Here is a 72089-nt window from a genome sequence, read left to right as displayed (position 1 = left end):
CCCATACCTATTTTTAACTTATTTATTACTTTAACTTCTTCTTTTTTTTTTTTTTACCTTATTAAATGAGTAAATGTATAGCTCGTCTGTTATTCCAAAAAATCTGAGGTGACTTAAAAACACATGAGCAGGGACTCCCCTTTCAGTCCAGTGGTTAAGTCTGAAAACTTCCACTGCAGGAGGCACAGGTTACACGCCCTCTTGGGGAACTAAGATCCCACATGTCCCATTGCCCAAAACAAATACATTAGCAAACATGGTTGTAAACTGAAGAACAAAGGAGACAGCCTTCCACAGTCTCTCCCTTCCTGTCCTCAGCTTCTGGTCTTCTTTCTCACCCACATTCTTCACACAGAAATGGGGTGCTTCATATGGACAATAGCCTTCCTCCCACTCTGTGAAGTAAATGCAAACTTTGATTGTTGGCTGCAGAACTTCTCAAGACCCATTTTCTCCACTTTCCCAAGCCTCAATATGGTTCAGATCAGTCACTCAGTCATGTCAGAATCTTTGCGACCCCATGGACTGCAGTACACCAGGCTTCCCTGTCAATCACCAACACCTGGAGCCTCCTCAAACTCATGTGCATCAAGTCAGTAATGCCATCCAACCATCTCATCCTCTGTCGTCCCCTTCTCCTCCTGCCTTCAATTTTTCCCAGCTTCAGGACCTTTTCCAATGAGTCAGTTCCTCCTATCAGGTGGCCAAAGTATTGAAGCTTCAGCTTCAGTATCAGTCCTTCCAGTGAATATTCAGGAGTGATTTCCCTTAGGATTGACTAGTTTGATCTCCTTGCAGTCCCAGGGGCTCTCAACAGTTTTCTCCAACATCACATTTCAAGAGCATCCATTCTTTGGTGTTCAACTTTCTTTATGGTCTGACTCTCACATCCATACATGACTACTGGAAAATCCATAGCTTTGACTATGAGGACCTTTGTCAGCAAAGCAATGTCTCTTCTTTTTAATCTACTGTCTAGGTTTGTCATAGCTTTTCTTCCAAGAGCAAGAGTCTTTTAATTTCATGGCTGCAGTCACCATCTGCAGTGATTTTGGAGCCCAAGAAAATAAAGTCTGTCACTGTTTCCATTGTATCCCCATCTATTTGCCATGAAGTGTTGTGACCAGATACCATGATATTCAGTTTTTGAATGTTGAGTTTTAAGCCAGCTTTTTCACTCTTCTCTTTCACTTTCATCAAGAGGCTCTTTAGTTCCTCTTTGCTTTCTGCCATAAGGGTGGTGTCATCTGTCATCTGCTTATCTGAGGTTAATGCTATTTCTCCCAGCAATCTTGATTCCAGCTTGTGCTTCATCCAGCCTGGCATTTTGCATGATGTAATTTACATATAACTTAAATAGGCACAGTGAGAATATATAGCCTTGATGTACTCCTTTCCCAATTTGGAACCAGTCCTTGTTCCATATCTAGTTCTAACTGTTGCTTCTTGACCTGCACACAAATTTCTCAGGAGGCAGGTAAGGTGGTCTGCTATTGCCATCCCTAAGAATTCCATATTTTGTTGTGATCCACACAGTCAAAAGCGTTAGTGTAGTCAATAAAGCAGAAGGACATGTTTTTGCGGAATTCTCTTCTTTTTCTATGATCCAACGGATGTTGGCAATTTAATCTCTGGTTCTTCTGCCTTTTCTAATTCCAGCTTGAACATCTGGAGGTTCTCAGTTCACATACTGTTGAAGCCTAGCTTGGGGAATTTTGAGCATTACTTTGCTAGTGTGTGAGATGAGTGTAGTAGTTTGAACATTCTTTGTCACTGCCTTTCTTTGGGATTGGAATGAAAACACATTTTTCAGTCCTGTGGCCACTGCTGAGTTTTACAAATTTGCTGGCATATTGAGTGCAGCACTTTCACAGCATCATCTTTTATGATTTGAAATAGCTCAGCTGGAATTCCATCACCTCCACTAGCTTTATTTATAGTGATGCTTCCTAAGGCCCACTTGACTTCACACTCAAGGATGTCTGAATCTAGGTGAGTGATCACACCATCATGGTTATCTGGGTCATTAAGATCTTTTCTGTATAGTTCTTTTGTGTATTCTTGCCACCTCTTCTTGATATCTTCTGCTTCTATTAGGTCCATACCATTTCTGTTCTTTATTGTGCCCATCTTTGCAAGAAATGTTCCCTTGGTATCTATAATTTTCTTGAAGAGATCTCCAGTCTTTCCCATTCTTTTGTTTTCCTCTATTTCTTTGCATTGATCACTGAGGAAGGCTTTCTTCACTTTCCTTGCTATTCTTTGGAACTCTGGATTCAATGGGAATAGCTTTCCTTTTCTCCTTTGCCTTTAGCTTCTCTTCTTGTCTCAGCTATTTGTGACGCCTCCTCAGAAAACCATTTTGCCTTTTTGCATTTCTTCTTCTTCGGCATTGTTTTGATCCTCACCTCCTGCACAATGTTACCAAACTCCATCTATAGTTTTTCAGGCACTCTGTCTATTAGATCTAATCCCTTAACTTTATTTGTCACTTCCACTGAATAATCACAAGGGATTTGACTTGGGTCATACCTGAATGTCTAGTGATTTTTCCCTACTTTCTTCAATTTAAGTCTGAATTTGGCAGTAGGAAGTTCATGATCTGAGCCACAGTCAGCTCCTGGTCTTGATCTTGCTAATTGTATAGAGCTTCTCCATCTTTGGCTGCCAGAGAAAATAATCAATCTGATTTCGGTATTGACCCTCTTGTGATGCTCATGTGTAGAGTCTTCTCTTGTGTTGTCTGAAGAGGGTGTTTGCTATGACCAGTGTGTTCTTTTGGCAAAACTCTGTTAGCCTTTGCCCTACTTCATTTTGTACTGCAGGGCCAAACTTGCCTGTTACTCCAGGTATCTCTTGACTTCCTACTTTTTCATTCCAGTCCCATCTGATGAAAAGGACATCTTTTTTAGGCTTTAATTCTAGAAGGTTTTGTAGGTCTTCATAGAACCTACAAATTCAGCATCTTCGGCATTAGTGGTTAGGACATAGACTTGGATTACTGTGATATTGAGTGGTTTGCCTTGGAAATAAACAGAGATCAGTCCGTCCTTTTTGAGATTGCACCCAAGTACTGCATTTTGGACTCTTATGTTGACTATGAGGGCTATACCATTTCTTCTAAGGGATTCTTGCCCAAAGTAGTAGATATAAAGGTTATCTCAATTAAATTTGCCCATTCTGGTCCACTTTAGTTCACTGATTCCTAAAATGTAGATGTTCACTCTTGCCATCTCCTGTTTGACCACTTCCAATTTACCTTGATTCATGGACCTAACATTCCAGGTTTCAAGGCAATATTGTTCTTTACAGCATCAGACTTTACTTCCATCACCAGTCACATTCACAATTGGACATTGTTTTTACTTTGGCTCAGCCTCTTCATTCTTTCTGGAGCTATTTTTCTACTCTTCGGCAGTAGAATCCTCCATTTCAGACAAACAAGCTCTTGGAGACTCCATGTGCCTCTTTCTCTCTCTCCTGCTTTCATATTCTTCCCAAGAAGTTTATTTTGTTTATTTAACAAACATTTACATCAAGTGCTTAGTCTGTGCCAGTCCTTGTTTAAAGTGCATTACATAAATTAGCTCATTTAATCCTTAGAATAATATCCATCTTCCAAACAAGAAAACTAAAAGATAGAAGTTAAATGGTTGATCAGTTCAGTTCAGTCGCTCAGTTAAAAGTCTTAAAATGAGAGTCAGAGCCAGGATGGGACTAGCCACTGGGTCTAGAGTCAGTACTTGAACTCCACTCTACCACTGAGATGCTTTCTGATTTGTCTGGGGCCTAAGCTCTTACAAGGTCATAGAACACACAACTCTTCTACCCTAAGCATCTCTGAAACAGTTGTTTCTCCATCACGGGTTTCAGTAGCTGGTGACACCACTAAAACATGAAACAAGTAATAACTTCAATTGATTGAAAATAAGTTTCATGGGCCCTATTTATTTCTATATTCTGTGAAGGATATAATTATGCATTGATCATAATGAATATCTGAACTTAGTGATATGAATGCATTGTCTAGATTTAGAGGAAAACAGAAGTAAGATAGAAATAAAACTACATGCTCAGACTTGTAGCAAAGATGTTTTTCTGAGTTTGTTTTCTTTGGGAAAAAAAGTATAACCCTTGCAGAAAAATATAGAGGAAAACAATTTCAAAAGAAATGGAAAATGCCCAGGTCTCTTACTAACCATATCCTTCTCTTCCACTAACCTATAATAGTAAAACTCTAGAAAGTAACTAACAGTTATATAGACTTGCTGTTTCACCAGTCTAAGTATTTTTATCTTCAGACTTCTTTATTGTTTTCATTATTTCATACTGCCTAATAAATTACCAACAATGCACTGACTTAAAATATTTATTATCTGGAATACCACATAATCAGTGAAGAATGAAAATTTTCTGTCAAAATAACTCACCTCCATTGATTTTGCATAAAGCCTGGTTTTGCCTATTATTATACAGTTCTAAAGAAAAAAAAGAAAATATTCAATCTTTCATACTTCTCTATTCCTCCTCAATAACAGCACAGTCAAAGAATGTAAACTGTTTCTCAAGGAATTCTCTGTACCTCTACCATTATTGCAAGGGGAAAAAAAAAAAAATATATATATATATATATATATAGTACCACCACTTGAGAAGCAACATTCTTCTCTACATGGGTAGCAACTGAGTTTTAAAGTGGATTAATTCACACTAGAAGAATGTGGCTTACGTTTTCACTCCTCAAAATTCAAAATGAAAAACTGATTTAAAAAATCATATTTTACCATCTAAATATTTTCTTAGATTTTGGAAAATATTTTTGTTGAACTTTCAGAGCATATGTGGGACTTATAATGAGTCTCAGGTCAGTTTAATTTTTCTTGTCAATGCATGGAATAAAATATTTCTAATATACCTATGCCAGTCCTTAAGAGACAAGCATCAGTAAGATGTAGACTATACACAAGATTGTCATTCAATAACACATTTGAAAGGGGAGAAAAGAATATATTTTCAACACTGAATTTTATAGACACCTTAAACTTTTACATTTAGCACATGGTCAAGAAATCACCACAAATAATTGAGTAAGGACTATAGCTTACTTACTTTTGGGAAAATTGGCTTAAATTTCTTTTAAAAAAAAAAAGATATTTATTTATTTGGCTGCATTGGGTCTTAGTTGTGGCATGCAGGATCTTTAGTTGTGGAAGGCAGGCTTAATTGCCCCATGCATCTGGGATCTTAGTTCCCCGACCAGGGACTGAACCCATATCTCCTGCATTGGAAAGCATATTCTTAACCACTGGACTACCAGGGAAGTCCCTATGCTGTAAATATAATAATTGCAGCATATAATAAATTTTAAACTCTCAGTAAAAAGGGTCTTCAGGCTACTCCATTCATGCCCCACCTAGAGGTAACATACACTGACCCAACAGAGCACCTCCAACAGTATAATAGCACAGTACTAAGCTTGGTAACACTAACTGACAAGTGTGGGAATTTCAGGCAACATATTTAGAGACTAGATAGATTGTTTTTGTAGTCTTTGACAAGATATTTTGGCACTGGTCACAATTTGAATTTTTTCAAATGATGACAATGTATTTTTGATTAAAAGATTTTTCCTAGTGGAGATACTTACAAGGAAAAAGTAGTAGGGCTTTCTTGAAAGCAAATCCAGTTCCATTTCTGCTTTCCAGGATTGAATCTCTCAACCTGTGGAGCCATTAGGGCCAAGCCCATGACAGTTCCAGCTCCACATTAACCAAGTTTGACACTAGATGTGATTCCAGTACAAAAGTACGTGCAGTTGGCCTTCTACCTACAGACAGTTTTCAGTTAAGTTGTGTCAAAAAAAAAAGGGGGGGGCCTATAAATGACTGAGGTTTTTTCTTAAAGATTTTCTAAGAAATAAGATTCAAATGGGGACAGTGTTAAAAAATAATAATAATATAGCTGATTCAAATGCATGTAACATAGAAAAGAATCACATAATTGGCAAGTGGTGGCAAATGGATAAAAAAGATTGAAAATTTCAATTCTGGGAAATTCCATAATACATGCTAGTAAGGTAATGCTCAAAATCCCTCAAGCTGGGCTTCAACAGTATGTGAACCAAGAACTTCCAGAGGACAAACTGAATTTAGAAAAGTCAGAGGAACCAGAGACCAAATTGCCAACATCCTCTGGATCATAGAAAAAGGAAGAGAATTCCAGAAAAACATCTACTTCTGCTTCATTGACTATGCTAAGCCTTTGACTTAGTTGCTCCTGTCTGTAGCTTTGTGACCCCATGGACTGTAGCCTGCTAGGTTCCTCTCTCCATGGGATTCTCCAGGCAAGAATACTGGAGTGGCACTGTTTGCAGATGACATGACCCTACATGATTTTATCCTACAGATGATATGATCCTTCTATGATTTCTACATAGAAAACCATAAATACACCACCAGAAATTTATTACAGCTGATCAATGAATATAGTACAGTTGCAGGATATAAAATTAACACACAGAAATCCCTTGCATTCCTATACACTAACAATGAAAAAACAGAAAGAGAAATTAAGGAAATAATCCCATTCACCATTGCAACAAAATGAATAAAATACTTAGGAATAAATTTACCTAAAGAAACAAAAGACCTATATATAGAAAACTGTAAAACACTGATGAAAGAAATCAAAGATGACACAAATAGATGGAGAAATATACCATGGTCATGGATCAGAAGAATCAATATAGTGAAAATGAGTATACTACCCAAAGCAATCTATAGATTCAATGCAATCCTTATCAAGCTATCTATAGTATTTTTCACAGAACTAGAACAAATAATTTCACAATTTGTATGGAAACACACACACACATACACACACACACAAACAAAACTCAAATAGCCAAAGCAATCTTGAGAAAGAAGAATGGAACTGGAGGAATCAACCTGCTTGACTTCAGACTATACTACAAAGTTACAGTCATCAAGACAGTATGGTACTGTAACATGACAGAAATATAGATCAGTGGAACAAAATAGAGAGCCCAGAGATAAATCTACACACCTATGGACACCTTGACAAAGGAGGCAAAAATATACAATGGAGAAAAGACAATCTCTTTAACAAGTGGTGCTGGGAAAACTGGTCAACCATCTGTAAAAAAATAAAAGTAGAACACTTTATAACACCATATACAAAAATAAACTTAAAATGGATTAAAGATTTAAATGTAAGACCAGAAACTATAAAACTGCTAGAGGAAAACACTGGCAGAACACTCTCTTAACATAAATCACAGCAAGATCCTCTATGATCCACCTCCCAGAGTAATGGAAATAAAAGTAAAAATAAACAAATGTGACCTAAGTAAACTTTTGCACAATGAAGGAAACTATAAGCAAAGTGAAAAGACAGTCTTCAGAATGGGAGAAATGATAGCAAATGAAGCAACTGACAAAGAATTAATCTCAAAAATATATAAGCAGCTCATGAAGCTCAATTCCAGAAAAATAAATGACCCAATCAAAAAATGGGCCAAAGAACTAAACAGACATTTCTCCAAAGAAGACAATACAGATGGCTAACTAACACATGAAAAGATGCTCAACATCACTCGTTATCAGAGAAATGCAAATCAATAATGAGGTACCATCTCACACTGGTCAGAATGGCTGCTATCAAAAAGTCTACAAATAATAAATGCTGGAGAAGGTGTGTAGAAAAGGGAACCCTCTCATACTGTTGGTGGGAATGCAAACTAGTTCAGCCACTATGGAGAACAGTGTGGAGATTTCTTAAAAACCTGGAAATAGAACTGCCATATGACCCAGCAATCCCACTGCTGGACATACACACCAAGGAAACCAGAATTGAAAGAGACACGCATACCCCAATGTTCATCGCAGCACTGTTTACAATAGCTAGGACATGGAAGCAACCTAGATATCCATTGGCAGATGAATGGATAAGAAAGCTGTGATACATATACACAATGGAATATTACTTAGCTATTAAAAAGAACACATTTGAGTCAGTTCTAATGAGGTGGATTAAACTGGAGCTTATTGTACAAAGTGAAGTAAGTCAGAAAAACACCAATCCAGTATATTAACAGATATATATGGAATTTAGAAAGATGGTAATGATGACCTATATGAGAGACAGCAAAAGAGACACAGGTATAAAGACTTTTGGACTCTGTGGGAGAAGGTGAGGGTGGGATGATTTGAGAGAATAACACTGAAACATGTATATTACCATATGTGAAATAGGTGGCCAGTCCAAGTTTGATGCATGAAACAGGGCACTCAAAGCTGGTGCACTGTTACAACCCAGAGGGGTGGGATGGGGAGGGAGGTGGGAGGGAGGTTTGAGACGGGGACACATGTACAACTGTGGCTGATTCATATCAATGTATGGCAAAAACCACTACAATATTGCAATATTGTAAAGTTATTAGCCTCCAATTAAAATGAATAAATATTTTTTAATTAAAAAAAAGAATACTGGAGTGGGTGGCCATTTCCTTCTCCAGGGATCTTTCTGGCCCAGGGATCTTTCTGGCCTAGGAATCGAACCCAGGTCTCCCACATTGTAGGCAGATCCTTTACAGTCTGAGCTATCTGGGAAGGGAATTACAACAAACTGGGACATTCTTAAACAGATGGGAATACCAGACCATCTTAACTGTCTCCTGAGAAACCTGCATGCAGTTCAAGAGGCAATAGTTAGAAGAGGACATGGAACAAAAGACTGGTTCAAAATTGGGAAAGGAGTACATCAAGGCTGTATATTGTCATCCTGCTTTTTTAACACAAGAGTTCAGTTCAGTTCAGTCGCTCAGTCGTGTCTGACTCTTTGTGACACCATGAGTCGCAGCACACCAGGCCTCCCTGTCCATCACCAACTCCCAGATTTCACTCAGACTCACGCCCATTGAGTCAGGGATGCCATCCAGCCATCTCATCCTCTGTCGTCCCCTTCTCCTTCTTCCCCCAATCCCTCCCAGCATCAAAGTCTTTTCCAATGAGTCAACTCTTCGCATGAGGTAGCCAAACTACTGGAGTTTCAGCTTTAGCATCATTCCCTCCAAAGAAATCCCAGGGCTGATCTCCTTCAGAATGGACTGGTCAGATCTCCTTGCAGACCAAGGGACTCTCAAGAGTCTTCTCCAACACCACAGTTCAAATGCATCAATTCTTCAGCGCTCAGCTTTCTTCACAGTCCAACTCTCACATCCATACATGACTATTGGAAAAACAATAGCCTTGACTAGACAGACATTTGTTGGCAAAGTAATGTCTCTGCTTTTGAATATCCTATCTAGGTTGGTCATAACTTTTCTTCCAAGGAGTAAGTGTCTTTTAATTTCATGGCTGCAGTCACCATCTGCAGTGATCTTGGAGCCCCAAAAAATAAAGTCTGACACTGTTTCCCCATCTATTTCCCATGAAGTGATGGGACTGGATGCCATGATCTTCATTTTCTGAATGTGGAGCTTTAAGCCAACCTTTTCACTCTCCTCTTTCACTTTCATTAAGAGGCTTTTTAGTTCCTGTTCACTTTCTGCCATAAGGGTGGTGTTATCTGCATATCTGAGGTTATTGATATTTCTCCCGCAGTCTTGATTCCAGCTTGTGTTTCTTCCAGTCCAGCATTTCAACACAGAGTACATCATGTGAAATGCCAAGCTGAATGAATCACAAGCTGGAATCAAGACTGCTGGGAGAAATATCAGCAACCTCAGACATGCAAGTGATACCACTGTAATGGTAGAAAGCAAAGAGGAACTAAAGAGCCTCTTGATGAGGGTGAAAGGGGAGAGTGAAAAAGCTAGCTTAAAACTCCGCATTCAAAAAACTAAAATCATGACATTTGATTCCATCACTTCATGGCAAATAGAAGGGGAAAATGGTAGAAACAGTAGCAGATTTTATTTTCTTGGGCTCCAAAATCACTGTGCATGGTGACTAAAGGAAATTAAAAGATGCTTGCTCCTTGAAAGAGAATCTATGACAAACTTAGGCAGCATATTAAAAAGCAGGGACATAACTTTGCTGACAAAGGTCTGTATAGTCAAAGCTATGGCTTTTCCAGTAGTCATGTACGGATTTGAAAGTTGGACCATAAAGAAGGCTGAGCACCGAAGAACTGATGCTTTTAAATTGTTGTGCTGGAGAAGACCCTTGAGAGTCCCTTGGACTGCAAGGAGATCCAACCAGTCAGTCCTAAAGGAAATCAACCCTGAATAATCATTGTAAGGGCTCTCACTGAAGCAGAATCTCCAATACTTTCGCCACCTGATGTGACAAGTAGACTCAGTGAAAAAGACCCTGATGCTGGGAAAGATTGAGGGCAGGAGGAACGGGGACGGCAGAGGATGAGATGGTTGGATGGCATCACCGACTCAATGGACATAAGTCTGAGCTAACTCCAGGAGATGGTGAAGGACAAAGAGACCTAGCATGCCACAGTCCATGGGGTCACAAAGAGTCAGACTCAACTTAGCAACTGAACAACATAATCCCCAAATTAGGGAAATATGGGTCTAGGACTTCTAAGATAAGTCTGCACTTCAGAAAAACTAATAAATAAAATCAAATGTAATCTTCATGAAAAAGATCATGAAAGTCATCAATTCATGGGATCAGAGTCCATTATGACATGTGGAAAACATCTCTGTGCTTAGTATTGTTTTAACTGTGATGCTGAATTTGTATAATCTAAGATAAAGTCAGTTATGTTGGATATCCCTAGACCACACTGAAGGTAACTAACTCTATTTTCTCTCTTCCCTGCTTAAAGTGGGGGGTGGGGCAAGAGGAGAAAGAAAATAGGAAAAACTCCCAGATTTTTACACGGTGTGTGAATCCACTTAACACAATTATAATGCCCAATTAATCTTAGCAACATGAGTGATGAATCATTTCTCCAGGTGTCTCTTCAAAAGAGAGTAAATTTAGTTCCAGCATTTGACTATTGTTTTAAACCAACTGTAATCTTGCCAGATTAATCAGGAACCTAATAATTGAACTCAAATCCATATTCAAAAATACTATCTCCCCAGGTACCAAGCTAACAGCATACTGACTACCTCAGATAGCAATTTTTCCAGGGAATGCAAGGAACAAAGACTGAATTCTATCATTTTGTTTCCTTTTTAAATTCTGATTTAATGGTTATCTCCTGCCATCTACTGATAGATAAAAAAGATAAAAACAACTTTTCTAAATCATTTGATCATTTACCAGAGATGATCAGTTGCCATCTTTTGCTTAAGTGTGAAAAATCACCTAATCTTAACATCAGAATTTTGACATCCGGAAACTAGTATTAGGTTTGCTCCTAATGGAAAACCTGTGGTTACACTCACAACATTTTACCTTTAAAAGCATTATGGTATTTTTTTTTTTTTAATCACTGGCTTTGAAGTCATAGACTCTGGGCTGTTGGTCAGCTCACCCTAGGGCATAGCCTTGTTCTCATCTCCTTAGATTCCTTAGTCTAAAATAAAAGTATTGACAGTGTGTGTGGGCAGGGTACTTTTTCCAAGCTCCTAAATGCTCTAAGACTCACTGGAAGCTTGAATTCTCAATAAATACAGCCCTAAAGAACAGGTCACTCAGAGTTTTATAGATGGCTCAATTAAGAACCCAGAGTGCTAACTCTTGGTCACAGTCACAAAGTCCATCAGCCGAACTCTGCAGAAGACTCCTCCCCATTTTATCTGTTACATCCAAACACTGCCCTTCCAGCCTGTCCCCAGTATATAGCATCTTTAGGAGCTGTCTGTCGCTTTTCTTCATGCTGACACAGCATCTTGACTGTGGAAGATGCCTAGGCAGTCACTCAGAGCAAGTTAGCATAGGGACTGCCATCAACCTGTTGAATTTAAATGACTTTGCCACCTACTCTGCACCTGACCCCAACTCCCAAGTGTGTGATAGATATCTTTGATTCTTTTTCCAACCTTTGAAGAAAAGTTCTTACTTATCCAAGGGTCACTTACCTGACAACTGCAAATGTCTAAGACACCACTGAGAACCAAAGATGGACAAAAAAGATCCTCTGGGAAACATCTGTAAAGGTCTCCAAGATGAGACAATGCATGTCACCAAACTCATTCCGTTAAAGTTCATATTCCTAACTCGAGAGTTTCTTCTCTCCCATTCAAGACCTATATCATCAACATTTCTAAGCTTATTCATGTGGAATTTTTAGCCATTGCCATTTAAAAGTGGCAAATTAGTCATGCGGAGAAAGTCCATTAGAGGCAGGAATGGCAGTCATGAGGAGTGACGGCCAAGCATTTGACAGTAAACAGAAAAATGGAAACGTTATATTAACTAAATCTTTTAAGAAAGCAAAGAAGTGCATAATTCATTTTTAAAAGATTAAAAGTTAAAAGTAGTCAGAAGCCTTAAGGGTTTAATTTTTAGATAAGAAAAATTCACTGTGTAGGCTTCTGCATTTCTAACTGATTTTAGAAAGATGAAGTATTCCTGTAGAATAAAAAATAGGAGCTGACATAGCTGGTGGTCCTCTATGAACAAGTTCTACTCAAACTTAAATTTTCAGTGTATTTTCCCCAGCCTACTCCCTTGCACCACACCCCAGCCCCCAGATTGTTAAGAGTATAGTATAGGTAACATAAACTCTTCTTGAAAGTTAACATTCTTCTCTACTGACATCATTGATCAAACTGTGAGGTCCTGGGAAAAGTAGACCTGAGTAACTCTCTACCCAATGACCCTTGACCGGAATATTGCTGCAGTACTTTCGCCTGTTTGTTCTAGTTTATCATCAAGTTCTAGTTTACTGAAAGGCTTGGACTCACAGTATGGAATGTGGCTTTTCCTAAGGGGCCTCCCCTATAATGATTTTCAGAGAGATTCTCCTCCCCTTCACCAACACTCTAAGTCTCACAGGGCTCCAAGTTTATCCCAACTGAGAGTTAGAACAGTCATGAAAGGCATGCCAGACAAATCTCCCATCACTCCTGACCTTAGTTCCTACCATTAGTACCATCATGTGAAGCAAAGTGTGTCAAAAGACAATAATGTGTAACAGATTGCAAGAAGAAAATATGAATGTGCTTCTGCCTCCCTAGGATTTGCCCTTTTACTGTCATGCACTGGGGTGTGAAGAAGCACAGCTTGGGAGGAATTTGACCTACTCCGTAAAGGTCATAAAAGTTTCCGGCAGAAAGTGATGACTCATGTTCCATACATCCTGATATATCAGTGTTCAGGAAAAATGCAATCTAGCCCAGCAGACCCTTTCTTTCCGTCATTTTCTTGCCAGGTCACTGTACTCATGAATTTCACTACAAAGGGAAGTTCAACAGCCAAGGTGAGGGAAATTGCTTAATGTGAACAAAAGTTCAAAAGCAGGGCAAGAGGAGTCAGGCCTCCCCATGCCGTGTATTTACGAAAGGGACAGGTTTCATCCAAACATACAGATCTTTTCCATACAAATATGTGGCTCAGTGTTTTGGCATCTTTCAAAGCAAAGTTTTAGAGGCTGCTTTTCCTCTCCAGTTCTGTACACACACATATGCACGCACACACAAACACCAGCTTTGAAATCGGCTGTTATTGTCTCAGAACTTGAAACACATCCAGCGTTTGACCTTAACTTTCCAGCACTACAGGAAGCAGGAATTCTCACACCCTAAGGCCTCTAGTTAAATGAGCTCATGGAAATCTCTCCCGAAAAGATGCTTAATTGTACACACTGCATATACATCATTTTCCCTTCTCACTGGAAACAAGCACACACTCCAGAGCTTGATATAAATTCCTCATTTAACAGTCAAGCAATATGGCCACATAACACACAACTTGTAAGATCCACATTCCACCTGCATGTGGATCCAGGAAACCAGCACTGAAAGATTTGACTGGTACCGTGGACTGTAGTGAGACTGTCAGCTCCAACCTCTCTTGGTTCCTGAGTCACGGGGTCTCATCACTCAAATTTCCAAGAGAGGGTCTGATTGGCCAAGAGGGAGCCAGTCCCTCTTGGCCCCCTGGAAAAGGCAAGGAGCTCTGATTGAGGGAAATACCAAGACTGCATGCCGTGGAGGAGGCGGAAGGAGAGGGAATGGGAACAAATGCTGAGGAGGCAACACCCACAGGTCAGCTCTACGAGCAGGGAAGCTGCAAGATACTTAGTTCAGTTAAAATCTTAAGTGCTTGTTCAGGCTATCAAGAGGATCTGTGGATTCTTAGTTGATGTTATAAGTTTTCCTTCATATAGGATTACATGCTTCTGAAGGGAAAATAACTCAAAAAAACAAGCAAACAAAAAACCGATATAAGACCAACTTTGTTAAAGCCATGGAATAGCTTGGTTGGCTCAATTATCTTATCCTATTAGGGGACATAGGAAGGAAAAAAAAAAGTCTTTCAAGCCTTTATCAATCCTCTGTCAAAATGAAAGTTGAACAAGAAACTCCTAACTCAGAAAAGTACCGAATATTTGAATTGGAAGACATCTTCGCAGGTCTGACCTAACTACTTATTCAGTATAGGGATTCTCTTTACAAGGTCTTATGTCTTTTGCTTGCACATATATATTCCATCCCTGCACAACTCTAGTAAACAGAACGATCTGCCTCACACAGAATAAAAATCTGTTTACCCATGAAACTCACATACTGAGTCTAGTTCTGCTGACTGGAACTCCATGGAAAAAGAAAAATAATTTGCATTTTCACATGACAGACTTTCAAACATTTGGATAATAGCCACCACTCCCTACAGAAAAATAAATAATCAATCCCTCTAGGCTGAACACCTCCCATTATCTTAAAAATGGTTTCTCACTGCACTTTGCTGACCTGGCATCCTCTATTACTCAGGTACTAGTTATACATATATGAATGTAATTATTTTTTTCTCCTACCTTGTTCCAAAAAAAAGGCTTCTGGTGGCTAAGTGCCAGTTTGTCAAGATCCCTGTAAAAGATATGATGCCCCACATGAAACACAATACTCCAGAGTCAGAAAGCAAATGCACTGCGTTCAGCACACTTCACAGATAGGCTACCATATGTTACTAAGTGTTTCAGGAGCTGCCATCATTGAGGAGGAGGAAGCACAAGACTGCAGTGGAGTTAAGACAGAGTCCTGGGTTGTGTTCCAGTATCATTCCATGTGAAATACACCCTATATTAGGAAAACAACAGATGTAATGTGCTACTTGTCTTACAAAACTCTCCCAACATGGCTATATCTTATCACAGTCAAAATCTAATGTTGCCTCACACACCCCCAGGGGGAAATTCCCCTGGGATGTGTTAGAAGAGGAAACTGCCTTGAAAGAAATTTTTCAGGCACATCAGAGCCGACAGAAGGGGTATGTGGAGGATCTAACTGGGAACACAGCCCAGGTGTGCTCAATGAGCTATCACACATCCTGTGTTGAAAACTGCATTCCCCCATGCTCCCAGCACTGAGGATTTTACCTGTCTCTAATATGAGAGTGAAAAGGGAAAAGGCTGGAGGTTGTAATCCAGGCAGATTTTGTTAATGGGTTATCGAAAGCACATTTCACAAGCTCAATACATTCCCCATGCCTGCTAGAACAAACAACAATGGGAGCTTCCTTTGATTGCAGTCAACTGTCAACCATCTTCATGTGATTTTACAGCTGTTTCAGTGAATTTAGAGGTTTTCAAATCCATCCCAGGTAGCACCTTGTGTATTTACAATGCATATGAGAGATTATTGGTTCTGAAACCAGGGGATGCTGCACATTTTCCCAGCTCTTAAATCACATATCCTCTATTCCCTAAGATACACACACACACACAAACACACAATCCATGTTGATCCACATCCTCTATGTGTTAATAATCTTCTTTTAATCCAAGCATAATTATTTACTCTCCAAATCTCCTAAACAGTGAGAACTCTCCATTCTTTATCTAAAGCCTATTCTTAAAACTTCTTATTCGTTCCATTAAAAACAATCAAATGATAGTTACTAATTTTGGAAATGTTACAGTGAACTTTGTTCTATTTAACTGTTCCTATACTCTGTCTTGTCAAAAGAAAACTAAATGAAAACTCTGCACAGTGGTTCTGGCTAACATTGACCACACTCTACTTGCGTAAACCTGAGCTGGGATTGCAGCATTTCATGACTGGTGGCATAGCCTGGCTGCAGCTGAAAAGTATGTCACACTGGTACTCTGGAAAAGCAGGCAAAGATCTCTCAAGGCATCAAGAGAAGACTGCCAAGCCCATCCTGTCTGAAAAGTCCACCTGTGACATAACTTTCTCAGTGTTGGGAGGCAGACTATTTCCTAGAAAACACACACTGTGGCATCCAAGGACAAAACACAGGGATATCTGGAGGAGGCAAGCAGGTACAGAAACCAACCTATACTTTTACATAAACATGTTAAGTGAAAAACAAGCCCCATGAGAGCACGGATTTTTTTTTTCTGGGGTGGGGGGTCTGTCTCACTGACTGATTTCTTGCAAGTGTCTAGAACAGCACCTGGCACATACTTGGTGACTAAATGATGATTGAGATTAACTGTTTTAAATTCAAGTCTGAGAAGATATTTTCCCTCTTTCTAATACTCTGCTCATGATATTAAGAAGTTAACAGTCCCATGCCAGCAACTATCAGCATAAACCCTAACATGCTGATTAGGCATCAACAGAGGAGACTTGATAAAAGATAGTATCCAGATGCATATAGATAATTTTTATTGCATTGCTGTGTTACTGACTTAAGAAATCATTCATTGCATCTTTCTGTATTACATAAAGGGTCTACATACACGGCAGTCCTCATGATCAAGCATTTTCATCTCTTATGTCTATAGGAATGTAACACCTCCAGCTCAGTTCAGTCGCTGTCGTATCTGACTCTTTGCAACCCCATGAATCACAGTATGCCAGGCCTCCCTGTCCATCACCATCTCCTGGAGTTCACTCAAATTCATGTCCATCGAGTCTGTGATGCCATCCAGCCATCTCATCCTCTGTCATCCCCTTCTCCTCCTGCCCCCAATCCCTCCCAGCATCAGAGTCTTTTCCAATGAGTCAACTCTTCGTATGAGGTGGCCAAAGTATTAGAGTTTCAGCTTTAGCATCAGTCCTTCCAAGGAACTTCCAGGACTGATCTCCTCTAGGATGGACTGGTTGGATCTCCTTGCAGTCCAAGGGACTCTCAAGAGTCTTCTCCAACACCACAGTTCAAACGCATCAATTCTTCGGCATTCAGCTTTCTTTACAGACCAACTCTCACATCCATACATGACCACTGGAAAAACCATAGCCTTGATTAGATGGACCTTTGTTGGCAAAGTAATGTCTCTGCTTTTGAATATGCTATCTAGGTTGGTCATAACTTTCCTTCCAAGGAGTAAGCGTCTTTTAATTTCATGGCTGCAATCACCACCTGCAGTGATTTTGGAGCCCAAAAAGTATACTCTGACACTGTTTCCACTGTTTCCCCATCTATTTCCCATGAAGTGATGGGACCGGATGCCATGATCTTAGTTTTCTGAATGTTGAGCTTTAAGCCAACTTTTTCACTCTCTTTCAATTTCATCAAGAGTCTTTTTAGTTCCTCTTCACTTTCTGCCATAGGGTGGTGTCATCTGCATATATGAGGTTATTGATATTTCTCCCTGCAATCTTGATTCCAGCTTGTGCTTCTTCCAGCCCAGCATTTCTCATGATGTACTCTGCATATAAGTTAAATAAGCAGTTTGACAATATAGAGCCTTGACGTACTCCTTTTCCCATTTGGAACCAGTCTGTTGTTCCATGTCTAGTGCTTCCTGACCTGCATACAGATTTCTCAAGAGGCAGGTCAGGTGGTCTAGTATTCCCATCTCTTTCAGAATTTTCCAGAGTTTATTGTCATCCACACAGTCAAAGGCTTTGGCATAGTCAATAAAGCAGAAATAGATGTTTTTCTGGAACTCTCTTGCTTTTTCCATGATCCAGCAGTTGTTGGCAATTTGATCTCTGGTTCCTCTGCCTTTTCTAAAACCAGCTTGAACATCTGGAAGTTCACAGTTCATGCATTGCTGAAGCCTGGCTTGGAGAATTTTGAGCATTACTTTTCTAGCATGTGAGATGAGTGCAATTGTGCAGTAGTTTGAGCATTATTTGGCATTGCCTTTGGGATTGGAATGAAAACTGACCTTTTCCAGTCCTGTGGCCATGGCTGAGTTTTCCAAATTTGCTGGCATATTGAGTGCAGCACTTTCACAGCATCATCTTTCAGGATTTGAAACAGCTCCACTGGAATGCCATCCCCTCCACTAGCTTTGTTCATAGTGATGCTTCCTAAGGCCCACTTGACTTCCCATTCCAGGATGTCTGGCTCTAGGTGAGTGATCATACCATCATGATTATCTGGGTCGTGCAGATCTTTTTGGTATAGTTCTTCCATGTATTCTTGCCACCTCTTCTTAATATCTTCTGCTTCTGTTAGGTCCATACCATTTCTGTCCTTTATCCAGCCCATCTTTGCATGAAATGTTCCCTTGGTAACTCTAATTTTCTTGAAGAGATCTCTAGTCTTTCCCATTCTGTTCTTTTCCTCTATTTCTCTGCATTGATCCTTGAGGAAGGCTTTTTTTTAAATCTCTCCTTGCTATTCTTTGGAACTCTGCATTCAGATGCTTATATCTTTCCTTTTCTCCTTTGCTTTTCACTTAACTTCTTTTAACAACTATTTGTGAGACCTCTCCAGACAGCCATTTTGCTTTTTTGCATTTCTTTTCCATGGGGATGGTCTTGATCCCTGTCTCCTGTACACTGTCACAAACCTCCGTCCATAGTTCATCAGGCACTCTGTCTATCAGATCTAGTCCCTTAAATCTATTTCTCACTTCCACTGTATAATCATAAAGGATTTGATTTAGGTCATACCTGAATGGTCTAGCGGTTTTCCCTACTTTCTTCAATTTGAGTCTGAATTTGGCAATAAGGAGTTCATGCTCTGAGCCACAGTCAGCTCCTGGTTTTGTTTTTGCTGACTGTATAGAGCTTCTCCATCTTTGGCTGCAAAGAATAGAATCAATCTGATTTCGGTGTTGACCATCTGGTGATGTCCATGTGTAGAGTCTTCTCTTGTGTTGTTGGAAGAGGGTGTTTGCTATGACCAATGCATTCTCTTGGCAAAACTCTATTAGCCTTTGCCCTGCTTCATTCCATATTCCAAGGCCAAATTTGCCTGTTACCCCAGGTGTTTCTTGACTTCCTACTTTTGCATTCCAGTCCCCTATAATGAAAAGGACAATTTTATTGGGTGTTAGTTCTAAAAGGTCTTGTAAGTCTTCATAGAACTGTTCAATTTCAGCTTCTTCAGCATTAGTGGTTGGGTCATAGGCTTGGATTGCTGTGATATTGAATGGTTTGCCTTGGAAATGAACAGAGATCATTTTGTCATTTTGAGATTGCATCCAATCTCTAAATGAATACCTTAATAACTACTTAAGATACTACAAGGTGTTAAATGACAGAGTGAAGTGATGTTGCTCAGTCGTGTCTGACTCTTTGCAACCCCATGGAATGCAGCCTACCAGGCTCCTCAGTCCATGGAATTTTCCAGGCAAGAATACTGGAGTGGGCTTCCATTTCCTTCTCCAGGGGATCTTCCCAACCCAGGGATGGAACCCTGGTCTTCCGCATTATAGGCAGACATCATCTGCCTACATCATCATCTGAGCCACCAGGGAAGCCAGAGCAGGCAGATAAATTATACCCTGATACCTTTAAGAATCTCTACTAAATAAGATGAGGCCAAAAAAAGAGACTTAGATTAGAAAGAAGAGGCTGGGCTGCTGAGAAGTGAGTGTAAACAGGATGTGAGCCTAAAGCTGAAGGATGATGAGGTCATTGCCTGAAACCAGTAGAGAAGAGAATCTGCTGGCAGGTGGTTAGGAAAGGCGCTGAGCCCAGGAGAAGCCTTCACCAGCCCCTCCAATGTGTATCTAATAGGATGGAGACGACAAAGGGAGACGTCCCCTGGCAGATGTGCTTAACTGCCACTGTACTTCTCCAAACTGTCTGGTTTTACTATAAGCTCATGACGGTTTAACAACAGCAGATCCGGTAGACAAACCAGGAGCCCCCTCATGAAGATCCTAAAGCAAAATCAACACTGGTTTTCTAGTCATTTAACATTAGCAACATTATCTCTGATAGATATGTTAAGAATAATAAAATAATATTCATAGCCTCTTCATGGATAAGTGACTTTTTTTAATCCTTTAGGAACTTTATGAAACTCTCATTTTATTATTTGAACATAAGTAAGAACTACAGGTAAATTAACTTACCTATGTTTATTACAGCCAATAACAGAGCCAGAAAAACCCAGGCTGATCCATGTCCACTCTATGTGTAGATTCCAATAAACTGCTGCATGGATTGTTCTGACAGTTCCACAATTCTATAATTGTGCCATGTTTGGAAGTAAGAACAATGAGAAAGGTATTCACTATTGGCTTGCATTTTTTTTTTTTTCATTCACACCCAGAGGCCAAAGATTTAGAGCCCTGAGTCAAATGCCTTTTATCCTCCATGCTGTACTAAATTAAAGGACGAGCATCTTCAGATCCAATATCAATCAGACTGAAACTGCCCAACCCTGACGAGCAAACCAGAATATATGTGGTGGATAGCTGGGAAAAAAAAGTTCAGGTACCTTGGAATCAACATTATCTGTACTGGAAAAGTATTAAACCAGCTCTGAGGCACAGAGTTCTGCCAGAGTCAAGATAACATGGAAAGATTCTCACATATGTGAGGCTGTAAGGGAAATGGAGAAGAGCCAAGTTCTGTCATCCAGTATGTATTTTGAAGGGGCAGACTGGAGCCCTTGGGACTGACTCCTCAGACCTTTCCCAGGAAAATCTTCTGAGGTCCCTGACAAAATCTGTGCATGTGGGAACTTGGGAATCACTCCCAGATAATACTACACTGAAACTTCTTTGTTTTCAAGTCATTGTTTCACCCCAAATGCACATGGAAACCTAGTCTTCTAATTAGAAATGATAAAAAATATATTTTTAATGAACATAGCTTTTATTTCATAGACTTCAGCCCCATTAGATGTAGATAAAAATGAAAATAAAGCTGAAATTCAACTGAACTACTATCTTCTGTTGAGATCTCTTTCACTCTACTATAGCCTAGAGAAGATATTAGAGGGTGGAGACTGATTATGCCAACATTCTCTCGAGGGTTATGAATACTGAGGAAAGAAAGTCCAAAGGCCATCTCTCTAGAGCTACAGAAAGAGACAGATAAGGAGTCAGGAGGCATTACCCTGGCCAAGTCTCCCGGCTAACTGGTGGTGTAGCATAGCGCCATCATATAATAATTTTTTGTCTTTCTTCATCTGTAAAATGATGTAGCCGAATAATGGTGAGGAGAGTGACAATAACAATAAAGGTAACAGTAATAATAGTTAATGAGGAGAGTTTATAAGCTGCCATTTAATCCTCTCAACAATTCCATGATTTAAATATAGTATTAGCTCCATGTTACATTTGAGGAAATCGAAGGTCAGAGAAGTTTCGTTTAATTTGCTTAGCTGTACACAAGCAGAGGTGAACATGAAAGCGAAAGTGTTAGTCACTCAGTCGTGGCTGACTCTGCAATTCCATGGACTGCACCAGACTACTCTGTCCATGGGATTTTCCAGGCAAGGAGACTGGAATGGTTTGCCATTTCCTTCTCCACAGGATCTTCCCAACCCAGGGATCAAACCTGGTCTCCTGCACTGCAGGCAGACATGCTGCCAAATTAATAAAGTTTAAGCTTCAGAGCCCCTCATTTGCATAAGCCCCTTCTAAGACTGCATGCCTAATTTTGTATTTCCTATCTTGGCTATCTTTCATGGTCTGAATTGTGCCTTCCAAATTCATATGTTGAATCCCTTATGTCCTATGTGGCTTGTATATTGAGACAAGGCCTTTCAGGAGGTGATTAGGTTAAATAAGGTCTTAAGGTCAGGGCCCTAATTTGATAGGATCCGTGTCCTTATAAGAAGAGGAAGAGAGAACAGAGCTTGCTCTCAGTCCCCAAGGCAGGCACAGAGGAAGGACCATATGAAGAGAAGAAGCAAGAAGATGGCAGTCTACCAGTCAGGAATAAAGCTCACACCAGAAAGGGTGTTTGCTGGCACTTTGAGCACAGGTTTCCAGCCTCAAGAACTGTGAGAAAATAAATGCCTGTTGCTTAAGCCACCCAGTCTGTGCTGTTTTGTTGTGGCTTCCCAAGCAGATTAATATACTATCCTTTGTGTGCCTCACCCTTGTGCTTTATGTCTCATATAATGAGACTGCCAACTTTTCCTTAAGAGGGTCATTTCACAACATGGTATCTAAGATACAGCCCTGACAACATCTTTCTGAACTTGATATTGAATCATTTCTCCTAGAGATGAAAATGCCTCCTTCTCTGATTTTGGGGAAGCAGTGTAGAATTAAATGCTGAACAACAGCAGAAGTCCAAGTTCTAATCTCAATTATTCCTGATTTGCTAAAGATGGGCTGGACTTCCATGTTCAAGCCATTCTAGCATCCTTAGGTTGAGTGATTTCATCTGCATTTCATTCTGCTAGGCAGAATAATTCATCACAATTATATTACAAAAACTTTGCTCATATAATACAACAAATACTGACTGATTTTCCTTTATACCATGTGATAGTCACAAACCCCCTCAGTGAAGAAAGTAAATTAAATGCATGATCAAATCATATTTTTGAAATCAACATAGGATACTAAATTACATCCGAACACAGAGTAAATAGTTAATTTGCACTTCTCACTAATTTCTTGGTTCTTACTTCATTGGCATTCATTTATTCATAAGTATGTACTAAACACCTATTCAGTGTCAGATGTCCTTCTAGGTCGTGGGGCTACAAAAGTATGATAGGCAGAATTATAAGCTGCATTGTGGCAGATGCCCTTGAGGGTAGGCAGCTCCTGTGAATGTGATGAACTATCACTTCCCTGACTAAGTGACATTATGTGGCAAAAGTAAAGAACTTCTGCAGGCTTAAATATGGTCACTAGATCTGTTGACTCTGAGTTAATCAAAAGGAATCATCCTAGGTGGGCCTGGTCTAATCAGTTGATCTCTTAAAAGAAGATCTAGAGGTCAGAAACTCTCCTGCTGACCCTGAAGAAATAGACTACTATGTTCAGGAAAAGTCTCACAGCTAGAATTCTGGGTAACTTCTAAAAGCTGAAAACATCCTTTCAACTGTCAACCTACAAGGGAAAGAAGATATACAACCACAAAAAACTGAATTCTGCTAGCAGCCTGAATGAGCTCAGAAGAGTCCCAAATGAGACTGCAGCCTAGCCAACACCTTGATTTCTGCCTGGTGAAACCCTGAGCAGAGGACCCAGTTAATCCAGGCATAGACTCTGGACCCACAGAAACTATAAGATACTGTGTGTTGTTTTAAGCTGCTAAATTTAAACTGAAAAATACTACAGATAATGAAGAGTATAGACAAGATCTCTGCTCTCATGGAGCTTTAGATCTAGCAGGAGAGAGACAACAAGCAGCTCACAAACCCTATTATTTCAACGAGTGATAAGGTACCACGGAAAATATGCAATGGGGTGGCGGAGGAGAGAAGGCAAAAAAAGACCCACAGTAGGTAGAATGGCCAGAGAAGACTGCTTTTGTCATCTGAATGACAGAGCAGTCTTCTGAAGGATGACAAAAAAGCCAGCCACGTGAGACGAAATGGCAAGAACATTCCAGGCAGAGAAAACAGTAAAGGAAAAGGCCTTCAGCTACACTGGCCATATCATTATCATTACAGAATTAACTCCAAGAGCTATATGGAAATACTACTACATAAGCTCATTTGTTCAACGAATGTTTAATTTAGTATAAATGTATAACTGCCTTAAAAATATGCTCGGGTAGAGTAGGTACTATCGGACATTAATCAGTTTAAGTGCCATTAGCAAAAGTTCTAATTATAGTGGCCTTTTAAATTTGGCTTTTCTTCAACCTTTGCCAAGTGGAAATTTGCCTTGTAAGATATTGTGCTTAGCACCTAATGGAAATTCAAAAGGACAGTTATTGAACTGGAGTGAAATTTTCAACTTTATTTAAAGTTTCTTGTTCATTTGATTCTCTAGGGGGAAGAATGTCATTCTCTTTTAGGAAAACAAAACAATAAAGAGCTTTTAAATTGTGTTTTATCCAAGATTCTGATGTATAAGTCAAGATCTCAAGGAATATATTAAAAAAGACTGTATTGAATAAATACATACAAAATGGAAGCACATTGGTACATTTGGCTAGCTGGCTGGTGTTTATGTACATTCTATGCGATAGGTACTGTGTGGTATTATTAAATCTGTGAAATGTTAAACAACACTATAGTAAGTAGTAGTGGCGCATTTTTTTAATGAAGAAATTAACGTTTGGAAAAATTAAGTAACTTTCTCAATATTATACAAGTAAGTAGAAGCTAAGACTTGAATCCAGGTGACTTGACTCTAAAAATCCGCCTGTAAACAACTATTTGATAATTACAATCATAGCTAAAATGTATTATTAAATGCTTATCATATGGCCAGGCTATATACATTACATATATAAATTCATTTAATCCTCAGAGCAATTCTATGAAGTAGGTACTCAGTATTTCTCATTTTATAGCTGGCTCCCATTGAAGTAAAGAAACTAGTTCAAGATCACAGTCTCCTGGGGACAGGCTCAGTTCCCTCATCTGAAAACAGTACATCAGTAATACCTACCTATGATGGTAAATGGCAGAGGATGGATTTGATCCCAGACAATTTGGCACCACAAGCACACTCTGAACCAGCACATAACACTGCAGCTCTGGCACCAACCCTGTGACCCATTAGAAAATGATAATGACTACAAAACATGTCTGGCATATTTTCTGTTCTTCATTACTTCAAGGGCAGGTTTACATAGCCAAACTAATTATCTGGACATTTGAACTTATTTTTAATCATTTTTAAATTGAGTTGCCTTCTCTTTCTTCTGGACTGTATCTTACCTGCTCAGTGTTCAGGGCTGGAGTAAGATGTCCCCTCTGTCCCTTTCTAAATCTTAAATTTGAGTAGTAACTGAAAAGTCATGCTTTGCAATTGAAATGAATGGAATCAATTAAAACAGATGTGAATTGCTAGTCTGCAGAATAACCTACCATAAGATGTATTTTGGGCTTCCCTCATAACTCAATTGGTAAAGAATCTGCAAGGCAGGAGACCCTGGTTTGATTCCTGGGTTGGAAAGATTCATTGGAGAAGGGATAGGCTACCCACTCCAGTATTCTTGGGGTTCCCTTGTGGTTCAGCTGGTAAAGAATCTGCCTGCAATGCCGGAGACCAGGGTTCAGTCCCTGGGTTTGGAAGATTCCCCTGGAGAAGGGAAAGGTTACCCACTCCAGTATTCTGGCCTAGAGAATTCCATGGTCTGTATAGTCCACAGGGTCGCAAAGAGTTGGACATAAATGAGTGACTTTCACTTCACTTCAAGATGTATTTTACAAATGTGGGGCTAATGAGACCAGGGGACTTCCTTGGATTGTAAAGAAAAACAATATGATCTCTAAATCTACAGAAGTAGAGAATAATCCTCAGCATAAACAAGGTGGCAAGAGAATATCCTAAGGACAGGGATACGACTAGCATAAAGAAAGTTCTTATTTATTCAATTGCATTGTATTTTAACCTTTCCAGGTCGGGGGTGGTGGGGGTGGGAAATGTGCAGCAAGAGGAATGTGATTTGAATGGAACCCAGAAAAGGAGATCCTAAAAGGAAACACCTGTCAGTGTTTATTCAGCTACGTCCTGGGATGAGAGGACTCTGAGTCTAGAGCAGTGTTTTCCAAACTGTGGGCTGTGACCCATTAGTGGGTCATGAAATCAAACTGTTGCTTAGCAACTGAAATTTTTAACAAGTAAGATAGACTAGGCCAGGGTGTACTGCAGGAGGTTAAGTATTGTTTTCTAAAACTTTTATTTCTGTTGTAAATATCTGTACATACATACTCATGTATGTGTGTAAGTCACATGCACTTTTTGAAGCAACAGTGTGTTTCTCTCTGTGAATCGTGGTAAAAGTTTTAAAGCCATGGTATAGTACAGATCTTACTTCAGTTTTCTAAAACAGTGGTTCTCCACCTTTGGGATTTCATGGAACTATAAATCACCCTCCAAAAAAAAGGAAAAATCGGGACTGTCATCGTGCTGCCAGAATTTTCCTTCTGCCAAGTTAAAAAAAAATGTTTACAAAGATAGCACTGTAATTCACTAAAATCAACATTTTTAACACCAAAAATAACAATTACACAACCACAGAATAAAGCACATTAAACTAAATATATATTTTTTTCATGGTAAGTCCATTGTAATTCTCTTTTTTATTTTTTTCATTTTACTATAGATCTGTGAAAACACTCCCATGGCTAGTAATTAGAGAACAAACAGAAATATGGCTTAAATCTGAAAGAGTAGTACCTACAGTCACTCTCACTTCAGTAGATTTTTTTTTAGGAATACTCTTCTTCCTCTGCCTTATTTCAGTACTTACTAGATTGCCTTTTGATATGCAATTTTGTACCTGAGGAAGGATGACCTCAAAGATAGTGAGCATGAACAGAGGAAATGACCACTGTGGATTGTTATGCCAAGTAGCTCTCTCTTTGTTAATTAATACACATGCTTTTTAAAGCATTCTCTTGTGAATTTGAATAGCATGAGTCAATTTCCCCCAAACATTATCATCTCTAAGAATGAGTGGATAAGATTAAATTTATGGAACTATGAATTGGGTATTTTAGAACACGTGACTCTAGGGGACAGAGTGGAAGGTCAGTTCATGACAATTCCCACCATTTTAATAGCACTCTGATAGTTTCCAAAGCTGACCCCAGAAGTTCTCAAGGTGTTTCCCACATTTTCAAATACTCTTCGAAACCACCTGGTAGCTCCTTGCTCTGCATCCAGACCACTTCCCCTTTCAGGATGCTTTTCAACTCTGTCATCTCCGCTTCTCTTTAGCTCTTGTCTGGATGCTAGCTCTTGCTGGATGCTTGTCTTGCCTTGTCTGCTTCTCCTTAGCTCTTTCTTTCCTACCCACTAGCCAAGCTTGGGCTTCCCTGGTAGCTCAGGTGGTAAAGAATCTGCCTACAGTGCAGGAAACCCAGGTTTGATCTCTGGGTTGGGAAGATCCCCTGGAGAAGGAAATGGCAACCCACACCAGGATTCTTGCCTGGAAAATCATATAGACAGAAGCCTGGTGGGCTACAGTCCATGGGGTCATAAGAGTCGGACATGACTTAGTGACTAAACCACCACCAGCCAAGCTTGAGCAGATTATGAGGAACTCTCCTTACTACTTTGTTTTATCTCCAACTTCTCAGTGGTTGTCAATGTTTCTGTGTTCACAAAGAGCTTCCAGAAGCTCTCCAGTCGTGCCCTTCACTATGTCATGACATAACAACAGCCTTGAAGCAACCAGCTGGCCACCCTCTGTGAGATCCCTTTTATGGACAGCTTTTTAGAGGTAAAAGTTCTAGATCTGATTGTAATAATATCACAACGTATCTAGTGGACAAGAACCAATGAGACAACATTTTCTTAGACCCTACTAATTTGTAAAATTTTAAAAACTAGAAATACATTGGATTCAAGTTTATCTCTGAACTGTTTGTCATTAAACAAAGGAGCAGCATGAACAAAAGTTTAAGGGTGCAATTAGTCATGTTTTTTCAAACAGGTTAACACATGAATTATAGGCATTCAAAAGACAGTTTGAATGAATCAGAACTTGCCTAGTCAGTAAAAGAAGACTCCAATACCACTCAAACTTAAAAGTATTTTTCTAGAAATCAGTTCAGCTTACCACACATACTTGAAAATAATATAATGGCATTTCTTTAAAAAAAACCCTATAATTCAGAAAATATTTTTCTCTAATTTAGATTGGGTTTCCTCCCATTTAAACTAAATTAGTTCAATCTTATGTCAGGGTTATTTACAGCAGTTTCTTCTACTGGCTTCATTACCCTCTCTCTGCCCTGATTCTTTTAAAGGTCAATCCCTGAACTGGAAAAACTCCACCTTCCCATGTTTTCATTTCTCTTACACCCTGCAGAGGAGTGCAATTAGCAGGAAGAGATGGACATGCCTAATCACCATAGTAGCTGGTGGTTCTAAGTAGCTGTTGCAATGAACTCATGCACTAGTGACAGTGTCTAAAACGCAGGCCAAATACACTTTTCCCTGAAAGGCTCTTCAGCTATAGGTGAGAATCAGTTTTCCTCATACTTGAGAACTCAAAATCACATAATGCCTCCTTTGTGCTCCTAGAACTTAATTTTTTTCTACTATAATGCTTAGCCCTGTCTTTCTTCCCATGGACTTGCATTTTGGTGAGAGCTTCTCCACATCTTTATCTTTGTATTTTGCCCCAATTCCCACATTCAGGTCCCATTTAAGAGTCTTAAATGTATGCAACTATTAATAGAGGTTTACTAAATTGAATTAGATCATCCTTTCACATTACACATAAGGAAATCCACGGAAGATAGTGAGGTAAAAGCTGGGCTTGAGGTGTAAGCTGGGCAGGGAGAGCAGGTACAAGTGCTAGGAGAGGTCAGAGATCAAGACCAAGAAGACTCATGGGCAAGGAGGGAGCCTTCTGGACCCCAATTGCAGTTCATCCCAAGGGCTCAAAGTTGAATGCTCAATGTCATTAGTTAGCTGTTGTTACTGAGTCGCTAAGTCACATCCAAATCTTTGTGACTCCACGGACTGCAGCACACCAGGTCTCCCCGTCCCTCACTATCTCCCAGAGTTTGCCTAAGTTCATGTTCATCCAGTTAGTATCAGAGCTGAAAATTAACTTCAGGCCTTTGGACTTGCAAACCACTCAAATGCCACACTTTGTCACACCACCTGGACTGTGATAAGAGATGAGATCTAGTGACGAAAGGATACTGTGTTGCCTGTCTGTTTGTAGCAGGTTTCTATTCATATTTTATTCTCCAAGTTGTTTTGGGGTTTGTTTTTTTCAGTTGTTATTAAATACAAGGAACAGAAGGAGAGGGAGGTATATGGGTTTTTGAACTATGACGGAGAGCATGAGCCTCCCCCTCCCTCTGTTCAAGGTACAGTATGAGCTGGGTTTGAGGTGTAAGCTGGGCGGGGAGGGCAGGTGGAAGTGCTGGGAGAGGTCGGAGGTCAAAACCAAGAAGAGGCATGGGTAAGGAGGGAGTCTTCTGGACTCCAACTGCAGTTCATCCCAAGGGCTGAGGAATGCAGTGGGACCCAGAATCTGGGCTCCAAGCCACAAGGCCAGACCTCTGGACCAGCCTGGCCCCCTCCCCATCCTAGAAGGAAGAAATGGCAACAGGGTGCATGGCTGTGGGCCCCTTACTGATAGAAATTCCTGACCCACGAGTCTGTATGCTTGTCAGTATTGTTTTTAAAGTTCAAAATCTGAGACAATAATAACAAAATTACTCTGCAAAAATATGTCAAAGTGTTCATTAAATTATAAAATGTTATCACTACAAAAGGCATTAGAAATCAAGTAGACAAGTTTTACAAATGAGGAAAGTAAGACCTGAAGACATTAAGTTCCTTTTGCATTATAATACGTTCATGATGTTTGCCATTAATCAGGCCTGGTATTATGGCTGTGTCTATGCAATAGCCTTAAACTGTTTTAGAAAGAGATACTCATACATGTTCTAATAAAGCAGTTGTGCACATGAGGACAAGCAGCCAAACCCTTCCTCCCTCTGCTCTTGTCACCTATGCTTGTTACCTGGATTTCTGGCTCACTCAGTGTTTATTTATTTTTTCCAATTAGAACAGAGCCATAGCTTCAACTAAGATAACAGTTCTTTGAGGCCAACAAATGTGAGCCCAGAGGGAGAGGAATTTGGAATCACACATTTTTAGCATTCAGAGATAATTCAAGACAGTTCAAGTGCTCTCTAAGTGTAAACCACCAGGCAAGTGCTTCTTGCTATCACCACTATTTGCCTACAAAAATACTTTATTGCTAAGACATGTAGCTTTGCCAAAATATTTTTGATAAAGAGTATTTATATCAGTGGTTTTCTATAGATATAGCCTCAACTTAATCAGGGACCCTAGATTTTAACATGAATATATAGCAATTACCAAAAGATGATTAATAGGTAATTTATAGAAATCCATTATGTGGATGTTCATTAACTCAAAAAACAGAACAGAATGAGAGGAAATGGCTCTATACTGCCACAAGAAGGATTTAAATTATCTGTGAAGAAGAACTTCCTGACAAATACCAGACTTAGCTCCCAAAACAATTTTGGAATTTCCTTCTTTAAAGCTTTCAAATTAATATAACTTCCTTTTAAGACAGGATAAGAAATTTTTGTTGTCCTTGATTTTTGTGTGTGTGTGCGTGAAATGGAGGATAAAATTGTATGACTTTCTAATGCTTCTTCATCCTACTTCAAGGAAAAAATTCACAAGACAGGCGTCAAAATTAAGTACGTAAAAATAAGGCTTATTAAACTCTGAAACAGGTAATCAAGGGACTCTCTAGATTTCCTTCATAAGGGAGATTCAAGATTCAGTGACAGGACCAGGGTGCTGGGGAAGGAAAGGGGATATGGAGACAAGGCTGGATAAGGTCTATCTGACTGAGGAAGGAAGAGAGTGACAAGTTAATCTGCTCATCTCACAGTCCTTCCAGAGCCCAAGGTCTTTGCCAGTACCATCATGGCCACGAAAAACCCGCGGAATCCCTGCCTACTTTCTTCAGGCAGTTTTCCAAGGTCTTACAGTGTCTTGAGACAACATACATGAAAAACACTGTATTCTAAGAAAAACATTAGTACTAAGTTACTCTTCTCATTTAAATCTCTTTGCCTGGGTTCCTGTTTGTTTTAGGGCTCTGTAATGAGAAAAGCAAAGGTAAGCTTATCAGAAGGTTAAGGGGTTTCCTGCGACTTAAGGGACAACTTCCAGGCCTCATTAGGTATTGCCTTGTATTGTTTTCTAATTGCTTCTCCTGTGTAAAACAAAGACCTGGGTTTACATTTTTCTTTCTGTGTTGTCTAAGAGTCTTAACTTTATGCTAAGCATGTAGCAAATCGAAGTAGCCTATTAATTTATCTGTAGGGAAGGCTGAGGCACCCTCATACATTTCTTCTGGGTGTGCCATGGAGTGCTCTGGGAATGAGCAAGTAAGAAACGCACAGAAGCATTAATTTTGAATATGGCATCTGCCACACAAGACATGAACATATTTTTGAAAAAAATTAAATCACATCTTCAAAGCCAAGAAGCTAGACGGTTATATTAAGAGTTTTTATTTATTTAATTTATGTATTTAACACATACATATGCTGTTTACCGTGTTACAGGCACTGGTCCAAGCATTTCAAAAATATTAAATCATTTAATCCTCATAACAACAATAAGAATTATTATTACCCTCATTTTATAAGAATCTGGGGCTTAGAATGGAAAAGTAATTGTCCAAAGTCATACATCTTTGCTGCTATTTAAACCTAGGAAGTCTGGCTTGGGAGTCCAGGCTCTTAATTCTTGTTGTTTGCAAGCCAACTCCTGGGAGCAGGGGCAAAGAGAGGAAAGGGGGAGGGGGAGGGGTGGAGAAAAGGAAAGCTATGAGGGAGCAAGAGTGAAAGAGCAGGAAGAGCTGCCATTTTCAATCTGCAATTCAGTGGTTTCCATTTCTGCATCCAAGTCAGTTTTTACCATCTCTTAGGAAAACAATATGGAGGAAAGAGAGGTAGGGGTCAGTGGAGCACTCACCTAATTTTTCGAAGGGCAGCCTGTGGAAGTGGCCCAGACCACTTCGACTTACATACATTAACAAAACTTGGTAAGGCGTCCACACCTGCTTCAAAGAGAAGCTGGGAAGTATAGCTTCAGCTTGTTGGGCATGTGCCCTCCTAAAACTCCATCACTGTAAAATACACTATTTATGATAGAAGAAGTTCTGTCCTCTCACCTGGATTCCTGCAACATATCTGTGCTTAAATGTCCCTGTTTTGAGGAAGACTTCCTTGACTGCCCTATCTAATGTAGCACCTTCATCACTCTCTGGTTTCTTACTCTGTTTTATTTGTGCTCATAGTACTTATCGCTAATACTACATTTTATTTTTATTTATCATCTGTCTCCACCCCCACCCTTTAGAGCATAAGAGTGGAACAGGGACTCTGTCTTGTGTTCACTGCTGTTCCAGGCACCTGCTTGTTGCTCAGTAATGTTTGCTGCATGAAGGGATGGATGATGAATGAACAATGTTGTCTCCCTTCCTGTGATCTTGACAATAAAACAAGATGGGGAAGAATTTAGTTATCTAAACTGGCACCAGAATTCTTCTTAGGAAAGTAGAAAATTGTCTTTCATGATAATAAAATATCTCCTTGAGGTAGAAGACAAAATGTGAAAGCCAGTATTTGAGTGAAATTTCCCCTCAGGAAATAGAAGTGGAAGCATGGAGAAAAAAACAAACTGAGAAGAGAGGAACAAGTAAGACGTCAGAAATCTTCGTAAGACCCTAAAGTTTCATTAATACTCTCTACACTCGTGGGTGCTTTGTGTGAGTGGACTCTGACCCACTTAAAGCAGGGGATGGGGTTCACAACTAGGCAGGAATAAAGCAGCATGGAAATGGGAGTCCAAGAGGCAGAGGAGGCCCTGAGAATGTAAGCCCCTTTAGAACTTCCAAAAATGATGGCATTCCTTAAAAGATAGCACATGGGAGGTGAAGCAGAATCTACCTCTTACGCCAATGCTATACATTATCTTTGCTGCATCACTCATTTACTTAGGGTTTCCTTATATGTTGCTGTATTTCACACTGACATCATTAAGGGGTTATATAAAGAATTGGTTGGCAGAGATTAGGATTATGTGATCGAATGCTTTTCCATCATTAATCTTTCTAGGGAAAGTGAACACTCAGTTTCTCTCTGTTGCCTCACCCAGAGAATAAAGAAAAGGCAGGACCTTCAAGACTTCTTCAAACTGTACCCTCACTTTCATCTGCAGCCACTGCAGGATCAGTGTAGAGTGAAGTGGATGTGATCAGATAATCCTTCAGCTCCTTCCTTTCTGCTATATCCGTTTATTTTAGTAATATGCTTTTATCTCATCACCTTTGGTATGAAGCTCAGAGATTAGGTTTTCTTAAGAGGCTTTCCTGGTGGTTCAGTGGTAAAGAATCCGCCTATAATATAGGAGACTCAGGTTTGATCCCTGGATCAGGAAGATCCCTTGGAGAAGGAAATGGCAACCCATTCCAGTATTCTTGCCTGGAGAATCCCATGGACAGAGGAGCCTGGCAGGCTGCAGTCCATGAAGTCGCAAAAGAGTTGGATACAACTTAGCGACTATAACCACCACCACCACAAGGTAAAAATAATTATTAAAAAATCCTTATTTTGTTGTATAGTATATTTTACTTTGCCTAAAAGGTCCATATAGTCAAAGCTATGGTTAGGCATGTACAGATATGAGAACTGGACAATAAAAAAGGCTAAGCACCAAAGAACTGATGCCTTTGAACTGGAGAACGTGCTGGAGAAGACTCTTGAGAGTCCCATGGACAGCGAGGAGATCAAACCAGTCAATCTCAAGGGAAATCAGTCTTGACTATTTATCGGAAGGATGGATGCTGAAGCTGAAGCTCCAATACTTTGGCCACCTGATGCGAAGAGCTGACCCATTGGAAAAGACCCTGATGCTGGGAAAGATTGAAGACAGAAGGAGAAGGGGATGACAGAGAATGAGATGATTGGATGGCATCACTGACTTGATGGACATGAATTTGAGCAAACTCTGGGAGATGGTCAAGGACATGCTGTAGTCCATGGGGTCACAAAGGGTCAGACACAACTGAGTGACTGAACAACAGCAATAGTATTATTTCCGGAGTTAACTTCTGGGGATAGTAGGACATATAAAAATATCAGATACAGGAGTTCTGTGAACAAACTTACACTGTTAATAATAATTCTTAATGAATTGCATTTTCATTGCAAACTACATGCACACAGTTATCTATTATTGTATAACCACTGTAAAGCTTAGTGACATAAAACAAAAATTAATAGGCATACAGCTTTGTGGGTCACAGATGTAGACAGCACACAGCTCATCTCTGCTCCACACCAACTGCGGCATCACCTGGGCAGGGGAGAGGAAAGGAAGTAGTTAAAGATACTTGAGAGAACTACCTCATATATTTTTTTCTCCTCATATCCTCTCCATATGGAGAGAGAGCTACCTTAGGCTCCTTCATAGCATGGAAGGTTCAATATAGTCAGATTTTTTTATATGAAGCTAGTATCCCAAGAAACCCAGGATAAGATTACCTTCACATTTCCTGATTTCAGAAGTACCAGAGCATTACTTTGACTGACTCTATTTGGTCAAGCAAGCCACTAAAGCTATTCCAGATACTGTATAAGGAAGTAGGAATTAGACTGCACTTCTAATCTGCTAAGGGGGAATCCACTAAGTAGATTGCTTCAGTGGTGTCTGTCTCTGTGCAACCCTATGGACTGTAGCCCACTGGGCTCTTCTGTCCATGGTATTCTCCAGGCAAGAATACTGGAGTGGATTGTCATTCCCTCCTCCAGGGATTCTTCCCGACCCAGAGATTAAACCTGAGTCTCTCATGTTTCCTGCGTTGGCAGGCAGGTTCTAACACTACCTGGGAATCATAGCAAGTAATTTTATTTTACCATATTGCACTTTCTTGGAATATAACCTCAAAATACAGATAAAGTAGAGCCCCTCTATCTTCCTTCTTTAATTTAAGGAAGTTAAACTCTATAAGAACAAGGACAAATGTATTTTATGCAATAATATACATTCAGAAATGGGTATAATTCCTTGCAAATGATTGGTGATCAATAAGTATTTATTCAAAGGATGTATGAATCACTGCATGCCGAGAAGCATGACAGATCAACATGGGTAGCAAATATTCACTGTTGTTTAGTCGCTCAGTTGTGTCCTACTCTTTTGCGACCCCATGGACTGTAGCCCGCCTGGATCCTCTGTCCATGGGGTTTTCCAGGCAAGAGTACTGGGGTGGATTGTCATTTCCTTCTCCAGGGGATCATCTCGACCCAGGGATTGAACCTATGTCTCTTGCACTACGGACAGATTTTTTTTACCATTGAGCCACTGGGTTTCTAGGCAGCAAATATCCATGCCACTCACCAAAACCTGTTTCTCTTGATAGGAATCTTCCCCAGCTTCCAAAATAAAACCTATAACCACAAAGATTCCCACACTTTCCTAGTGTGTAGGGACCTTTCTCTCTTGATTCAAAGGCTGTAAGTATGCCCTGGCATCAGAAATCCCTATTGTGCCAAGACAAGATTACCACTAGAAATCATCTTTAGACACATCTCTCCAGGCAACACAGTCAAATGCAAATGCCATTCGAGGCTCCTGAGTTAGCCAGCTTTCTGGTTCCAGTGTCATTAAAGAAGCTTCCGTATTCTCAACCTCATTCTCTTAACTTCATTCATACAAGATGTTATGGTTAGATGAAAAACTGACCAGTGTCAAGAACTATGAATGATCAGACTTTTTAACCATACTTGCAAACAAACATGTTAAACCTGCCAGTTTTCATGGCAGAAGTTCAGAGACTCCAGGCTTAGAGACGAAGACTACTACTCATGATACAGCAGGAACATAAACTTCATGTTCATATTAGTTCCCTTTGCCTCCCGCCAGGTCACATGGGAGGGACACAGAAGTGGGTATAGGTAGGTGCTGCACACTACAGATTTGCATCACCTATGAGGAGCCCCAAGTTTAGGAAACTTCAAGCTTTCATAAGAAGTGGCAAACAACCTGCCTAACCTTTCCCCAGAGGAAAACATTATCATACTGGATATCGAATAGCCCTACCATCTGCTCCTTCTCTATTCTCTGCTACTATCTCTACTTTTCAAAGTTGCTCACTATACAAAAATTTTTGAAAAGGCAGACCAGAACAAAAGATTGTCAGTGTTTCTGCTCAATAGACATTCAGAAATAATATGAAGAATCATGGAGAATTGCCTCTCAACAGCCAGAAGTTAGGGACATAAAGGAGATATCACATTTATATGGTAGGTGGTAGAAAGATATTTCATTAAGAGTAAAAATGTAAAAAGATTTCTCCTTCTCCCAGAAGATACTTTCCTTTTGCCTCCTCTATTTCTATTTCTCTCTCTCTCTTTCTCTCCTACTTCTTAAAAAAAAAAAAATTCAATGTGTTACGCTGTTCCTCTTTCTTTCATAGGGTTTATATACTCGTATGACCTAGTCAAGAGGCAAGCCATCATTTGAAAGGCTTTTGAATACTAAGGGCTCAAAGAAAAGATACATGGAATGGCCAGCTTAGCCTTCTCTGATTCTTTAGCCAATTAGAAGAACTTTCTTTTCTGTGGGCACATTATTCTAGGCTTCCTATCACTGACACAATAGGAAGATCAAGAATATCAGGGTTCCCATGCGGGTTTAAATGGAAAAGACCCACCAAGGAGGACACTGATCTGCCTCTGCCTCTGGTTTAAAAATTATACTAAGGGTTAACCAAGACTTGGGGATTACTAATGATCTGCAATAGGGGCTTCCCTGGTGTCTCAGCAGCAAAGAATCCTCCTGCAAGGGGACTTGCAAGAGATACATGTTCAATCCCTGTGTCAGGCAGATCCTCTTGAGAAGGAAATGGCAATCCACACCAGTATTCTTGCCTGGGATAATCCTATGGACAGAGGAGCCTGACGGGCCACAGTCCATGAGGTCACAAAGAGCTGGACATGACTGAGCAACTAAACATCAACAGAAATGAAGAGGAAACCACATGGAGATGGATGCCTTAGCCAATAATAAAGCATTTCCTTGGAGTGACTTCTGTGATTAAATGACTTAGATATTTGAGATAACAGTACACAGCTGGAAGTCAGTTAGAGAATTCAGACCTTTAACTATCGCCTGCCATGAATAAAACCCTCATGTTACCCCATTCCAACACCACACCTATATATCTATACCAGCATTTGTCTACCTGCTTAGTCCTCCCAGTAAAGTGGGAGCTTTTAAAGGGCTACAAATATATGTTACTCATATTTGTAGCTCCAACACCCAGCACTTATTTCCCATTCAACAACCATTACAAACCAAGCAACCCATTGCTACATTTTATTGCTGTACTAAATCTTCTTAAACACATACTTTCACATGTTCAAAAACTTCTAAGAGCCTCCTATCTGCTATTGTTATCACGTCTAACTCCATTACCTAATTTTTAAGGAACATGACAGTATGCAGTAAGTAGATTCAACATTTTAAAAATTTCTCTTAAGAGTTGATTGCCCAATTTCACTAATCTCTCTCAGACAGAAATAGGGCTTAAGATCAGGTAGAAAGTGACTGTATCTACTCAGGGTATCCTCAAACTCTAACTCACCAGCAGTGCTTTCCTTTATTGCATTTGCTTTCTGCTTGTATAAACTCTCAATGCCCTTAGAATTTATGTCACACACTATTACTTAGTCATATGCTATCTTGTACAGAACAGGTTCCCATTATATTATTAAACAGCCCCTCATGGATCCTGTGATTATACAGTTGGGCAACACAGCAAATTACATCATAACATGAAACCAGTCACTAATGAATCTGTTGTTGTTGTTTTACTCACCAAACTGTGTCTGATTCTTTGTGACCCCAAGGACTGTAGCCCTCCAGGCTTCTTGTCCATGGATTTCCCAGGCAAGAGTACCGGAGTAGGTTGCCATTTCCTTTCTCCAGGGGATCTTCATGACCCAGGGATCAAACCCATATCTGCTTGGCAGGCGGATTCTTTACCACCAAGATGCCTGAGCAGCCCACTACAGAATCGATCACCTATAATTTCCAGTCATTCACTCCAAATGCATAAAAATGATTATTTCTGACAAAAGGCAAAAGGAAAGGAAACAAAAATGGTGACTAATAGGGCCTTTGGTTTTATCTGTAATAGGTTTTTGAAAGAAAAAGTATATTCATGCTGAGGCAGATTGTCTCCAAAGATGGCTACAACAGTCTTAGCCATGCTCCTCAACCTGTATCATGGGACTTGGCTGCTCCTCCCCTAAAGAAATGAAGCCTATTTCCTGTCCCCTTGAAACTGACTGACCTGCTCTGACCAACAAAATGTGAAGAAAGTGACAAGGGGACAGAGTTCCAGAGCCTAGCTTTAAGAGATCCTGCAGATTTTGCTTCCACTGCTTGGGAACCTGCTTCTCTACTAGAGAGAGCAGAGGGAGAGTCCCTGGAGGCTTTAGGATAGAAGACAGAGAAACCCCAGAATTCCATTCATCTCAGTTAAGGAGCCAGACATGAGACTGAGACCATCTCAGATGCCTAGGTGAATATGTCTAATAGAGATAACCCATTCCATCTGAGCCCTGCCTCACCAATCCCAGAATCATAAGTAAAGAAAACACATGATGGCTGTTTTCAGCCACTGAATTTCAGGCTGGTTTCTTCCACAGCAATAGACAACTGTTACTTGTGTTATTCAAAATTAATTTTGAAAAAATAAATAAGCCACCTGCAAACCTTTTTTCCTGTTTAACAACTAGCCTCTCTCCGTTTCCCATCTCATTCCATGTCTTTAATGTCTCTATTCATCTAACTGATTATACAGGCTCCAACAATGCAATGCAAAATCAGTGCAAATCAAGGCAAAATCAGGGCAAAGTGATTATAGCATGAAATTGCAGATCTTTCAAAACATGTTAAGAAATCATGAAGTTGATGAAGGTAACATTAGAGAAGCCCTTGAATTGTGGGCAACTCTTCTGGGAAATGAGAATTAGCAGCTGGAATAGTTAACATTTGTAGAAGAAAAAAATTCATACAGATGATGGCACAGTAACTGCCTCAAAAGGGAATGATTAGAATGTCAAAATTCAAGAGAGGCTCTTGGAAAATTGATGAAGCCCTCAAATATTTTTGCAATAATGACCCTCTTTATGATTTGCCCACAGAAGTCAAATATAAAAAGGATATTGTGTCATGATACCATATAATTTTGTTAGAAAATTATGCTTCTCAAAATCAACACTTGATTCAGCTTTTGTTCTAATATTTAACACATCATCGACCAACTAAATTTTGTTAAATGTAAGGTAAATCAATTTTAATAATTTTCTTACATTTTTTAAAGATAATGTCTCAACCAAATGCTTTTACTTTTTTCCTCCTTATTTTTAAAAGATTCGATTTAAGTGGGTTTGGGGGGTACCAATTATCCGAAGAAAATTGGGGGCCTCTGTAAATCTTTGATTCATCTCCATAATTAGCAGGCATATGCACTGAGGACAGGGTCTTAGACCACTTGAGTATCCTCTAGACAGTTCACCAAGCAAAGAACTGAGCAGATAGTGTGAACTCACGTGTTCAATAAATGTGACAATGAATAACCTACTGACTGACTGGCTCACATGTAGATGCTGCCACTGAAGAATGACACTTTATCCATTATCAATCCCTGCCCCCAAATCAGCTGGCATTTGTTCTCAAAACTGTTCATAGAAGGCCTATTACAAACTTTCTGCTAAAGCTCTTTCAAAGGCTGGATACATTTAAAACCAATTCAAGCATGTAAAGTCGTTTCAGGAAATAAGCCCCATGTCCCAAGGGCTCAGCTGAGCAGGGTGACTTTTCAGAACAGGTGTGCCACTTCACTGAGCAGGAATTTGGAAATGTCAAACATTAGAAGTACTTCAGAAACTCCAACTCAACCTGCCTGAGAGTCGTACTTCTGGGCATGTATCAATAAATGCCTTGCAGAGGTGGGCATTTGAGAAAACCTCTCCACCCTCATTCAAAATTAGTTACAATAAATCAGCATGATAGGTTCTTAAATAGACCACACCTTTTTTATTTGGCTTTTCCTGTTTCAATTTTACTTCTCATAAGAAACTGTTTAAAGTAGTTATTCAAAAAGTTCCCATCTATATTACAGGATAACTGTCCATAACAGGATTGGATGTTTTAACATCCCTGAATTTCAGTCTCTTTCATTTTATCTTGCATCTCCAATTGCAAGAGGAAGAACTGGGCTGTTCTTGTCTTAATCAGTTACTTCTATCCCTTTGAAAATTAAAAACCAACACTACGGGCTTGACTGCAAGTACCTTTTAAATTTGGCCTCTTTCCGTGGACACCAGGCATTCTGAAGCCCATCAGTCTGTTCCAGGGCAAAGGCAAACAATACTTTCCATTACAATAACTTGTATCTAGGAAAAAAAAAAAAAAAAAAAAACAGGCACTCTGCAGCATACGTAGCATAGCTGCCAGAGAAAAGTTTACTAGCTTTAGCCAATTGGAGGCTGTGGCCCTGGGCCAAATTAGCATGTTTTTCTCCGCCTCTAGATGAAGTCAGGAGTGAAATATGACATTGAACTTATTCTTAAAAAGGAAGAGGCACAGGAAAGAAAAGCTAAACCTGCAGGAAAGTGCCCTGTGCCAAGGAGAACGCGATTAGGAAGCTGTGTACATGACTCTGAACCCTGAGTGGTTCTCAGTTCTGTATCCTTCGCCTCCCACTGGGTGGAGTAGGTCTTTTAAGAGCAGCTGGAATGCGGTTCCCCTCATCAGTGTAGCCAGTTGTTGACTGTCTGAACCTCTGCCAGTCCTAGAGAGCGGTGCTCCGAGCTCAAACCCGAGGGCGAGCTGGTCCTTCTCACCACCAGTCCTTCTCACCGGGGCCAGAGGAAAGTGCAGGAGCCTGTGCAGGAGCCATGGGGGAGGACGCTGTACAAGCTGAAAAGTTCCAGCACCCAGGTCCCAACATGCGGCCGGAGAAGCCGGCCAGCTCCAGTCCGGTGCCGTCCTCCACGCCGAGCCCCAGCCTGCATCTGGGGAGCCCGGAGGAAGCCATCCGGGACAACTCGCAGGTGAACGCTGTCACGGTGCTCACGCTCCTGGACAAACTGGTGAACATGCTAGACTCCGTGCAGGAGAACCAGCATAAGATGGAGCAGCGGCAGATCAGCCTGGAGGGCTCGGTGAAGGGTATCCAGAACGACCTCACCAAGCTCTCCAAGTACCAGGCCTCCACCAGCAACACGGTGAGCAAGCTGCTGGAGAAGTCGCGCAAGGTTAGCGCGCACACGCGTGCCGTCAAGGAGCGCATGGAGAGGCAGAGCGCACAGGTGAAGCGTCTGGAAAACAACCACGCCCAGCTCCTCCGGCGCAACCACTTCAAAGTGCTCATCTTCCAGGTCAGTGCCCCTGCTCTCCTCCCACCCAGCTGGGCCTCCTCAGCATCCAAGATCTCAGTCCGCCTGGCTCTCCCAGCCATTTGTACATCTGTCCTGCCTGTCAGAGATCACACTCACACACAAGGCATTGTCCTCTCTGCCTGTGAAATCTGCACACGGGGGTGGGAATTTCCCGGATAACTGCAGCCTAAACCCAAGGCCGGTGCCTCATGAGTTAGCAGGGTGGAGTCATTTGTCAAGAGCAAATGGATGCACTCCGTACAGGCTGGGAAGGTGAGCAGGTGCAGGCATCCTAGTCAAATTCATGTGTCTCTCTGCATTGTGAACGTGGGGCTCTGACTGCAGCTGTTAGTTGGACAGGGCAAATTAATTCAGCGGCTGTTTATTAACTCTGTGTGGAAATGAGGGAGTCGTATAAGTTGTTTTTTTTTAAGCAACAAGTCAAATTTATAACTTTTTAAAGCATCCCTTTGTCCAAAGGTCACCAGTGTTTGGGGAACTAAGTATTGATGACTGATTCCATTAGAAATGAACTAGCCTCTTCCTATTAAGACTTTTGGACAAAATAATCTTGTTGCACTCTTTTCTAGCAAAATGTATAGAGCATAACTCTACACACATGCTAGATATGCTTGTCATTACTCAGAGAGACCATAACTGTAAAGTAAAATAGTTACAAAGAATATTTTCTTCTTCAAATGGTTGCCTTGGAATAAAAAGGCCACTTAATTTTTTTAATGCCTCAATAATGCAATTAATGTAGCAAAAGGCTATTTGGGGACAGGGAGGTTGCGTGGGGCTGTTGTTCCCCCAAGTAGTGGGCATTTGTCAATCCAAGGGCAGCCCTGCCTAATGCTGGAAGCCCTTCCGCCCGGTGGAACCCAGCCAGTGCAGAGCCCAGGAAGCAACTGCCATCCCTGCCCCAGGGCTGTCTAGTTGTGACCATGTGAATAGGAGAGGATTTCAAAGCCATGGAGGGGCGAGGCTATAACCAACTGTTTGATTGTGAAAGGCACACAAGAAGAGCCTTCATCTCTCCAAAGAGATTTAGAAACTGGAATTTAAACCGAGGGAGCCTTCTTTTTCTAAATGAATCTGCTCTGCCAAGTCAGAACCTAAGCCCCCTTCCTCCATAAAAGGAAAGAAAGACTCATCTCGCTGCTTTTTTGTCCTCCCCCAACTGCACTTGAGGTTATAAAGCTTCAGGCAGCTGATGTCCTCCTATACCTTGCAGGCTTTTGCGGTCCGGAAATTTTTTAGCTTTTAATGCAAATGAAATAGCTTTTCATGCACCAGATGAACTGAAGAGAGATATGGTAACTGCCTTTCCCAAGTCATACAAGATCCCTATATTATTAGCCTGAAAGATATTATAAATCTCAACTCTCAAGGCATTTCTAAATTAAATACTGATCTCCAAACAAAACCAAACATGTACAGACCTGTTTAAATCTGAATCATCAAAGGAAATTTCCCTCCTTCCAGTATGAATCAGAGAGATTATCTCTTGTCCTATCCCTCAGTGAAGGAGGAAAAACAAGAAATTATTTATCTAGTAGAGGAAATCACAATATGCTGGGATCAGTTTTTGTTTTGTTTTGCCACGGATGTTCTGTGGGTGCTGGAGGGAGGGATGGGGGAAGATAAGTAACTAAAAATTTCAAGGGAACTGTAAATATAACATTTGAAAAAAAAACACAACTATTGGAAACTTCAAAACATGTCCTGCTGATGAAGCCCTGCCATGGTCTTTTTGTCACAGTGGATTGATAGGTGTAAAATTGCCACCAGAAATTATAGGATTTCTCCATAGAGTGAGGATGAGGTGAAACAGGCTCAAGACCATTGTAGAGGCTACAAGAATCCAAAGCAGTGTGTTCAGCTCCATTCAGAGCCTCTTAGCAGACAGCCCCCAAGGACATTTTTTTTTAAATTTTACTTTGTTTTTCTTTACAATGCTGTATTGGTTTTGCCATACATCAACATGAATCTGCCACGGGTGTACATGAGTTCCCAATCCTGAACCCCCCTCCCACCTCCCTCCCCATACCATCTCTCTGGGTCATCGCAGTGCACCAGCCCCAAGCATCCTGTATCCTGCATCGAACCTAGACTGGCAATTCATTTCTTACATGATATTACACACGTTTCAATGCCATTCTCCCAAATCATCCCACCCTCTCCCTCTCCCACAGAGTCCAAAAGTCAGTTCTATACATCTGTGTCTCTTTTGCTGTCTCACATACAGGGTTATCGTTACCATCTTTTTAAATTCCATGTATATGTGTTAATATACTGTATTGGTGTTTTTCTTTCTGGCTTATTTCACTCTGTATAATCCGATCCAGTTTCATCCACCTCATTAGAACTGATTCAAATGTATTCTTTTTAATGGCTGAGTAATACTCCATTATGTATATGTACCACAGCTCATAAAAGCAAAAATAAACAAATGGGATCTAATTAAAATTAAAAGCTTCTGCACAACAAAGGAAACTATAAGCAAGGCGAAAAGACAGCCTTCAGAATGGGAGGAAATAATAGCAAATGAAGCAACTGACAAACAACTAATCTCAAAAATATACAAGCAACTTATGCAGATCAATTCAAGAAAAATAAACGACCCAATCAAAAAATGGGCCAAAGAACTAAATAGACATCTCTCCAAAGAAAATATACAGATGGCTAACAAACACAGGAAAAGATGCTCAACATCACTCATTATCAGAAAAATGCAAATCAAGACCACAATGAGGTACCATTTCACGCCAGTCAGAATGGCTGCAATCCAAAAGTCTACAAGCAATAAATGCTGGAGAGGGTGTGGAGAAAAGGTAACCCTCTTACACTGTTGGTGGGAATGCAAACTAGTACAGCCACTATGGAGAACAGTGTGGAGATTCCTTAAAAAACTGGAAATAGAACTGCCTTATGACCCAGCAATCCCACTGCTGGGCATACACACCAAGGAAACCAGAATTGAAAGAGACACATGTACCCCAATGTTCATCACACCACTGTTTATAGTAGCCATGACACGGAAGCAACCTCAATGTCCATCAGCAGATGAATGGATAAGAAAGCCGTGGTACATATACACAAGGAGTATTACACAGCCATTAAAAAGAGTACATTTGAATCAGTTCTAATGAGGTGGATGAAACTGGAACCTATTATACAGAATGAAGCAAGCCAGAAAGAAAAACACCAGTACAGTATACTAACGCATATATATGGAATTTAGAAAGATGGTAATGATAACCCTGTATGCAAGACAGCAAAAGAGACACAGAAGTATAGAACAGTCTTTTGGACTCTGTGGGAGAGGGTGAGGGTGGGATGATTTGGGAGAATGGCATTGAAACATGTATAATATCATCTATGAAATGAATTGCCAGTCCAGGTTTGATGCATGATACTGGATGCTTGGGGCTGGTGCACTGAGACAACCCAGAGGGATGGTACAGGGAGGGAGGAGGGTTCAGGATGGGGAACTCCACAGTGTTTACCTGTGGCAGATTCATGTTGATGTGTGGCAAAACCAGTATTGTAAAGTAATTAACCTCCAATTAAAATAAATAAACTTATTTTAAAAAAATAAATTAAAAAATAATTTAAAAATAAAATTGACTGCAGTTACTAGAAAAAAAATAAAGTAGGGGGTTTAGAGTAGTAAATTATTATATATATTTCAGTTCTTATATTACTATATTCATTATGCCAATGAATATAAGTTGTGTTATAGAGTGGTCCAGTATAGGGGTTGAAAAAAGATACACAGACACTGTTTCAAATCCTAGTTTCACTGCTGGTCAATTATGTGCTCTTATGCACATTTTCTGGAGAAGGCAATGGCACCCCACTCCAGTACTCTTGCCTGGAAAATCCATGGACGGAGGAGCTTGGTAGGCTGCAGTCCATGGGGTCGCCAAGAGTTGGACACGACTGAGTGACTTCACTTTCACTTTTCACTTTCATGCATCGGAGAAGGAAATGGCAACCCACTCCAGTATTTTTGCCTAGAGAATCCCAGGGATGGGGGAGCCTGGTGGGCTGCTGTCTATGGGGTCGCACAGAGTTAGACACGACTAAAGCGACTTAGCAGCAGCAGCAGCAGCACGCACATTTTCTAGCTTTTCCCTCATCTGTACATCTTATTAATATTTGAATATATTAATAAGAGCAAAATATCTTGAGCACTTAATAAGCCCTGCAGAATCTGCTAAGCATGTTTCTGTCATTTATCTCAGTTGCCCCAATTTACAGATGAGGATGCTGAGATTCAGAGATGCTTACATCTTGTCTGAAGTTATTTAGTAAGCAGTGATGAAGCTGGAATTTAACCTCATGTTTAATTGATTCCAAAATATGTGCTCTTAAATATTAATTTTTCTTCCCACATCTCTTTCTCATAGGGTGAAAAATAAGTGGATTAACATATTCAAAATGGTTAGTGACTGTCATGGTGTAAGAGCTCAAAAATAGAAGCTCTTCGGGGGTGGATCTGAAATACATTTTCATGGAGAGGTGGCTATACTTGTGCTGGTTAGAAATATGGCTTTTTAGTAAGAAACTGATCCCACCCTACCTAGGATCTGCAAACAGCTATGCTTTTGCTTTTTATGTGCTATTTATTAAAAGCTACACACACACACACACACACACATTCATTTACTCACTCCCACTCCTTGCCATACATTGTATAACAACTGCCTTGGTGAAATCAGTTACCACCAGAGCAAAAGAAAGCAAAATCCTTGAAGAGCACAGGCCTCTGCCCAGAGGGCCTACTCTAAATACACCCTTCTAGTAGCCGCATAGTCTTCACTGTGCTGGGGCATAGGGTAGATACTTTCTAGACCTGAAGAGTGAGGAGGGCAGAGACTGTACCAGGCTCCACTTCAGGTCTTGAAGTTGTTTGTCACTTTTGGTCTACTTGACCCCTATGCTAGACTTTCCCTTATTAAATCCATTGCTTTTCTGGTTTCAGACAAAAAAAAATTAATATAAAAGTAAGAGTGAGGGAAGAAAATCTGTCATCTGACCAGAACACATTCAGTCTTGTAGTGTTTAGAAGATTATGTTTCCAGTTTGTGAAGTCCTGTTATGTTGTCTAACATCTGTTGGTGACTTCTGGTTGGTTGGTTTGTTGATCTACTAGATACTTATATATTAGCATTTTTTTTTAATTCTGAAATTTTTCCGATTTAAAAAGTCATTTAAGTCTGTGCTGAACTTACAACGTTGTTGTAGCTGTTAAGCCTCTCATGCATTAGCAAGTACTTCAAATTATAACCAGTAGAATCTAAAACTGGAGAAAATTCATCTCCTTTTGAGCAATAAAATAAACTGTAAAATCCCTGTTAAATTTAGCAGCTTCCCTTTTTATATTTTTTAAAAATAATAGGTTAAGATCTATGTTTGAATTCAAAATACTGTGACAGAAGCCGATATAAATGAAATAAGACTCACTGGGGTTGCTGATCATAAAGTAAATGCTAAAGACTAATAAGGCTAATACTTTGCTTGTAAGTGCCTAGGTATCTTTTACTAAAAATAAAATCTGTACAGAAAATCAGTGAATTTACAGGTAAGAGGAAATTTTCTCTGTTGATTGAAGAGACTAGAATTTCACGGTAACTGGCCCTGAGGGTGTGATACTCACTTAAGGCCTCTTAAGGTTCTAGTAATGATTATTTGAAAAAGCAGTCTGGGAATGATTTCAAATCCAGGGAACAAAATGAGAGTACTCATGAACAGTTTACACTTTCATCCACATAAAATTGTGAAATTGGGTGAAAAGAGTAAAAATTAGATATTTACTATGAGTATATTCATGGAGAACCAAGCCTATAAATGTGTTCAAATATTCATCATTTGGGTTCCTTTGATAAGAACAGAATTATAGAAAGGTGCTAAAATTATAACATCTTCAGACTATTTTAATTGACTTTTTTATAGACTATACTTCATCCAAAGCCACTGTTCTGAAAGCCGTTAATTTAGTACAGACTCAGAAGAAATGAGCATATAGGTAATCAAAGCCACATTTATATGACAACTCATGATGTTTATATCACATTGATTAATATTCCAATAAGAGGATTTTGGTCTTGATATGCTAATTATCCAGTGACCTTTAGTTGAAGAGATAAACAAAACACTAGTTTTTATGTTATAATTTATACTAACTGAATGCCAGCATTGTCTCAGGCATTTTAAACAAATAACTGATTATTGTTAGTATTTCTTCAAAAAAATCATTACTTCTCTCATATATTAAAAGTCTAGATTCTCAGGTGCAAGGCTTCCAAGTAAATGTTGCCCTCTCTGTTGTTTTGTAATCTGTATCTGTTTGAACAAATAATAAATGTTCTCCAATGCAACTCAAGTCCTACAGTTTTGATTCTTGAATGAAAAAGAAAAAAAAAGTTTGGCATTTGTACCTGTGAGATCACTTTTGCAATCTGTGAACAAGTTTTTTATGAGATTTAAGTTAATATCACAGAATCAAGTATTTTAGAGCTAGAAAGTGAAGTCACTCAGTCATGTCCAACACTTTGAAACCCTATGGACTGTAGCCCACCAGACTTCTCTATACATGGAATTTTCTAGGCAAGAGTACTGCAGTGGGTTGCCATTTCCTTCTCCAGGGGATTTTCCCAACCCAGGGATCGAACCCAGGTCTCCCACATTGTGGGCAGACGCTTGACCATCTGAGCCACCAGCACCTCAATAATCATTTAGTTTGACCTCATTTTATATCAAAGGAGCAGAGGCCCTCAGAAACAAAGTCACTAGCAAGGTTTCATTTGATTAATAATATAAATTATAATTGAATTATGAAATGAGTGAAAACAAACACTATAATCTCACTATGGCAAAGTTCATGTTTACTGGGTTTTCTACAAGAGCTTTTAAATAATTCAGTGTGGTTTGTTTTTTGTTTTGTGGGTTTTTGTGTACAACAAAAAACACCTAACCAGTGTGATCTTAAAAAAGAATTGAACCCTTGATAACACTGAAAAATAATGAAACTTTTAAATCCTCAAGAATGTGAAAGACTGCTCAGGGATTATAACTAATGCATTTTATTCTTATGACTTGCTGATTCCACTGACAGCTGCCTTAGGGGTGCACTTCTAATCAATGGCTTTATCCACTTGGCAATCTATACCTCCAGAAACACAAATCGGAGAAAACCATCAATGTGTAAAAGAGACCTATAAATCAGAATGTCAGGTGGGCATAGTTCCATTTTAATAACTAGTATTTAGAGATTATTGGATAAAACATTCCATGGACACAAATTGATGGTCCTCATATCCCTCCAGGATGCCACCACATCCCTGTGGGAATATAACCACCTTTGTTGTTTCCTAACAATGAAAAAGATGTTAGTGACAGGAGAGCAAACTGCCTGTTCAAGCTTTTAAATGACTTACTGTAGGCTTCCTTTTCTAACGCTAGTCATAGAATCTTCTCCTTTAATGTTGTGTGTGTCTATTTTTTATGTGCAAAGAGACTTTGCTTCCATGATCATCAGTGCAAGAAATGCCCAGCATGTTTTCCAGGTTCTCTGTGTTGATATCTACATACAAGATGGAGACTATTAGTTAACAAGAATTAATATGAACAGCAAACAAGAGAAACTGCAAGGAAAAATACCACTTCTCAAGAGTTCTTTTCACTCCTTTTCTCTTTCGCGGTATAAGCATGAAAACATATTCAAATAATATAAATATTCATATATGTTAGAAGTGTACTGAATGATGGCCCATTCCAGCATGCCTGTCTGGAGAATTCCATAGACGGAGGAACCTGGTGGGCTACAGTCCATGGCGTCACAAAGAGTTGAACACAACTGTGCGACTAACACTTTTCACTTTAGCAAAGGTCCTGTAAAAGGTCAGAACCAGGAGCAGCTGATCAGTGGGGCTACATACCTTTTTGCAAAAAAAATCTGCAAGGCAAACAGTCAACTGCTACTCGGGGCCTCTACTAGGAAGAACTACCCATGGAAGCCACACAACCCATAAGGGATTCTTAATGCCATGTTCAGAAGTCACAAACCCTAAGTGAATATATAGGTAACTAGCATAGTTAATGGAGAAGGAAATGGCAACCCACTCCAGTGTTCTTGCCTGGAGAATCCCAGGGACAGCAGAGCCTGGTGGGCTGCCGTCTATGGGGTCGTACAGAGTCGGACACGACTAAAGTGACTTAGCAGCAGCAGCAGCATAGTTAAACATTGACAGAATTGAGGATGATATTTGATCCTCTCCCTTGAAAGAGCCATCAATCTTAGAATATATAAGAGAACATAGATTAAAAACATTACAGCAGGAGTCTGAAGGCAGAAGTATCACCTCACCCATAGGCAGGTGAAATATCACGTGTTCCCATGAGGTATGTATGTTAGGGACTAAACAAGGACAGGTGAGCAGGTAAGACTGGACACCTGGGGAACAATGCAGTTACAGAGGAGCCACTGTCTGTAGTTCAAGTTGAATTTCCACCACTCTAACAGTTACTTGATAGTCAAATGCATCTATGTATTTTATTAAAGAATAGAGATTTTGAAGAGTGTTAGCATTCTTCAGCTTCTAAACAAACATTATGGAAGTATAAGACCTAATATACTTAGATGTTCACAAATTCCTGTGTGAAAGGAAAGGAGTGACCTTCAGAACAGAACTAGAAGTCATAAAATAAACACTGTCCAGTAGATGTAACACAAAATACCACTTGAGTAATTAAGATGACAGCAGAAGCATAGCAGTTGGCCAAGAAGACATATCTCACTTGTTTTTAGTTGCATAAGGACACATCCAACTCATTCTGGATTATGTCTGTATCTGCTAGGTTTTCTTTCATAGTTGGCATCAAAGAGTTTTTGTATAATTTTCCCCAGCATTGTATGAAAGAATTCAATTGGGTTTCCCACCTTCCCTCAACTGCCCTCATGCATGCAGTGTGATCTACCAACAGATGACTTCTGATTCGCCTGATAATGGACTTTTCCCAAACTGTCCTCAAAGGACGCAAAATAAGTGAGACAAAAGTCTCAACAGTTAACTGTGCTTTTTTGACCATAAAATTTATACTGTATTAAAAATGAAATATTATTAGTTTAAGTCTTTTAGAAGTACAATTAATTTGTCCATCTTTTACAGAGGTTGAAGAAAGGGAAGTTATCAGAGAAATATTTTGATTATCCTGAGATTATACTACACAAAATGTACTTCTTATCTAGTAACCAAGGCTTATTTTTACAGTTTTCCACCTGACTTTCTGCCTTCTTCACTAAGGACTTTCATAATTGTGTCCAACTCTTTGTGACCCCATGGACTGTAGCCTACCAGGTTCCACCATTCATGGGATTTTCCAGGCAAGAGTACTGGAGTGGGGTGCCATTTCCTTCTCCAGGAGATCTTCCCAATGCAGGGACTGAACCTGGGTCTCTGGTAGGCATTGTAGGCAGACACTTTACCGTGTGAGCCACCAGGGAATATCATACGGTATTAAAAATTAAATATTATGTTTAAGTCTTTTAGAAGTACAATTAATTTGTCCATCTTTTATGGAGGTTGAAGAAAGGGAAGTTATTAGAGAAATCTTTTGATTATCCTGAGATTATACTACACAAAATGTACTTCTTATCTAGTAACCAAGGCTTATTTTTACAGTTTTCCACCTGACTTTCTGCCTTCTTCACTAAGGACTTTTAATAACATTTCACTGAGCTCTTGGTTTCTTCCTTTCCTGGAAGTAACTCCTGTCAAACCTTCCCAACCCTCTTGTCAAATCCCAGAAGTAATTTTGTTTCTGGACTAAGTATCAGAGTCCTAGTTATTTCTGTATTCTGCTACTCATCCACTGAGAGTAAAATCCTTCCTTAAAAATGAAAACCATCGAGCCCCTTAGGCCTGGTTCTTCTCTTTTCCCAGTGGCAGCAGCAGTCAACAAACGTCCTTCCAGACACAGAGCTAAGTCCATTGTTTCATAGTGTCCGACAGAGGGGCAAGCTCCACCCCAGCCATCCTCGTGCACTCTTAGGAAGCCTCCTCACCCAACACACACTCATTCAACAGATAGCTGCTAGCTGTCAGGCACTACTCCAGTCACTGAGGCATAACAGTGAACAAGAGACAAAAATTCCCACCCTCTCGGGGAATACACATCAACGAGAAAGAGACAAATTGAGACTTGTAACATGGCAGAGTTGCTCTCTGTAAAGGTCCATGTTATAAATGACTCATGGGAATCCCGAGCACCTTTCAGTTTTTTACTTTATTATACTGTGTTTCTGACACATTCTGTGATATTCAAAATGGGAGAGTGTGGGGAAAGCTCTGGGGAACAGAGTTTGTGATTTCTTCATTCTACTGAGGAGTCTCTTCAACCAGATGCCCCACTTTCTGCTCTATCCAAAACTTTGTTTCTAACCAACGCGTGGAAAGGACTCTGTTATGAGTATGTGTGTGTAAAGTGGAGACACGGGACTGTATCTTTTCAGAGAGTAATGAAATTATACTACTTGGTGGTTAATAAGGAGAGGGATTTTTTATTTTCTCTAGATTAAAACATAGTTCGCTTAGTCTTTGTAGGGAAAAGTTAAAGGTATACACCCATAGAACATATCTGTGATCATAACCCCAGTTTTATTGACTTTTCAGTCAATCAAAATTGCCAAATGGGAAGGAAAGCTCTTACCATTAACAAACTGGCTCAGAGGGCAAATTGTCTGCCTGCAATGCAGGAGACCTGCGTTCGATCCCTGAGTCAGGAAGATTCCCTGGAGAAGGAAATGGCAACCCACTCCAGTATTCTTGCCTGGAGAATCCCATGGACAGAGGAGCCTGGTGGGCTACAGTCCACAGGGTTGCAAAGAGTCGGACACAACTGAGCGACTTCACTTTTACTTTGTAAGAAGTTTAGCTCCCACATAGACTTATAAATTCACTAAACCAGTTATTTTTCAAACTGAAAGTGTACTGGACAGTCCACAATATAATCAGGTAACACTGAGACTCGGCTTGCAAACCCGGCTGGCAGTGGGCTCTGGAGCCTGGCCCACCTCGGCATTCTTGCAGAACCCCTCACACACTTGGGAATGCAGCCTGAAAGCTGCTAATCTACATCAAATCCTCTTGCTCACATTTGAAAGAAACTGAGACCCAAGGAGATTAAGTTATTTGCTGAAGGCCTCCCAGCCACTGTACAGTAGAGAAAGGATTGAGACTCAGGCCTCCTGCCGCAAGTTCTGCCCACAGTGCCATTTCTCCCAGTGAAAATGTGAAGGCACCTTGCTGGCTGGCTCTCATTGTCCTATATTTAAAGAAAACTATAAAAATCAAAGGGCTTCCTCTGCTGTATGACCCAAGGCTGTCTGAAATCTCTTTGCTTTGCAATGCTGGAAAACCATCTCCCTTGCACTTTGGAGGCAAGTTTTCAGGCTCTGCTCCCTGCGACCTAATGAGAGGCAGATCCTTGTACACCTAGAAGCTGGAAAAAGAGGTGTGCTGGGAATAAGGGGAGGGGAACAGATTCCTGAGTTTCTCTGTTCACTCTAGGTAGGGGCTGAAGTATTCTTGCCCAAGGAAGTCCTACTTAACAGACAGGCTTGATAAGCTATACCTGGCAGCATGTGTCCCCCCGATGACTCCAGAAATGGCCATAGTATATCACCTCTCCTTATAATGCTGACAAAAGATGTTCTAAACCACAGAGCTTCATGAGTTGGGTCCCCAGTAAGGCTGTACCTTCCTTCCTTGACTCCAAATTTATGTCATTAGAAAAATTATGCCTGCTTAGTTGCTTCAGTTGTGTCTGACCTTGCAACACTATGGACTGTAGCCCGCCAGGCTCCTCTGTCCTTGGGATTCTCCAGGCAAGAATACTGGAGTGGGTTGCCTTGCCCTCCTCCAGGGGATCTTCCCCACCCAGGGATCGAACCCACATTTCTTATGTCTCCTGCATCAGCAAGCTGATTCCTTACCTCTAGTGCCATCTGGGAAGCCCCATTAGAAAAATTAGTGTGCATTTTAAAACAGATACGAAGGTTGACTATACCTTTTGACTTCTAATTGGGGATAGAACCTGGTGTCTAAAACAAATGTCAGTGTCTAACACAAATGTCGGTGTCTAACATTTGAGGAAAAGATAGGGGCAGTGGCAAGAACTGGGAAGTCCTCACTTTTATCTTCTAATTTGACCTCCAGGCTGTTTTGCAGTGGGTTTTGGCAGGAATAGAGCCTGAGGGTAGGAGAGAGGCCCGTCTGAGTTCACAGTAACTTACTTTAGCTCCTTTATCTAGGCAGCTTCCTGGTCTATCTGCACCACAGCCCACTTCCCTCCCTGCCTGTCACTGATAGAGCCCTTGCCAGATGCCCTCATAATATTCCCAACAGGCAACCCTTGGCCTTACCCAGCCTGAGGCCAAATGACTTGATCAGTTTAGAATGAACCTTCATATTCCAGAAAGCTAAAGCCGCAGACATTGGGTTTCTGTCGTGCCAAAAACACATAACACAGAAATTACAGCAGTTCAGGACTATTTGTGACATGTGTTATTAACATGAAATCTACACTGCCCGTCTTTTCAGGAAGAAAATGAGATCCCTGCCAGTGTGTTTGTGAAAGAGCCAGTTCCCAGCCCAGGGGAAGGGAAGGAGGGGGAGCACGCTGATGAAAACAAGTCCCTGGAGGAAACTCTGCACACAGTGGACCTCTCGTCCGATGATGAATTGCCCCATGACGAGGAGGCCCTGGAAGACAGCGCAGAAGAGAAGATGGAAGAGAGCAGGGCAGAGAGAATAAAAAGATCCAGTCTCCGGAAAGTGGATAGCCTCAAAAAGGCATTTTCTCGCCAGAACATTGAGAAGAAGATGAACAAGCTGGGGACAAAGATCGTATCTGTAGAGAGGAGAGAGAAGATTAAGAAATCTCTCACTTCCAATCACCAGAAAATATCCTCAGGGAAAAGCTCCCCCTTCAAGGTCTCTCCTCTCACTTTTGGGCGAAAGAAAATCCGAGAGGGAGAAAGCCCAGCAGAGAATGAGACCAAATCAGAAGACATGCCCAGCAGTGAGATGGCCAATGACTACGAGGAGAGCTCGTTTGCAGAGGGTCTTTCCGAAGCGTCCCTCACCAGTGCCCTGGTGGAAGGGAAGAGCACAGAGGGAGATGCTGGGACGGCGGCCTCAAGAGGGAGTGACTCAGCAATGGACAGCAACATCGACTTGACTATTGTGGAAGATGAAGAAGAGGAGTCAGTGGTCCTGGAACAGGCACAGCAGGTGCGCTATGCAGGAGACTATGTGCTAGCCTCCCACGAGGCAGAGCGATCAGAGGAGGAGCCAGTGCAGCCAGCTGTGCTCCAGGTGGACCAGACTGCTTAAATGCACAGCCCTCTGTGAACCAGCTTGTGCTTTCAGCTAGGTGGGTGACCACAGCCTAGAAGCAAACTCCTGCACATCTCTAGCACTCCCCTCTCACACCATGTTACTGTCTAGGCAGTCATCACTTGCTCCACAATAGGCACACACACCATGACCAAGATTTATTATGAAGGCAGCCTGTCAGGGTCTATGCTTCGAATGTACCCTTCACTTCCATTTCTGTAATCCTCAAGACTGCCCAGAAGAAGAAATGGAGTAGTCATAAAACACTGATCAATGCGGCTAAGTCAGAATCACCAGAGGCTACGTAAGACACTAATTATGAAATATGATTCATTTTTTTTGTCATTTCATGAGCTTGCTGAACAGTGCATCAATAATATATTGAATTTCCGTAGAACTCTGTGAATCTATATTCTTCAAGTGTGTGATTATATAATATACATATGTATTTAAGCTAAAGAGATAACTATATTTCAGAAAGAAAACACTTTTCTTTCTGAAAAAAGTTAGAAGAGAAAGTTCAGTTAGATATTCACATAGTAGAAACCACTGTTTATTGAAAATGAGGGTGAAATGAAATTGAAACACATTCAGCTAATGAAGTAAGATATGTAGAAAAGCCAGAACTATTAGAAAAAACTAAAGAGAAGTTGGAAAATAGGGAAATAGGAAACAAAGAATGCCAAAGAGAATGAAGACAGAGAGAAAAAAGCATGTGCTCAGAAGTAAAATATTTACAATACTAGTTCAAGTATTTCACTCCTTATATAACAATACTAAAGAAACATATATATTGGAATAGTATATCTTCACAATATTTTTATTTTCTAATATTTTCAAATAATGTAAAAAACATTTTACTATGTTAAAGGTGCATTTTTCCTTCATAAAAGACACTACAAGTACCTCTCTAAGGAAATTCAAAAGAATGTCTCTTTATCATTGGAATGAACATTAATCTTCAAACTTAATACATACTGCTTTTCTTAGGGAGTTGAATCATACTATTCTTTATTGTTTTCCAAATTTGAAATAATCCTTGCACTCCAAATGATGTAATGTAAGTTTATAAGCTGTTAGAATCAACAAGTTGGGAAGAGGAAGATTCTAGTTTTCCTTTTTTTGTACATAACAGTAATTTCATTCCAGGTCATATTTTATTTATATATTTTCACAGAATATTAACATGTTTCTTAACTTCTTAAAGTATGCTAGTGTTTATGTGTATGTGCACACTTACTCAGACAGGGTAGTTATTACTATTGCCTAACATTATCCTAAAATATTGCTTTTTTTTAAATTACAGAATGGTAATGTTTTAAGAAGACTATTATAGTTTAAAGACAGTTATATCAGAGAGCAGATTTCCTACCTTAAGTATATACCACTCACTATTAGTAATCTTATAAATATAGATAATCTGAAACAGTGTTAACAAACTGTGCTTTGCCTTATAAAAGGAAGAGTATTAACAAATGTACTAATGGCATAACTGATACAGCTATGTCCTTATTTTGCAATAATGTACCCCATATGTTATATTGTTGAACTAACAATGACTGTTGAAGAAGGCTAAATAAAACAAAAAATAAAAAGCATACAACAATGTCAGTTTCTTGGTGGAACAATTTTAAAACAAGCAGAAAGAACTGATTATTAACCTCTCTTCAAAATGTAGGCCATAATGTTGGTTGTTTCAGTCTTGATTTCATCTATTAACTCTGCTTTCTTTTTTCCCTGATCTCATTTAGAAATCCAAGACTCATTCTTCAAGTTTAACTTTCTTGACATCACCTTGCCAGCTCTGGAGAGCATCTGAATTTATTGTAGCAGCTGATGAATTTGATAGTTCTATCTGCATTTTTATTATTTTGTACCAGCACTTATAATACCCCAAATAGCCCTGCAAACATGAATGTGTTGACTGTATGTCTTGAACTGTACATTCAGTTTATTCACAGAGATACACCTTTGCTTTCTGCAATGCCATTCAGTTGGTTGAAGACTTAATTTCACTCAGGGTCCTAAACATGCCTGTTTAACCTTTACCAGTTGCTGTTACTTCTTGCAGCTGAGGAACTGGGAGATCCAGCGCTAATGCAATATTTACATTTCCTTTTCAAAAATGCTTATGTCACTTGTTCCTAGAAACTATCTGCATGTCAGTGAAAAACTGCACTCAGGTATCTTTTTGGATTTGACTGACAGACATTTATTCTGTAGTCCTCATTTGACGCATTAAAATCCTGATCAATAAAACAGAGAATCAGGAGAGATGAATGTCGGAAAATACATACTGTAGCGATCAGAGACAGTGCCAATTGTGGGAATGAAAACTGTTCTGTATTATTCTTGAATTATTTGCATACTGGTGGGGCTTCGAAGTCCCCAAATTAGTTATGTCTTCTTCACACCCATGCAATTACCCATTCCTAACATTGTGCCCAGAGCTCAACAACTGGATGGGTTTTCTCCCAAGGATCGGTTATATATTAATTAGCACTGAAATCCATATCTTAGAAATATAATTCAACAATAAGAAGTGTCTATTACATGGATCCAGGCACTCTGTCTATCAGATCTAAGAGAAAAATAAATGCAAAAAGGCAAAATGATTGTCTGAGGAAGCCTTACAAATAGCTGAGAAAAGAAGAGAAGCTGAAGGCAAAGGAGAAAAGGAAAGATATACCCATTTGAATGCAGAGTTACAAAGAAAGGCAAGGAGAGATAAGAAAGCCTTCCTCAGTGATCAGTGCAAATAGAAGAAAACAATAGAATGGAAAAGACTAGAGATCTCCTCAAGAAAATTAGAGATACCAAGGGAACATTTCATGCAAAGATGTGCACAATAAAGAACAGAAATGGTATAGACCTAACAGAAGCAGAAGATATTAAGAAGAGGTGGCAAGAATACACAGAAGAACTAACTATACAAAAAAGATCTACTTGACCTAGATAACCACAATGATGTAATCACTCACCTAAGGTCAGACATCCTGGAATGCAAAGTCAAGTGGGCCGTAGGAAGCATCACTATGAACAAAGCTAGTGGAGGTGATGGAATTCCAGTTGAGCTGTTTCAAATCCTAAAAGGTAATGCTGTCAAAGTGCTACACTCAATATGCCAACAAATGGAAAACTCAGCAGTGGCCACAGGATTGGAAAGGGTCAGTTTTCATTCCAATTCCAAAGAACGGAAAAGCCAAAGAATGTTCAAACTACCACACAATTGCACTCATCTCACATGCTAGCAAAGTAGTACTCAAAATTCTCCAAGCCAGGCTTCAACAGTACATGAACCAAGAACTTCCAGATGTTCAAGCTAGATTTAGAAAAGGTAGAGGAACCAGAGATCAAATTGCCAACATCTGTTGGATCATCAAAAAAGCAAGAGAGTTCCAGAAAAACATCAACTTCTGCTTTATTGACTATGTCAAAGCTTTTGACTGTGTAGATCACAATAAACTGTGGAAAATTATTTAAGAGATGGAAATACCAGACCACCTTACCTACTTCCCAAGAAATCTGTATGCAGGTCAAGAAGCAACAGTTAGAACTGGACATGGAACAACAGACTGGTTCCAAACTGGGAAAAGGAGTACGTCAAGGCTGTATACTGTCACCCTGTTTATTTAACTTACATGCAGAGAACATCATGCAAAATGCCAGGCTGGATGAAACACAAGCTGGAATCAAGATTGAGGGAGAAATATCAATATCCTCAGATATGCAGATGACACCACCCTTATGGCAGAAAGTGAAGAGGAACTGAAGAGCCTCTTGATGAAAGTGAAAGAGCAGAATGAAGAAGCTGGCTTAAAACTCAACATTCAAAAAACGAAGATAATGGCATCCAGTCTCATCACTTCATGGCAAGTAGATGGGGAAGCAATGGAAACAGTGAGAGACTTTATTTTCTTGGGCTCCAAAATCACTGCAGATGGTGACTGCAACCATGAAATTAAAAGACACATACACTTTGGAAGAAAGTGAAAGTCAAGTCACTCAGTCGTGTCCAACTCTTTGCGACCCCATGGACTGTAGCCTACCGGGCTCCTCTGTCCATGGACTTTTCCAGGCAATAGTACCGGAGTGGGTTGCCATTTCCTTCTCCAGGGGATCTTTCCAACCCAGGGATTGAACCCAGGTCTCCCGCATTGTAGACAGATGCTTTACCATCTGAGCCACCAGGGAAGCTATGATCAAATGACATATGGTCATTTAATATGACAGCATATTAAAAAGCAGAGACATTACTTTGCCAACAAAGGTCCATATAGTCAAAGCTATGGTTTTTCCAGTAGTCTTGTATGCATGTGAGAGTTGGACTATAAAGAAAGCTGAGCACCAAAGAACTGATGCTTTTGAACTGTGGTGTTGGAGAAGACTCTTGGGAGTCCCTTGGACTGCAAGGAGATCTAACCTGTCCATCCTAAAGGAAATCAGTCCTGAATATTCACTGGAAGGACTGGTGCTAAAGATGAAACTCCAATACTTTGGCTACCTGATTTGAAAAACTGACTCTTGGAAAAGACCCTGATGCTGGGAAAGACTGAAGACAGGAGGAGAAGGGGACAACAGAGGATGAGATGGTTGGATGGAATCACCAATTTGATGGACATGAGCTTGAGCAAGCTCCGGGAGTTGGTGATGGACAGGAAAGGCTGATGTGCTGCAGTCCATGGGGTCGCAAAGAGTCAGACACGACTGAGCAACTGAACTGATACTGATCCTGATTACATGGATCACATCTCACAGAAATACAGCAAAGATGTCATTTTTCCATGAGATCTTATTTTTTAACTATATAGATGTATATTTCAACAGGAATATTTTCTTCTCTCCCTTTCCATTTTTGAACCTAGTATAGGGTTGCATTTCTTTTTCTAAATAAAAATAAAAGACTGGCACTAAGGCCAGTTCTATGCAAAATAAAGATTTTTTTTTTACATTTATTGTAAGATGAAAGCTCAAAATGTTTCTGCTCTGAGCGATGTTCATGCAGAACAAGGTTTGAGCCTCCTATATTTCAGTTTACTATCAGGAAACTAAAAGCCCCTTTGACATAGCCAAGCTGCTAGTGCAAGAAAAGGTTATAACAAATGTCATTTGGTACATTAGGACACTAATGCCCAGGTCCAGTTAATTCATGCTCAAAAGTTTGTTTATTGCCCTGCAGCCCAAGTCTAAGTGATTTTATGTTGGAGATTGGGAGTATGAGGAGTTGAGGTACAGGCAGCAATCATTATTAACAGTTCCATAGCAACCACAAGTCTTTTCCTAAAAACCAAGACTCTGACACTGCAAAACAAGTTTTAGATGAAATTGGCATTGGACCTTTGTATACTGCTTGATCTGGGTATCGAGATAGAGACTTCTGCAGCAAGGACGTCATTTCTAAAGGGAACAGGCAATAAGTCATATTATTAGAGATACATTCTTCTTATTTTTGTTTTAACCATTGCCTTATCCTATAGTATCTGAAACTCTAAAGTTACCTTTAACTCTGCACACAAACTACCCCAATTAAGAAGCTATACCTTTAGCAAAACAGCTTGATATTCATAATGCTTAAAGACTTTCCACTGTAAATCAATTCAATATTTGTTGAGCAATATAGCCATTTGTTTTTCCTACTTGGTAAAATTCACAGTGCCCAAAGCATGAAGACGCAAGCATAGGGGAGAGGCAACAAACTTTCTGACAGCTTACTTTACACCAGGCTGGGTTAGCCAATGGTCAAGTGTACTGAATACCTACCACATGCTAGACACAAGCACCGTCTCATTTAATTAAATGAATCCTATTTAAAAGGTATTGTTTTTACACCTGAGACTTTTGAAGTTAATCTACTACTCAAACTAGTGGGGAGAGTGAGGGAATTCCAGCATTCTTAACTACTGGACGTTCTCATTCATCATATTACAATTTAGCTGTTTTTTTCTTTTGAAGGCCACAGAGTTCAAAGACTTATCCAAGTTCATGTAACTATTGGGTGTGATAGTCTGTGCTCAACCCCAGTCTGAAATGCATGCTAAACTACCAAAACAGACTCCTAATTATATCACTTACCCAACTGTGCTTAATTATGAATCACTTTATAAGCTCTCTGATGGTATGGTATTAACTTCATTTTATCACCCCTTATACAGCACCACATACAGCTGCACTTCATAAATGATTTTAATGATTGTCATACTAATGGTAAGAAAAAGCCGTTCATGATTCTCAGAGAGCCACACAGAGACTGTTATTCAGATATGCTGAGGCCACAGAGGGGCTCCTATGCTCCTTGGCATTGTTCATTGTCAGTGGCTGCAGGGTTCACTGTGGGGCACAGTTTAATAAGTGCAAGCTGTCAACAGAGATAGATACTGGAACTGGCTAATTCAAAGATGGGACAAGACGTCTGCCTTAAACTCTTCAAGTTAAAGGAGTCATATTCCTGTGTCGTGCTAGAGAAATCACACTTTATCCTGCCTGGACACATCCTCTCATAGGCTGAAATTATGGGCAAATGGCAAATCAGCATGGGGTGAGGGGAGTGTGGAGGTTTGGGAGTAGTATGAACCTTGATGATACAGAGACCAAGCCTCCGAAGATGATTGCTACAAAATCGTCCAGCTGTCTTCTCAGGGAAAATGGGAGCTACGTCAAGCAGGTGCTGGTGCCTCCACTTCTGTGGGCAAGCAGTCAAAGAAAACCCTCCAGGCCAGCCCTCATTCTTCAGATATATGCTGCAGGCAGTGGCGTCTTCCCAGGGCTTTGGCCAATGGTCACAGACTCAGATGCCTGAAGGGCTCACACAGGAGTAACATGGCTTGAGGGGGTGTCAAAGCAGTTACAAGTGGGCTCTGACCTCTCTTACGGACAGCCTCATCATTCATCTGCCTGGAGGCAGAGCATTTGCTAATTCCCAGAAAGTGATGGAACAAGAGCCGCCCTGGATTTGCGGTAAGCTGGCACCCACCACCCAACTCCATTTGCCATGTGGGAAGTCAGGCCCAGCACTGCCAAAGCTTCCACTTCTGTTAAGAAGAGCCAAAATTCAGATTTCTTTTTTACATGAAAACCTCCTGGCTTTTTAAATTTCTGGCAATTAGTTTGAATCATCGTAAACACTGTTTGAGCCCATTGGAACTCTGTCTGCTGTCTGCATGTAGCCTTGGCAAGACCACCAGTTTCTGACTCCATATCTATAAGTGAGAACTCTTGGGTTCTCCTTCCTCTCCCTGAGGCACATACACAGGAATAGAGAGCTACTGACAGGATTGGATTTGCCTTGAGAAAAAACACAAATTTTTTCTTAGAGAAATAGAAAATGCAAAAATACCCTTGCCAGAACTTGTAAGAAAATTTCTCTTGCCACTAACTGCATCTGTGAAAAGACTGCTGTTAATGCTGTATAATCAATGCCCTGAGGAGACAGTCACCAGTCACAGTGAGAGGTGGTTATGTTCTCTTATGGGAAAGCACCACTTCCTATTATTAGCATCACTACCTACATGTGGGTTACCTGCAGAGCCCCTGGGTATCAAAAGGATAGGTATCTGGGATAAACTGAGCATATACTGTGACTATCCCATTTTCATGTTCCAATAGAAAAATGTCTCCTCCTATCAATAACCTGGAGGTCCTACAGAAGACAAAAAGCAGGTCTGCACTCTGTTCTGCCATACATCATAGCCAAATGGCCAGCCAATATGCCAGTTCTTCAATTCTTTACTGTTAGTAATGAGGTACTAAAGGAAAACAACACAGCTCAATTTTCTGGATGCTAAATTGAAACTTCAGAGCTCAGAGTTGAGGGTGGGGGAAAAAAACCTGATAACCCATTTAGCACAAGGGGCAAGACGTCCTTTGTTAAGGAGAAACTTTATGCTTGCAACCACCTGAAGCTCTATGGATGCACATGGATTATCTATGTTCTCTAAGGTCCAATGAGGGTTAACCAGATCCAGAACCCTAAGAACATGCAGAGAAAGGCAGTTTATTCTGGAGAATGTGCCCTTATTTGAAGAATCAAATTTCCTAGGGACTTTACATTAAAAATTTTAAATTCTTTCATAATAAAAGGAAGTCGCGCAGCCACTTCCTTCTCAGAATGAATGAAGAAAAGCAGTATAAATGACAACCCACTACAGCATTCTTGCCTTGAGAATCCCGCAGATGGAGGAGCCTAATAGGCTACAGTCCATGGGGTCGCAAAAAGTCGGAAACAACTGAGCGACTTTCACTTTCACTTTCACACTTAGCTTTATGGGATTGCCCCCAAAATTAACCAGAGAAATTGGATGCAATTCCATTGTCTCTTTAATTCTCTTTTTTTTCTTTCTAGTATCACTTTTTTTATTTTCAGAGATTGAAAGATCTTTTCCAACTACCTTGTAAGCTAGACATCTCAGATATTAAATAAAAGCAGTTGGGCCTGAATTATCCAATAACCACAGGGAGTTTTTATCCGCAAGAAACATTTTCCCAATAAAAGTACCCATGTTATTAACATTTATTTGGCATCTATATGTGCTGGGTCTGAGGATAAGACTGATAAGAGAAGAGTCTTTCCCATCTAGGAACTTTCTATCTCCTGAGCAAGGGGAAGTGCTGGGAGCCCCCTACACAAAGAGTTTACAGAAGCAAAGCAAGAGGGAACAAATAATGTGCAAGAATAATTCAGCCTTAAGGAAATTGTTATTTGAGAAACAGTCACTCGAGATAGTTAATGGAGATCCTGTAGCTAGGCTGGAATTTCCAGAATGAAGATGAAAGGAATCTAAACAGTGGAAAGTACAGGCAAGCGACCGAGTACACAAGAGTAGAGATTGCTCTGCTCTGAAGTATGAAACAAAATGGTGGAAGGGAGACTCTGAATGGAAGAAAACCTAGAGTCTTTGAAACTCAACAACAACAGCAAGCACATTCATTTTATTAATAATTCACAAGTAAGCATGGAGCACACACCACACACCAAGACTTGTGGAGGTGCCGGGTTCACTGGTTCACTGCAGACCAACAGACATACCCTTCCCTCCTACAATCCCAATATGCCCTGGAAAAAACTACTTTTTAATCACTCTCTTGCCAAAAGTTATCAAACTGGTTTTATTTGGGGGCTTTGTTTTCTTTGTTGAATTTTAGGGAATTTTTCTCTCATGGAAACACATTGCTAATTTATGTTATATAATAGCTTTGCTACAATGAGACAGGAATGAATGAACAAAATATACAATAGAAATCAATGGGAAAATCTGACTTACTTTAGGTAAAGTAACTTTACATCCCACTTTGAAAGAGTATATATTCTCTTTACAATAGAGGCAGGCTTTTTAAATAACACTTCCTAAGATACTTGATTTAATTAAACTTTACTTAATGAATTATTAAGTAGGGGGAAGTGGTCCATAATCCTAATGCCCAGAAATCCCTGCTGTACATGGTGGGTTCTCTGTTCATGGATCACAAGAATAAAATCATAGTGTCTCATCTGGAGGCTCTGAGGAAAATCTGCTTCTAAGCCCATTCTTGTTAGGTGAGTTCGGTTCCCTGCATTCAGCTATAGCATGGAAGTCCCCACTTCCTTGCTCTCATCCTTGCATTGCTCTCAGCTTTTAGTAGTGGCTCGCATTCCTTACCAGGTAGTCCCTTCCATCATCAATCCAGCAATGGCACAATCTTTCTTGTGCTTTGAGTCTCTGACTGCCTCTTCTCCAAGCAGCAAAAGAAACCTCTCAGGCTTTAAAGGTCCTCCTGTGATTAGATCAGGGCCACTGAGATAATCTCTCTTAAAGTAAGAGAGATTCTCCATCTTTGGCTGCAAAGAATATAATCAAATCAAATCAATCAAATCAAATCAGTCAGCAAAAACAAGACCAGGAGCTGACTGTGGCTCAGCTCATGAGCTCCTTATTGCCAAATTCAGACTTAAATTGAAGAAATTAGGGAAAACCACTGGACCATTCAGGTATGACCTAAATCAAATCCCTTATGATTATACAGTGGAAGTGAGAAATAGATTTATGGGACTAGATCTGATAGATAGAGTGCCTGATGAACTATGGACTGAGGTTCGTGACATTGTACAGGAGACATGGATCAAGACCATCCCCATGGAAAATAAATGCAAAAAAAGAAAAATGGCTGTCTGGTGAGGCCTTGTAAATAGCTGTGAAAAGAAGAGAAGCAAAAAGCAAAGTAGAAAAGGAAAGATACAAGCATCTAAATGCAGAGTTCCAAAGAATAGCAAGGAGAGATAAGAAAGCCTTCCTCAGCGATCAATGCAAAGAAATAGAGGAAAAAAAAAAAAAAACAGAATGGGAAAGACTAGAGATCTCATCAAGAAAATTAGAGATACCAAGGGAACATTTCATGCAAAGATGGGCTCGATAAAGGACAGAAATGGTCTGGACCTAACAGAAACAGAAGATATTAAGAAGAGGTGGCAAGAATACACAGAAGAACTGTACAAAAAAGATCTTCACAACCCAGATAATCACGATGGTGTGATCACTCATCTAGAGCCAGACATCCTGGAATGTGAAGTCAAGTGGGCCTTAGAAAGCATCACTACGAACAAAGCTAGTGGATGTGAAGGAATTCCAGTGGAGCTATTTCAAATCCTGAAAGATGATGCTGTGAAAGTGTTGCACTCAATATGCCAGCAAATTTGGAAAACTCAGCAGTGGCCACAGGACTGGAAAAGGTCAGTTTTCATTCTAATCCCAAAGAAAGGCAATGCTAAAGAATGCTCAAACCACCACACAATCACACTCCTCACGCTAGTAAAGTAATGGTCAAAATTCTCCAAGCCAGGCTTCAGTGATACGTGAACCGTGAACATCCAGATGTTCAAGCTGGTTTTAGAAAAGGCAGAGGAACCAGAGATCAAATTGCCAACAACTGCTGGATCATGGAAAAAGCAAGAGAGTTCCAGAAAAACATCTATTTCTGCTTTATTGACTATGCCAAAGCCTTTGATTGTGTGGACCACAATAAACTGTGGACAATTCTGAAAGAGATGGGAATACCAGACCACCTGACCTGCCTCTTGAGAAACCTATATGCAGGTCAGGAAGCAACAGTTAGAACTGGACATGGAACAACAGACTGGTTCCAAATGGGAAAAGGAGTACATCAAGGCTGTATATTGTCACCCTGCTTATTTAACTTCTATGCAGAGTACATCATGAGAAACGCTGAGCTGGAAGAAGCACAAACTGGAATCAAGATTGCCAGGAGAAATATCAATAACCTCAGATATGCAGATGACACCACTCTTATGGCAGAAATTGAAGAGGAACTAAAGAGCCTCTTAATGTAAGTGAAAGAGAGTGAAAAAGTTGGCTTAAAGCTCAACATTCAGAAAACAAAGATCATGGCATCTGGTCCCATCACTTCATGGGAAATAGATGGGGAAACAGTGGAAACAGTGTCAAACTGTATTTTGGGGGGCTCCAAAATCACCGCAGATGGTGACTGCAGCCCTGAAATTAAAAGACGCTTACTCCTTGGAAGAAAAGTTATGACCAACCTAGATAGCATATTAAAAAGCAGAGACATTACTTTGCCAACAAAGGTCCATCTAGTCAAGGCTATGGTTTTTCCAGTAGTCATGTATGGATGTGAGAGTTGGACTGTGAAGAAAGCTGAGCGCATAAGAATTGAAGATTTTGAACTGTGTTGTTGGAGAAGACTCTTGAGAGTCCCTTGGACTGCAAGGAGATCCAACAAGTCCATTCTAAAGGAGATCAGCCCTGGGTGTTTTTTAGAAGAAATGATGCTAAAGCTGATGCTCCAGTACTTTGGCCACCTCATGAGAAGAGTTGACTCATTGGAAAAGACTCTGATGCTGAGAGGGATTGGGGGCAGGAGGAGAAGGGGACGACCGAGGATGAGATGGCTGGATGGCATCACTGACTCGATGGACGTGAGTTTGAGTGAACTCCGAGAGCTGGTGATGGACAGGGAGGCCTGGAGTACTGCGATTCATGGGGTCGCAAAGAGTTGGACACAACTGAGCAACTGAACTGAACTGAAGTGAAAGTAGATTACACCATGTAACATAATGAAATCACAAGAGTAAAATCTATCATATTTACAGATCTGGGAATTATTCAGGGTGTGTCCTCCAAGGAGGTAATAAATCTTGGGTCTGTCTTAGAATTTTACCTACCATATAAATAGAGCATAGTAAGGGAATTCAAACGATGCAAACATGTTCTGAATGGAAATTAAAGAAGTTAGCCTTTTCCTACCTCCCCAACACTATACTGTGGTGATAACCGTAGTCAAAACGTTCTTATATATTCTTCCAGGAAAAATATAGATGATATATATGCACCTGTATATTTTCTCTTTATATTTAAATAACCAGGATCTGATGGCACCTCATTTTTCTCATTTACTCTTTCTGGGCACGCTTTCCTTAGTTGCAAATATGGATCTACATTACAGCTACAAAGGAGTAGTGTTTTATTTCTTTAATAGTTACATAAGAATAAACAAAGTGATCAAGAATGAATCATCCTTAAAACCAAGACAGATTATTTATCATCTCAAGGATTTTTAAACTGTGTTCAGAGTCTGGATCAGACCCATTGTTCTCCTGAAACACCTACTTCTCATAGAGCAGATGGGCTCCCCAGGTATCCCTATTTTGGAAGAGAATCAAGTAATTTTTCTCCAAGGTAAAATTAAATAATAATTTCTGGAGGAAGTGATCTGTTTGGATACAAAAGGGTCTTGATGGAATGTCCTCACATGTGAAGGAAGAATACCAAAAAAGAAAAAAAAGGTAAGAAGGAGGAAGGAGGAATAGAGAAAGGGGGGAGGAGGGGAAGAGAAGGAAGAAAATAGAAAAGCAGAATAAATCAGTTAAAATTAAAGTCAGGAATGTTTCCTTGCTTTAGAACAAGAATAAAATTTCACCTTCTGACCACTGCCATATCCTTTCTCCATAGCAACACCAAAAAAATAAAAAGCACTTTATTTCTTTTTTCAAAAGAAAACAACATGCATTTCTTTCTAATTACTGTCATTCTGAAGTTCTTAAACTACAATGTTTGATATATGGCTTCAGAATACCAATTTTTCATATTGTTTGCCCTAAGTACAAAAAGACAAAGAGACTTCTACTATCTTTCACTGTTCTTTAAATGGGGACTAGACATTAAAAAATAGATTTGCATTACTGGTCATAACTTGCAAGTCTTAAAGCTTCCACAAAACTCATACATTCAATTTTTTTTTTTACACTGAAGTGACAAGTTGTTCTGCTTTCATCAATTTAAACGAAAACACAGTAAGCAGTAATAATGGCCCCATCTTCCATCAGTGTTTTCTCTGAGTGAGGCCTCCATGAGTCGAAAGTTCCTCTTCAGAGCTTGGTCCACTTCTTGAAAGTAGAGCTGGACCATTAACCCTAACGTGAATGCCTAAGAACTCATGTGAATTTTGAAGAATGTGTGATTTGCTCTTAAAAGCTTAGAATTTCTCATCTTTACTGCCAAGTGATGTCCTAAAAACACACATCTCTACAGGTTAACTAGTGGGGCATGAAAACCTAGCAGCAATTTAAGATAAACCCCAAGGCTGTATGAGGCCACTGCCAGGGAGAGAACTGCAACCAAGAGGCTATAATGAAATCCCATACAGACGCAGATAAGCACAGACTCAGTCCTGTGCCTGCTCCTCTGGGAGTCCTACACTTTAAGGAACATTTAAAAAAATATTCTAAGTTCCCCTCTGATGCCTGGGACCATTCAGGATTGGCAGTGTCATCAGACAGCAAGATTCAGTCCGATAAGGCCCCACGTGGGCCCTTTTCTGTTTCTCCCCTTCAGGTGCTGTCTAAGCCTCTATCTTGTGCAAGGGGTAAACCAGACGGCCAGAAAAGCCTTCAAGAGGAAAACTCTCCTAGCCAGCAAAGTATTTCTCTTATGAAGCTATGAGATTCTGAATGAGGTTGGACCTTTGGAGTAGCACTGACATGACAATTTAGGGGAACCCACATTTCTGAGAGACACAGCACAAATATAGGGCTCTGGGATACTATGGTATACTGCCAGCCCTGGGCTTGAGTCAGGCATGTGGGCTGGATCAAAAGTTTTTAGAACGAGGTGCCACCTGTAGTCTACAGCACCAAGGGGGCAAGGCGCCAGCAGGTGTCCTTCATCCAGGGCTGTCACTCCACTTCCTGCTTGAGTTCGACATCATGTGTCAGGCTCTTTCCCCAGGGTTGCCTCACCCTCCACAAACTCCCCAAAGAGTTTTCCAGCCTTTTGTTCCCCTATAACCAGAGATTCTTGCAATCCACGAACTCTCTTCCCCTACATCATGTGTTGATATTGTTCCCCGCTAAGCTGGTCTTAAGCCATGCTGGACAACAGATGGACATTTCTTATACAAACAGGACCACTTTTGTTGTTCCTATCTTCCCCACTGGAAGAAGTGGTAAAAGGCAGAGGAATACCCAACATTGAAAGGGAACATAATCTAACATGGTCACCACCTAAGAGTTCAAGAGAAGGCATAATTGAAGGATGCATCATTCTATGTTTATGCTATAAAATTCTGAACACTAAATTTGACATGACCAGAAAACAACTTGTCATTTATCTTTCCTGCATGTACTGGATAAGACTCACATTAGTGATCATCATCAGCAACGCACAGCAACAACATTTGAGACAGTCCTGGGAAACCAATGATCATAGCATGATGGATGATGCAGACTCATGAGTAATAATGTAACCAGCCTTAAATAAATGACATTAGAAAACACAGAGGCAAGAAGATCTATATTGTTTCCATTAAAACTGAATCTGGAGAGCCATGACATTTTGAACAATAATTGTATTACTACCTTTCTCCTCACATAGTGGGAGACATGAAACTAACCAGGAACCATGCATTTGACAATAAAGAACGAGAAGAAACAGCACCTAGGTACTAGCCACTGTGAAAATATTTTATATGCAATGACTAGACAATAAACAAATATGTAAATAGTTCTACTTTATCCATTATTGTGACAGCCAATTGAAATTGCCATACGTTATATAGGTCCATGAACACTCTTTTAAATCAAGAAATTTTTATAGACAGAAACTCTACAAAGTGAAATTTTTCCCAAGGCCCTCTACATCCTAGGGATGGCCCTAAGGAAGGGGAGCAGGTAACCTGTAAACATACAATTTCATCCTGTCTCAGTACAGCTACACTAGATTTTATTATATGGTTTGAGAATCTATATGACTTAATTTAGAAAATATTTTATATATACAATGAAATAATAACCTAATATGTTACAAAGGCTTGGAGACTTTTGCATTTTTATGCATGAAGCTATCATTCTTTTGTATTTTTTCCCACTTGAAGATAGTTCTCAGTTATCCAGAATGTGGTTTATTCACTTAATAAGTTAACTGCATAAAATAAACATTTTATTTCTAGAGTGACTGACTTCAAAACCAAGTATTTATAGATGACCACACTATGTCATTAGTTGGTAGAAACTCAAAGAATGAAAATTAATTTTGATGTTAAATACTTTAATTATAGAAGAAAATCTGCTCTAACAGTCAAATAAATGTAAACATATCAGATGATTTCTGAAGAAGTGTTTATCTCTTAGATTATCATTGACTTTTTAATGAACATATATAGTTTAGTTTTAACTATTTTAAAACTTCCATTATATCAGTGATTTGTACTACCATATTTGTATCTACAAAAAGAATTGTTCATAGATGATTAACCTGCATTTATGACTTAAAAACCATTAGTCTGGTCAATTACTTAACCAAACCTCTAAGAGAGGTTAATAGTGGAGTTCTAGTTGCAGTTCAAGAAATCATAGTTTATTTCCAAAAATAGGCAAGAAATAATCATGAAAAGGAAAGTTTTTAATTAAATATTAAACCAATATTTTAAACCAACTCAGAGAAGATATAATTACTATAACATGTCTCCTTCCTCTTACCCACTGAATCAAGTGAAATCAGTCAGTCGTGTCCAACTCTTTGCAACCCCATGGACTGTAGCCTGCCAGGCTCCTCCGTCCATGGAGTTTTCCAGGCAAGGATACTGGAGTGGGTTGCCATTTCCTTCTCCAGGAGATCTTCCTGACCCAGGGATCAAACCTGGGTCTTCCACACTGCAGGCAGACTCTTACCCTCTGAGCCACCAGGGAAGAATCTTACCTATTATTTTACCCTAAAAAGGAACTCAGAAAAATGCTACTGGAGATGCTTCGCCTGTCGTCATTTCACTCTCATGGGATTTTAATATTTCAAATGCCACTGAATTTCCTTTCAATAAATCTTACAAATATAAAAGTTAAAGAATAAAGCATTCTAATCACACAGTACATTAAAATGTAAAATTTCACAAGTTTTGTCTGATAGAACTTAAACACAAACATTTTGTCAGCACCACAATTCTTGTTTTCAAAATTTAACAGATTTTTCATTTTGATTGATATGGTTACAAAATGCATGCAGGCAATAGGGAAAGTATAAGGAATAATTCAGATTTTCTGAAATAATTCTTTTTCTTTTGACTCACTCGATCTTGTTTTATTTCTGTCAAACAGGATAGGAATTACCCAACTTTCAGAGATATTTTATATGTTATCTAACCCTTGACTGACTATGCTAAAGCCTCTGACTGTGTGGATCACAACAAACTGGAAAATTCTTAAAGAGATGGGAATACCAGACCACTTTACCTATCCCCTGAGAAACCTGTATGCAGATCAAGAAGCAACAGTTAGAACCAAACATGGAACAATGGACTGGTTCAAAATTAAGAAAGGACTACATCAAGGCTATATACTGTCACCCTGCTTAATTAACTTATATGCAGAGTATATCATGTGAAATGCCAGGTTGGATGAATCACAAGCTGGAATCAAGCTAGCTGTGAGAAATATCAATAACCTCAGATACGCAGATGACACCACACTAATGGCAGAAAGCAAACAGGAACTAAAGAGCCTCCTGATGAAGGTGAAAGAGGAGGTGAAAACGCTGGCTAAAAACTCAACATTCAAATAACTATGATCATGTTATCTGGTCCCGTCAGTTCATGGCAAATAGATGGGAAAAAAATGGAAACATTGGCAGACTTTATTTTCTTGGGCTCCAAAATCACTGTGGATGATGAATACAACCATGAAATTAAAAGATGCTTGCTCCTTGGAAGGAAAGCCATGACCACCCTAGACGGTGTATTACATAGCAGGGATATCACTTTGCCAACAAAGGTCCATCTAGTCAAAGCTATGGTTTTTCCAGTAGTCATGTATGGATGTGAGAGTTGGACCATAAACAAGGCTCAGCACTGAAGGATTGAT

General features: G+C 40.0%; 1 protein-coding gene across 1 annotated transcript; it reads left to right on the top strand.

The window, feature by feature from the left end:
* Positions 1–40471: 40471 nt before the first annotated feature.
* On the top strand, positions 40472–56342 carry CAVIN2 (caveolae associated protein 2). The gene is made up of 2 exons (XM_069577897.1): positions 40472–41330; positions 53939–56342. Exons 1-2 carry the CDS (start codon positions 40848–40850, stop codon positions 54731–54733), a joined length of 1278 nt encoding a protein of 425 aa, XP_069433998.1. The 5' UTR covers positions 40472–40847; the 3' UTR covers positions 54734–56342.
* The last annotated feature ends 15747 nt before the right edge of the window (positions 56343–72089 follow it).

The sequence above is a fragment of the Ovis canadensis genome, chromosome 2 (assembly GCF_042477335.2).
Source record: "Ovis canadensis isolate MfBH-ARS-UI-01 breed Bighorn chromosome 2, ARS-UI_OviCan_v2, whole genome shotgun sequence".
Classification (NCBI taxonomy): Eukaryota; Metazoa; Chordata; class Mammalia; order Artiodactyla; family Bovidae; genus Ovis; species Ovis canadensis.
The sequence above is the reverse complement of the archived record's forward strand: the minus strand, read 5'-3'. Positions and strand labels throughout refer to the sequence as shown.

Excerpts from the sequence above, each read along its gene's own strand:
- CAVIN2 (XM_069577897.1), top strand. The coding sequence starts at position 40,848 with ATGGGGGAGGACGCTGTACAAGCTGAAAAGTTCCAGCACCCAGGTCCC. Across the intron at positions 41,331-53,938 it reads TCAAAGTGCTCATCTTCCAG|GAAGAAAATGAGATCCCTGC; the intron begins GTCAGTGCCCCT and ends CCGTCTTTTCAG.